Source organism: Sceloporus occidentalis, unplaced genomic scaffold, assembly GCF_023333645.1.
Source record: "Sceloporus occidentalis isolate IW3139 unplaced genomic scaffold, rSceOcc1.0.p SCAF_5, whole genome shotgun sequence".
NCBI classification, from domain to species: Eukaryota; Metazoa; Chordata; class Lepidosauria; order Squamata; family Phrynosomatidae; genus Sceloporus; species Sceloporus occidentalis.
The window spans coordinates 4186558-4247505 of record NW_028316985.1 but is presented as its reverse complement, the minus strand read 5'-3'; the positions used below and the strand labels follow the sequence as shown (position 1 = coordinate 4247505).

At 43.5% G+C, this 60948-nt stretch overlaps 2 protein-coding genes across 2 annotated transcripts; one reads left to right on the top strand and one right to left on the bottom strand.

Moving 5' to 3' along the window:
• Positions 1-311: 311 nt before the first annotated feature.
• Positions 312-37810, bottom strand: LOC149311597 (F-box DNA helicase 1-like). The gene is made up of 21 exons (XM_089527449.1): positions 37736-37810; positions 34786-34953; positions 32520-33028; positions 30568-30698; positions 28864-29002; positions 27246-27436; positions 26802-26915; positions 26288-26382; positions 25396-25564; positions 22974-23202; positions 21334-21421; positions 21008-21091; positions 19525-19661; positions 16970-17069; positions 16721-16845; positions 15424-15484; positions 11518-11712; positions 7928-8053; positions 3970-4076; positions 2838-2969; positions 312-1784 (listed from the first exon to the last, which is right to left on the bottom strand). Coding segments are annotated over exons 1-21 (3072 nt in total). The 5' UTR covers positions 37737-37810; the 3' UTR covers positions 312-1613.
• A 2906-nt stretch (positions 37811-40716) lies between these two features.
• Positions 40717-59977, top strand: LOC149311596 (ankyrin repeat domain-containing protein 16-like). The gene is made up of 8 exons (XM_089526654.1): positions 40717-41142; positions 43911-44131; positions 45506-45548; positions 47332-47440; positions 48637-48798; positions 56740-56818; positions 58331-58437; positions 59324-59977. Exons 1-8 carry the CDS (start codon positions 40805-40807, stop codon positions 59471-59473), a joined length of 1209 nt encoding a protein of 402 aa, XP_089382780.1. The 5' UTR covers positions 40717-40804; the 3' UTR covers positions 59474-59977.
• The last annotated feature ends 971 nt before the right edge of the window (positions 59978-60948 follow it).

Here is a 60948-nt window from a genome sequence, read left to right as displayed (position 1 = left end):
ATTTAAATGCAAAGGTAATACTTTTTTTGTTCTGACAAGTGTTTAGTAATGCAAGTCCCAAATGAAAATAAAGTTTGAAAAGATTTAGTAAAACACTATTGTATTCCCAGCACAGGAACCCAACAGAATCTCCAGACTACCACTCCCAGCATCTCCAGATGGCTTGACCAGTTCTGGGAACTGTAGTCCCTCATAGTAATGTTTCCCCAGTTTTAACATTTCAGGGGAGAATGAAGCAAAACAAGGCTACATCATGGGTTTATCAGTGTGCTGCTGCCCTCTAAATACTGCTTTTTCTGGGGGGGGGGGTCGGGGGGGGGGACGCTAAGGACCACATCTGGAAACTAATATTGTCATAAAAGGTTGTGCAAGCACCCCATTGCCCCAGCCATTCTTCAAATAAGGGTAATCCATAGGTAAACATTGTGGACCCGCAGAATCACTCTGGAGAGCAATGTCCTAATGTCAAGATGGCTGGCCTATCTAATCTCCCAGAGCCACATCTCTGAGCAGGAGCTGGCCAGCTTTTTATTTTAAATAGGTCTTTCTTCCAAAGTCCCTTCCAGATGTCTAACATTCGCAGGAAGCTGCAAAAGCAGCAGTACACTCTTGTGAAATGACTTGAGCAAGCAATTCTCTACAATGAGCCAGATGAGGAACTCGGAACAACAGCCATTCTTCTTTGTCCCCATGGATCCTGCCTGCCTTCATCACCTGAACTTACAATTGGAGCTGAGCAGCAGGTTGGTCTTTGCTTCTGCTTCAATCCTATCTCCATCCAGTTCTACCTATGGATGGGGTACAAGAGGCACACTGGATGGGAAAATCTGGAGCAGGGAACCAGAGGTTCGTGGGCTGACCTGGCCCCTTAGATTTGACATCCCTGAGGGCAACTCTCCTCCCTGCAGTGGAGTCATCCTTACCTGAAGGCTCGCCCTAATCTAAGGGCGAGGTAAAACAGGGGAAGATTTCCATATCTGGGGATTTGCATTCTCTTCTTCCTTTCCCCCACAGTGAGGGCAAAGCACACCAGGCTGGCGTTTCAGGTGTTGTTAAATTCAATTCTGCTAGATCCCAAAATGTCAGTGGAATGTATTTGGATTTATTACCCTGCCAAAGCCAGGAAAAATTCCAGTCCAACCATTGGACGGGGAGCCAGTGACACCAGGGAGTGTTGTGTCCTATGGGCAAAAGGGTTGGTGGGTAAGGAATCCAGCTCACAGGGGATTGTGGAAGGAAATCCGGCCACTCCAAAATTAGTTCTTCAGATGTAAACGAAGTCCTAATGGAGTGCTTTCTGTCTGATTTTGTGAAAAGGGCGGGGGGGGGGGGGGAAACTACACTTTTCTGTCCCTGATACACTGCAAAAAGGTCTGCCAATCTTGCCAATCCAGGAAGAATTTTCTGCAGAAGGCTCTTCTCTGGCTGTTCTCTTTTCCTAGATCACAGTAACAATGTTCTCCAGAAGAAAGGTGGTTTGTTTGTTTGTTTGTTTGTTTTTACAAAAATATGTTCTCAACATGTTTTCTTGTAATTTGTTTCTTTTTAAAAATTGCTTTGAAAAACATCCCTCATTTCTAGTCAGAACCACTCCTGGTGGGTCTTCCTCTCATTCAAAACCACTCCAAGAGGAACTGCATCCTTTGTGGAACCTCAAAGACTTCTTCCGTGGGTCCCATGGCTTGCACCACTTCGGGGGAAACGGTCAACCATGCCAGGGGTCCCAGGCGAATCTCCACGCAGGCGGGGCAAAGGATGCCCTCGGGTTCTCTGGTGCCATCGCTCTGTTAAGGAAAAAAAATAGAACAAAGATAAGGTTATGTAGAACAATAATAATTGTTACTAATTGTTGGCAAGGCTCCGCAGATTAACTCCCCCCTCCCCATCTGTTTGGTGCTGGGGTGGGAAGGGCCAGGCCTTTTAGTCCATTATGTACAGGATCACATCATATTGTGCACAGGAACACATAGTTAGTCCCTGTTATGTACAGGATCAGGTCAGAAATCCAAGATTCAGTACTAAAACATAAACACTTTATTCTGAAACCAAAGATGATCACAGCAGACTCATGTTATTAGGACTCATGTTAGGGCCCTTGGTATCTGCTGGGGTTTGGATTCAAGACCTTTCTTTGGATACCAATATCTGTAGATACTCAAGTCCTATCAAATACAATGGCATAGTAAAATGATGCCTGTTATATAAAATGGGCAGAATTAAGGTTTGCTTTTAGGAATTTATATATTTTTAAAAAAAATATTCATTCATTCATTCAAAAAATATTTTCAATCCGTGTATGGTTAGACACAGAATCTGTGGATGTGGAAGGCCAAATGTATAATAATACAGTATAATAAAAAGCACCTAACAGTTCAAACTTTGGGAAGGCTTGCACCCCATTTACCCTTAGAACTAAACACCCTCACATTTCATCATTCCCAGGGTATCATTCCCTTCCAACTCCGTACCAGCCATTCTCTCAAGACTGGCCTTAAAGCTCCCAGCACAATCTCTCCTCCCCACGCAACTGCTCCTTAACCAGTTCAATTAATGTAGGCAGCCTACATCATCAATAACCCATTACAGCACATCCCATCATCCAGTATTAACATGCTAAAAGTACTCAAAGCATTTTTTCTAAACCTACGTCAGAACATCTGAGGGACTCTGATATTCCCATTTCCAACATGGTCTCCCAGGACTACATAAATAGATTTGGAGTGAGTAACTTCTGAGACTCCAGGGTCCATTCTCACTCTCTCTTGGAGAGGAAAGAGAAATCCTGATTTATCTGCAAATAGCGCCCAGTGCTCAAGTGAAGTAAAAGGAATACGTACATAAACAAAAGGCATTTTCTTCATGGTTAAGAACGATTCAGGAGGTATGGTGTTAGAGCAACCCTGCACTGAGCACATGATCTGCCCAACTTTGCAGACATCGCTTGTTAACTCGGGCCGTAAATAGTACTCCTGGAGTGGAAGAGAAGATAAATGGTTAACGTGGAACTAGGCAAGACACCTTTGACAAAAAACCTGTTTGCGGGGTAAGATGTCTGGAACACCTGACAGTCCACACACTGACAACCCAATATGGTCTTCCCAACTTCCAGATGTCCCAGCCTGTGGGGATGATGGGGGATGTAGTCCATCATATCTGGAGAACTATGGGTTGGGGAAAGTTGATCCTTGCACAGGCAGTCACACTGGGGGTTCTTCCGTGTTTCAGACACTGTGCTTCGATCATGCTTTTAGAGCAGATTGTGTCAAAATAAAATAAAATAAATACTGTATACAAAAAACAAGGGCTGCTTTTACTTGGCTTTGGTTAATGTGCAGACTTGAACACACTGTCTTGATCTGGTCTCATTTCAGAGGCTAAGCAGGATTGAAGACTTGGTACTTGGATGGGAGATCACTTTAATAGTAATAATACCAGGAATTTCATGGTAGTATTAAAAAAGAATCCTCCCTAAAGATACAGCCACAGCTACCCATAAGGTCTGACATTATTGAGTTAGGTCAATCAGTGATCTGACTCAGTGTAAGCCAGGCTCTTATTATTAACCTTTATTTATAAAGCGCTGTAAATGTACACAGCGTTGTACATACAATCTTTTTAATTAGATGGTTCCCTGCCCTCAGGCTTACATCTTAAAACTGGGATTACCCTAAAAGCAGATGCCCAAAATTATTCTATCCATTCTCAGATCTCCATATTCATCTACCAGGAGAGTACCCTTGTTATAAACATCTGAAATATTTATATTTCCACTGGCACTCACAACCTGGTGTACATGTCTTGCCAACTCAAGGCCATGGCTCCCTTGATGGAGATAATCCACCTATAACATGGTCTTCCTCTTTTCCCACTGCCTTCCACTTTAATGAGCACACTTGGATGGGAGGTCCAGCTCCTCCAAGTGTCTCTTGCCTCCAACCAACAACCCTGTAAGGGAAAGCTTGAACTCACTCCAGCCATTGTCAAGAGATGGGTTAGAAATTTGGGCAGGATGAGCTGCTTTTTGGCACGGGTGACAGCGACATACAGTAGGTTCCATTCATCATCAGGGACAGCATCTAGAAGGAGCAGGGCGAAAAAGCAAAAGAGGAGGAGAGAGATCAGAAGTTGGAGGGAAAAGGTGGTTTGGTTGTTTGGGAGTGGAATAGACTGCCTCCAAGGATGATGAATCCCCCTTCTTTGGAGATCTTTAAACAGAGGTTCATTGGCCATCTTTTAGTAGTTCTTTAGTGGCATATTCCTGCATGGCAGGGGGTTGAACTGGATGACCCATGTGTTCCCTTCCAGCTCTATGTTTCTATGATTTCCAAAGCCAAGAAGTACTTTAGTTTCAGGAGATGTGATATGGGGCATATACACGGAAACACAGACCCCAAAATGTCTCTTCTATCCCTGCATCAGCAGCTGTGGTCTCAGTCCAACTGTTACCCCAACTGAAGTAAACCCATTGAAGCAATGGGATTTACAGAAGTTCTAACTTGCCATTCCACTGGTCTATTTTAGTGAGTAACAACATTACATTTAGGCTGATGACCAGTACTGACCAGTACTAAATACTCTTGCTGGCAGATTCTCAAAGATCTCAATACAGAGGTCTTTCCCACTGATGGGCCACAAAGATAGGGGTGGCAGTGACATTTTAGGCAGCTGGGAGTTACTTCCAGTCACATTTAGACACTTTGGATAACTTCATGTATGGCAGAGCATATCGGAATAGTTCCACAAGTGAAATTATGTTACATCTCTCCTCTCACTCCCCTCCCCACACTCACCATTTAACCACTTTCCCCACCATCTGTCATTCAGTGGTTGGTAGAGTGTGTGGGAGAGATGGTAAGTGTCTGGCTATGTTCCCATAACCAGACCCGGACTGATGAAATCATCCACTGAGCTTCACCATGGTCCTTCCGAGGTCTCAATAGATAGTCATCTTTTTGCATCTGGCTACAGGAATACAGCCAGATGCTTTTCCAAGTCCCCACCGCTCTCCCCCAGATTGGCCATGAGGGAGCACAGGGGCTAAACAGCAAGTCCAAGAATGATGGGCTTTGGTCATTGAAGAGTACAAACCTCAGCAATGACCAAAGAAAGACATAACCAGGAGTAAGGCGGACTTAATTTCTATACCACTTAATAGTGACCTCAACACTCTCTAAGCAGTTTATAATCTAAGCCAATTGTCCCCAACAACCCGGGTACTCATTATACCAACCTACAACAGGATGGAAGGCTGAGCCAACCTTGGAGCCTCGGGATCGAACTCACAACCTTGGAGCTGCAGTACCAGCATTTAACCATTGTGCCACCAGGGCTCCCTTTCAGGCAAAATGACACCACCGCAGGCTGTTTTAAGCCATGTTGGAAGGCTGTGGAGGTCCAAGGGTTGCATGGTACCTTGCAAAGGCCACATATGGCCCATGATCCACACAATTCCCACCCCTGCCTTAGTGTTTGTTGTTGTGGTGTGCCCTCAACTCGTTTCTGACTTATGGCAACCCTAAGGTGAACACATCACAGGGCTTTCTGAAGGGTGAGAGCATCTGCCTTTGTCACTCAGTGAGTTTCATAATTGAGTAGAGGTTCGCACCCTGGCCTCCTGAGCTGTAGTCCAACACTCAAAGCAGTATGCCACGCTGGCACTCCAGTGACAGTAGGTCATACTTTTTGAACGCAGGGATAACCTCTAGCTGTGGTCCCTTTCTAAAACTAGGATAGCAGATAGCAATAGATGAAACCTCCTACCATGTTATTACAATCTGTTGTGTGCAGACCAATCTTTATTATCGGCCGTTGGAGTACTAATACATTGCTGACCAGATGGCAGAGGGACCTTTGTTCATCATAACCCAGCGGCAAAATGTAAATCATTGAAAAACAGTGCTATGTGCCCGGAACAGAGAAGCTAGAAACCTGGTACTGCTATTGCTCAAGGTAAAATGAGCCACTGAATACTTTTATGGCCTATAGATAAGGAGGCAGTTGCTGTATTTTTTATGATCCATGAAGCACAGATTGTGCCATACACCATCAAGATCATCGTAGCACCCAGAACATACTGAATGTCATCTGATTTGAGAAGCTTAGGAGACCACCGTGGAATATAAGGTAAGGCAAAGAAAAAACTCTAGCCTCAAACACTAGAGAGCTGCTGTTGCTGCCAGTCCAAGGCTAGTCTACACTTAATTGTGTGATGCAAATTGCTGCAGATTTTTGTACACTCACAATGATGTTTAACTGTCTTCACTGTCTTGCACAAATTTGCATCTATATGCACTCCCTCAGCCAAAAATGCACAATCATACGAATCCATGCAAAGCCGATGGACAGAAGCACATTTGACAATGTGCATCCCTGCAGATACTGTGGTAAAAACCATTAATCCTTTTTCAGCAGAGTTTACTGAGTTTTTCAGGAGCTTCTCACCCAAAAAAGGCTGATTTCCTCCAAATTCAGTGTGGCCAGATCACAAAATCTATTTGATTCAAAAGAAGAGTATTTTAATTGTGTAAACAAGCCCCACGTTGATAGTTCTAGGCTAGCTAGACCAAAGATCTGACTCAAGATGAGACAGTTCCCTGTGCTGATACGTAATCTGGAAAAGCAATGTGTATACTTTTGTGATGTAGTGGGCAGACAATTCTAGCTGACCAACCTTTACTAGAAACTTCTGAAACCTGGTTGAGGGGTTGACGGCAACCCCACAAACCCTTCAGCCACCATGGCTATGATGGATGAGGCATGCTGGGAAACATAGTCCCCCAAAAGCAAAAATTGTCAAGCTTTGCAAGTATACACCTGACAACCTTTGCCTTTTCTAACAAAGGCCACCCTGGTAGCACACTTCTGGGCTTGAAAGCAAAGCTCCATTGAAAGTTTGCTCCAAAGAAGGAAGGGAAGGTGCAAGTTCTCCCTGGTTGGGTCTTAGTACAAATGCCATTGTAGCACTTTCTTGTGGCAAGGTAAGAAGGGAACTGTGTGGCTCTAAGGATGTTCTCTTCTGGAATGGTGTGCTGTTCCAGGCCTCCCCAAGACGTTGTTCGGTGCCAAACACCGGTACGTGTTACTGCTGTAAAGATAAGCTTTACTGGTGGTAAATGTGGCAACTGATGGTACATAGCGGAGAAGCATTCCAGCCCTTTTGCCGACAGGATCCAGCCAATAGCCAATGAGAAACTGTTAAAATGACAATCAAAATCCTTATTGCTGGCTATATGGGGCACCTGGGTTGGGTTGCATCTTCTCCATGCCAATGAAAAGTGGATTCCTGAGGGTTATATAATGCCAAAGCAAAGAGGGGAAAAAAATTAAAGAGTACAAGGGTCACTCCTCCATCCTTTGTTAAAAGTCAGCAAACAGAATTTAGGTTAAATTATAGACAATAAGGAGAAATATGGATGCTACATAAAGTTCTATTTGGGTAAAAGCTGAAGAACTGGCAGGACTAGAGGAAGAACAAACAAATGATTGATTTAACCAGGCAGCGGTACAAAGAAGAGTCTATATAATCTTGATTGGAATGTTAAAGAAACATTTCAGATAAGCTGTACAATTATGATTATTGACACTTGTATGCTTTGTAAGATTTTACAATTTGATTTTTGTTTGAATATGATGGTACGAAGTGGAATAAAAATTACAGTAAAACGGAAGAACAAAATTCACTCTTCCAGTCTAATCTCAGCCTTCCTCCTTTTCCGCAATTTGCTAAGGCGAATTCAAAAAATTTCAATGTTACTAATACAAACTAACCATTGTTGAGTGTTGAGTGTTGAGCCAGTGGTTAACATTTGGCCATGAAGCCAACAAGGACTCCATAACCCATCTGCTTGTAACAGAGGCCCCACTCACAAAAAGGATCAACGCAAAATCTCTAGCAATGGATACAATGAGGATGGGAATTTTTTCTTACCAATACGAAACATGGGCAGCCTCGAGAGATTATGCCGTGGAACAGGGACATTCACAAAGTCATTCGCCACTTGGACGATGTCGAACTCCAAGCCTTTGGCCTTATGGACGGTTCCCAGGACGTAATCTGTAGCACACAAAGGAGAGCAGGGGGCATTTTCAAGAGTGCATTTCAAAGCAGTTCATAGACCTCTCATCACTGCTACTATTGGCTGTATACATTAGGGATGATGGGAGTTGCAGTCCAACATCATCTGGAGGACCAAATGATCCTATCGGTTATAAATGATCCTAGGAATCATGGGAAACGGGCTCAGCAAGGCAGGACAGAATTATTGCCACCTTAATATAGCAGGTGGGGAGAAGCAGCAGCACATGCAGACTGTATTACTAAAGCAGGGATGTGGGCAAAATGTAGCCCATAAGCCACATGTGGCCACCCAGAGATCAAAAGAAAAAATTCTTAAATTGTTTTCTCAGTCCTCAAATACTTTCATACACCCTCCAGGGTACATGGGGGCAATTTCACCACTTATTCCCCCCCCCCCCTCATTTAGACCTAGGAAATACCTTTTTTAAGAATGAGAAGTGAATCCCCAGTCAATTCTTGTGATGAAAAAAAGGTCTCTCCTGGAGAAGGAGCAAAAATATCCCTATAAACCCTTGCAGAAGGAATATTTTTTAAAAAACTGTGGGGATATTACAGCTTTCTTATTTTACCTTGGGAGGCCAGTATCCTTTGAGAGTTGCCTACCTCTGCACTAAAGGCTTTTGGAGATGTACCTTTTCTAACAACGTCTTACATGAAGAATTAATGCAGTTGTACTAATATTAACTAGGGCAGGCAGGCAGATATACTACAGGTTGAGTAAACATTGTACATTTCTGTACTGCATTACACAGCTGGAGACATGGTTGAAGAGAGATGAGCTGGGGAGACACGGCTGGAGAGAGGTGTGGGGATCTGTGAAATGGCAGGAATCCACACCTTCCACCATTTCAGATTCTCAGTGTCACTCCAGCATTATGCATTACAGATATTAAAAAAAAAAACAACAACCCAAAAATTCCAAAATACAGAACACTTCTTGTTTCAAGTATTTCGGATAAGGAATACTCAATCTGTAACAAGGTTTGTTGGATGGAGCGGAAATAGAATTGAAAACTGGGGAGGCCTCCTATACCTTCCGTGGTTGTGCAGAAAAAGGAATGTCAAGAGGGGTTGCTTGCTAGCTGGTTGTTTAACAAACAATACCTGCAGAAACAACCTCTTCTACACAACCACTGAAAGGACAAGAGCCCTTTCTAGTTTTCAGTATGGCAACCCTAAGTAGACATCTACTAATCTTATCAAGACCTGTAGTTTGATATCAGCTTCATCAATGCACCTGAAGAAGCAGGTTGAAATCCATAACAGCTTATGCTAAAATGAATCAGTTACACATAAAGGTGCTGCCAAAACCCTTCCCTGTCTTCCTTTTCTTAGCTTTAAAAAAATATGGGGAGTCTTCAAAATTTCTATTCCTAAACCTACAGCTTGAAGTGGTACAGCCCACTTTGCCACCTCAGGCTTTTACCCCCTCAATCTTTCTGCAAGGAGAGGTGAGATATTAGTTCAGGTCACCTAGTAAGTTTGTACATGAGATGAATTTCACACATGACTCACACCACACGAGTGCTTTAAAATTTTGAGCAAACAAACCTATGTTGACCCAAGTAATGTATTTAGCAGATACCTGTGAACAAAACTGAGATTTCTAGATAATGGGGAAACAAGACTTGCAAAGCAGTTCTCCTAAACCTTAAAAAGAATCAACTGCACTAGTAAATGCAGGGAACCATGCAAGTCAATATCAAAATACTTAATGTGACAAAGGAAAAAAGTTGCTATCTATCTTGTTTGGAGCTGTTTCTCATTACAGTATGCAATAGCTTCTGGTTTACATATGAAATATGGTCCCTCTAGATGGTATGGAACTGCAACTCCCAGCATTCCTCTGCTTTGGCTATGCTTGCTAGGGCCTGACAGGAGAGGCAGTCTCACAACTGAAAGCTTGCATTTGGCTAAACCTGGGGGTACCTCAGTTGGGGGTTGCCCTGAAATCAGGGGCTTTGATATTTTATTTTATTTATTTATTATTTATTTGATAGGCAGCAGTTTACCTGCCCCTCAATCTCTGCTCAAGCACAAGAGTGCCAGAGAATAGGACACAGAGCAATGGATTCAAACTACAGGGAAAGAGATTCCACCTAAACATTAGGAAGGACTTTCTGATGATAAGAGCTGTTTAGCAGTAGAATGTTGCTTCGGAGTGTACTGGAGTCTCCTTTGAAAGTTTTTAAATAGAGGCTGGATGGCCATCTATTGGGGATATTTTGATTGTGTATTCCTGCAGGGCAGAAGGGGGTTGGATTTGATGGCCCTTGGAGTCTCTTCAAACTTATGATTCTATGATCAGCACTGAAGTGAGAAAAGCAGGGGACAAGAGCCTGTGTGGACTATCGATAGTTCAATGGAGAGAGCAAGTGCTTTTCATGTGGAAGATGCCAGGTCCAATCCCCAGCATCTCCATTTAGAACTAGGGATAGAACTGGGGAAAACATAGGTAGCATGTGACCCCCAAGGTCATTTTTGAGGACCTGCAACACCCTACCATTTTTGTTTTGTGTACACACACACATATACATACACAAAACCCCACATGCACAGGGGGAAATTTGGCTGTGTTTTTGTTTGGACAGCATACCCTCCAACATTTCACAGGTGAAAATGGAGACACATGTGGCCAAGCATGATCAGAGTGTAGTCAATATGGCAAACATTATTTGTGAGGAAGAGTAGACAAGGTAAGAGGGGTTGTAGCAGTTTGCCTTTGCCTACTGGGAAGGGATAGATTTCACCTCTCTTCTCTCCTTGCTGAAGTCAACCAAAGACAAAGGTGGTGAAGGAGGGAGAAACTAGGGCATTTAAAAAGTTCAATGGGTCAACAAGGAATATGTTCCCGGGCCTACTGCAGACAGGAGAATTCACAGACAGTAGCAAACCTTGTTTTAAAAAAAATGAAATGAAAGCTGTCTTGAGCTTCTGGCCCAAGTATACCATAGAATCATAATAGAGGCTTTAGAAATGTCTAGAGAGAACATGCCTCTAGGCATTTCTAGGTCCTCCAGCATGATTCTATGGTATACCTGGGCTGGATGTTGACCACTGAAGGACCTAGAAATGTCTACAGAGAATATGCATTTTGGGGGGATGGTCACGTGAGCTGAAAAAGTGGGATGACAGAGTGTTAACTGGACCTATCCCTGCCAAATTGGGACAGTCAGAGAGTATAGGTTGGCCCCTTCCATGCCCTATTTTCAGACCGGGAAAGGCACTGTTTCCACTAGGAAGTTGTTCAGTGATTGATTGACTGATTGATTGTTGATTGAAAAAAGGCCTCTCCTGTATTTAAAACAGCCCAGGAGCCCCTAATACATTGCAAAATTGCATCCTACGGCTTCTGCAAGGTGTAAGAAGGCTCTTTTAATAAATTTTATGGGTTGTTTTTTTAATTGGGGGTTGGGGGAGAGGTCTAATGTTCCCATTACCTGCTGTCTCTGGACTGAGCACATGATGCTGGGTTATCCTCTCCAACAGCTCCGGAATTTGGTCTCTGTATTTCTCCACAATGGCGATCCTCCTCTCCATCTGTTTGTCTTCTGCCTTGACTGCATAGTCCTTGAGGCTGAAGAAGCCCTTCCCGACCCAATTTTTGAGAAAAGAATCCCTCACCTCGAGCTTCACTGGGAAGATTTAGACAGGGAACAAAGCAAGGGCAGAACTAAGTTTCACAAATCAAGACAGTAGCCTTATGTCACAACCCTCCCTTCCCTCAGGCAGCTTTTACACATGTGCACCTAGCGAGAAGAGGCTCCTGGCAAACTGGTTGGCGGTTCAGAGGTTCAGAGGTGGGCAGAAGAGGCAGAGGGACATTCCTTCATGCAAGCCATGAGGTCACTCCTGGCATGACTAGAAGTGACGATATTATTTCTGGTTCCAAGAGTTGCCCTGAATGCTGCCAATTCTCACAGGGGAGAGAGGTGGAGCTGTTGGGAGCTAGGGCCATCCTGGGCAAAAGAAACCCTTTGATTACATTAAAGGTTTATTCTTTCCTGTTGAAGTTGTCCAGGTGTTTTCAATGGATTCCCTGTGCATGCTGACCTGATAGTTGTTGGCATGGTCCAGTTAAGGAACATGGGAGACACTGCAGACTGGGTCAGCCAGAAAAATCAGCAGTAGCAGAACACATTATAAACATCCTGGGCATAAAATGTTATTAGGAAACACTGAAATTCTGGACCATGCCAACAGTTAGAAGAAACCCTTAAAGTAAATGAAGTTTGGCTACCAGTCCTGAAAACCACCAAAATCAAGACCCAGGAAATAATAATAATAATAATAATAATAATAATAATAATAATAATTTATTTATTTATTTGTATCCCGCCTCTCCCTGTATTGGATCAAGGCGGGTAACAACAAACATAAGAACAATAAAAATAAACACAAAAAACCACAAGTAAAAAACATAGCAAAACATATAAAATCCAATTCCCTATCTCCCTCCCACCTTAAAATACCATTAAAAACAACAATTCCCAACAGGAGAGTGAACATTCCAAGGAGGTCAATTAGGGAATGCCTGCCGGAAGAGATCCATTTTTATTGCCTTCTTAAAGGCCTCCAAAGATGTTATATGGCGGATCTCCTCCGGCAGGTCATTCCAGACTTCTGGAGCGGCAACAGAAAACGTCCTCTGGGAAGTTGTTACCAGTCTGGTTTTCTTAGACTGCAAGAGATTCTTCCCAGAGGACCTGAGAGTGCGGGAAGGATTGTATGGGAGGAGGCGTTCCCTCAGGTAAGCTGGACCCAAGCCATGCAGGGCTTTACAGGTAATGACCAACACCTTATACTGTGCCCGGAAGCTAATAGGCAGCCAGTGTAGGGATTTTAAGACAAGTGTAATAGGATAATATTTTGAACTCCCTGTAACCAATCTGGCTGCCATATTTTGGACCAGTTGCAGCTTCCAAATGAGGCGTGAGGGTTGCCCCATGTAGAGCGCATTGCAGAAATCGAGACGAGGTTACCAATGAATGCACAACTGTTTCTAGGTTTTCCCGTTCCAGGAAGGGTCGTAGCTGGTGTATCAGCCGAAGCTGATAACAGGCACTCCTGGCTGTCGCATCCACCTGAGATGACAGCTGAAGTGACGAGTCCAGGAGTACCCCCAAGCTACAAACACAGTCCTTTAGGAGAAGTGTGAACCCATCCAGAACTGGAGAGTTTATCACCATTCCCGGATTAGGATTGCCTATAGTGAGTACCTCCGTTTTATTTGGATTCAGTTTAAGTCTATTTTCCCTCATCCAATCCATTACTGACCTCAGACAGTCATTCAGAGGGGCGATGCCATCCTTGGTCACCGAAGCAGTCCGAGACATGGAGAAGCAAATTTGGGTGTCATCAGCATATTGATAACACCCCATCCTATGTCTCTGGATGATCTCACCCAGTGGCTTCATGTAAATGTTGAAATTGCATTGGAGACAGTATAGCGCCTTGAGGGACGCCCGATTTGAGCTCCCTCTTGGCCGAACAACTGTCCCCAAGCGACACCATCTGGAACCTACCCGAGAGATAGGACCGGAACCACTGCAAAGCAGTGCCCCCGATTCCTAACCCTCTCAAGTATTCCAGAAGGATACCATGGTCTATGGTATCAAAGGCCGCTGAGAGGTCCAAGAGCACCAACAGGGCCACATTTCCCCTGTTGATGCACAGATGGAGATCATCGACCAAGGCGATCATGGCAGTCTCGACTCCATATCCCGACCTGAAGCCAGTTTGAAATGGATCAAGATAATCGGTGTCATCCAAGACTGCTTGGAGTTGCTTGGCAACTGCCCTCTCGATCACCTTGCCCAAAAACGGAAGGAGAGATACCGGCTGATAGTTAGATTTCTCCAGGAGATCAAGGGAAGGCGTTTTAAGAATAGGTTTAACCACAGCCAGTTTTAAACTGGCTGGAAAACCACCTTCCCTGAGGGAGGCATTAATTATAGATCTTAACAAATTCATAGTTGCCTCCCCTCCCTGGATGGCCAGCCATGAAGGGCAGGTGGTCTTTTTGACCTTAGCAAGCAGTTTGTCTACGTCATCTGTACTCAGAGACTGAAACTGATCCAAATGAATCTCATTAACAGAGTCGCTGGACACCTCTCTAGACGTTTCTGTGTTAAGGCAGGCGTCTAAGTCGGCCCTTATCCGAGAGATTTTATCTGTGAAGTAATCATTGAAAATATCACAGCAGGCCTCTGTAGGTTGTAATAACGGATTCAAAGTGGAAGGAGTCTGAATTAACTTCCTAACCACCTTGAAAAGCTCTGCTGGACGAGACTTCACAGACGCAATAGATGCAGAAAAGAAAGATTTCTTTGCTGCATTTATTGCCACTCGATAGGCTTTAAGTGAAGTCCTATGACGTGTCTTGTCAGATAGGGATCGAGTCTTTCGCCAGCGGCGCTCTAGTCGTTGTACAGCCTGCTTCATCCTTCTAAGATCTTCAGTATACCAAGGATTTCTATTCGAAGCGGGCTGAAAAGGACGCTTGGGAGCGATTGTGTCGATAGCCTTTGTGAGATCGTTGTTCCAGGTGGACACCAAGGCTTCGACAGATTTGCCAACATTACCAGCCATTGCACCCTCGAGGGCTTCCTGGAACCTTTTGGGTTCCATTAGCCTTCGAGGGAGGACCATTCTAATAGGTCCACCCCCCAGGAGGGGGGGGGTTATGAATGGTGGCCTTTAGTCCAACCTTAACCAGGAAATGATCCGTCCATGACAAAAGGGAGGTGCAAATTACCTCTGCCCGCAGATTTTCCTGTTGCAAATGAAATGAAAACCACTCAGGGTGAGTGAGGAAGATTTCCCAGCAAACAATGGATCATTAATTAAAGAGACACCCTGAGACCTTGTCATTCAATAATACACATGCAAATTGCTTCCCATCAACCAACAGTATATATACCCCACTCTCTTCCAGGCCAACATTCCCTGAAGAAGCCAGCCACAGCTGCTGGTGAAACGTCTGGAAAAAATTCTTCTAGAACATGGCCTAATACCCCCCAAAAGCTACAAAAAATTATGGATGCCGGCTGTGAAAGCCTTCAACTTCACACCTTGGGATTCGATTTCTGCTACAAAGAGGCAGATACACCCCCTCCTTTCTCGATATCTGCAGTTTGGCTACAGACCTGCAAAGTCACCCACTGACCTTGCAATTTATTAAAATGAGTAACTGCAGGATGTTTAGGTCTGAGGCTAATGACTTTGAAATATCACAACTGGGTGCAATGGCTCTGGGCTCCCCCTCATTCTGCTAGGAGACCCATAAAGGGAAGTGTCTGGCTGCAAAAATGCTGCATGGGGATGACACCACCTTGGCTACTCACATTCTGGGTGAAAGAGTTTCCAGACATCATGAATCTTCTCAAGGCCAAAAGCACTAAGCCCCTAAGAGTGAGAGAGAGAGAAAATGGAATAAGACATCTGTGTGCATATATGTGTTGCAGAACTCTTTGCCACTAGCAGGCGACACAGAGCACCAGCAGTTTGCTATACCCCTCCATTCCTCAACATCCTCTAAACCAGGCTGAGAAAGAGAGCAACTAGTCCGCAGCCAACCCATGAGCTTCAGTGAGGACATGGGCCTGGATCTCCTAAGCCATGGTTCTTCCAGGCCACAGATCAAACTGACCAGGGAGTTTGGTGCAGGGAGTTTGGTGCTGGAGAAGATTGCTGAGGATACCGTGGGCAGCAAAAAGAATGAATAAATGGGTCCTAGATCAGATCAAGCCTGAAATTTCCTTGGAGGGAAAGAGGACTAAATTGAGGCTGTTGTACTTTGGCCACATTATAAAAAGGCAGAATTCATAAGAAAATACAATGTTAGGAAAGGTGGACAGAAGTAGAAAGAGAGGAAGAGCACACACTAGATGGATGGACTCAAGGAGGTAATGGGTATGAATCTGCAAGAACTTAGAACAGTGGTGGATAGAGTTTGGGAGATGTCTCATCTACAGGGTCGCCATGGGTCGAGATTGACTTGAGGGTGGTTAACAACAACAAATCCAAACAAGCAATTGCCCCAAGCTCTGGTATGCACCCTGAGGCTAGTGTACATGCGTTAATTACTTCTAATTCTCCCCTGGCTTATTGCATCCTGTTTACATGATGTAATGCCAAAACCCCAAATCAGGTGTGAACTGTCTTCATGTCCACACTTGATTCAGCCTTTCCTCCTCTTAATCCAAATCTAAAAACTTTACCTTTTGCTCTAGATTTTTGGTTCTCTCTGCAGCAATGACAGGTGGTTGTCTCCCACGCATTCCCTACAGGATGCCAGTAGTGTCACTTCAGTGATAGTCACTTCGAAGTTAAAACAAGGTGCCCCATGTCAATAACATGGGTGGGTGCCTCGTTGTGACCTCAGTGGCAGTGCTGGGTGATAAATGGGGATCACATGGGAAGGTGGCTGCCCATCATTGCTGCAGCAAGAGCACAAGTAAAGGTAGGAATTCGAGGCCGAATACTCTGGGGACAGTCCAAGGTATTCTGGCCAGTGAAGGCAAGTCCTTTGAGATCCACTCTCCATTTGCACTATTCATAGCATTGGGGCCCAGAATTCTCTTAATTTTGTCTTGCTAGGCATCAACCCCCTGCTCCAGTGCACCTGCATAGCACACTTACTCCCAAAAAGTGTATTTTCGCAAGAGACTCTCCATCAGTAACATTCACAGCATCTTCAAAGACGGTCTGGTTGTTCCTGGACAAGCGGGCAACCTTTCCCGTTGTGCCAACTCCGCTGACATCGCCTGCCAAAAAGCAGAAATGCATCTGACCCCGTTTGCCAGACTGAATCTAGAGCCAGTTCAGCTTGTTTGAGAGGCATGGGTGCATGCATAAACAAACAAACAAACACATCAAAGCATTCCTCACCCTCCTGACTGCCCCCGACCAGCATTTTATTCCGAACTTTCTTGCAGACATCCAAGATAGTAGCACCAACATAAGCTATTTCAGCACCAAACCGGAAACTCTGGGAGAGTGAAGAAACCAAGAAACATTAGGGCAAGGATGGGGCGGGGGAGACACGAGAAAGCAAGCTCAATCACTTTTGAAGGGGAGGAACTATGGATCCCAGAACCTGAAGGGAAAAAATAGGATTACAAATTCTCCTGGCCCTGTTGGCTAGGGAATCGCAGGAACTGTAGTCTAAGTAAGTAACTCTTCTAAACTCTATTAAAATTTCCAGGACACACAATATATATACCCAAGTCCTTTCCAGGCAAACATTCTCTGAAGATGCCAGCCACAAATGCTGGTGAAACGTCAGGAAGAAACTCTTCTAGAACATGGCCACATAGCCCAAAAAAACCCACAAAAAACTATGGATGCTGGCCATGAAAGCCTTCGACTTCACATCTATTAAAATTCTTAAAGCGGGAGACTGACTTCTCATTTCCAGGACCACATACAATTTGTTGTTGTTGTGTGCCTTCAAGTCACTTTCTTGGGGTCTTCTTGGCCATTTGTTCAGAGGAGGTTTGCCATAAGTGATATCACTATTGCTGATATGATGTATTTATTGTAATTGCTGTATTTTATTGACTGTATTGTATGTTTTTACTGGGTTGTAACCCCGCCTCGATCCGTAGGGGGAGGCGGGGCAATATAAATAAATTTATTATTATTATTATTATTATTATTATTATTACTATTACTATTATTATTGCCTTCCTCTGAGGCTGAGAGTATGTAACATGCCCAAGGTCACTCAATGCATTTCGTGGCCTAGTGGAGAGTCAAACCCTGGTCTCCACAGTTGTAGTTTAAAACTCAAGCCACTCCATCATGCTGGCTCTCCACAATCTCTGTACTATGTACATAATCTCTATATGTAGGAATAATAGTCCCAAAACCAGCTTGTCTCCAAGAAAACTTCAACAAAATGTTGCAGTGTAGACTGCTCCCATTCATTCAGCCATGCTCCTTTCCAGTATATACCATACTGTTCTTCCTTCGTAGTGACTTTTCACTTCTTTTTGTACCCTTGAAATTTGGTCTCATCATCTCTCTAGAAAAAATCCACCATTATCTCAACAGACTCATGAACTCTAACTGATATTACTATGTACATGGTGAGTGATCACTGAACTTCATTGTAAACAGAGACAAGGAGGCTGGGAGTAATTGCAATCAATGTATGGCTAAAAGGCAGAAATAAAAATTACAGTTGGCTCTTCATATCTACAGATTTTTTTATCCACCGATTTAAGTATCTACGGATTGAAAATATTCCAACAAATATAAATTCCCAAAAGCAAACCTTGATTTTGCCATTTTATATGAGATACAATTTTAGCATGCCATTATATTTAATGGGACTTGAGCGTCCATAGATTTTGGTATCTACGGGGGGGGGGGGGGGGGTGTTCCTGGAACAAGCCCCCAGCGCATATGAAGGGCCCACTGTAACTTGCTGTTCACTTTCTTTTTTAAAACTTCTTCTGGGCTTAATGTGGAAGAAATTCCCCTCCCACCTTCTAGAGGACATTTGGGGGCAAAAAACTGTTTTTGAAAAGTTTTGCAAATATTTTGTTTGACTCCTGAGGGTCAAACAAAAGGCGAACACACTGGTAGAAATGCCTTCCAAACCCTGTAGAAGGCTTTTTGGAGTATTGTTTTTTGACACCCTGGGAATCCCTGGGGACACAAAAAATTGCAACTTCCAGCATTCTGCACTATTAGGTCTGCTCAGGGTGACCAGACATCCTCCTTTTCCAGGACACGTCCTACGTTTCAACCTTCTGTCCAGGAGGAATATCAAAGTGCTCTCCATTTTAAGCATGACTAAGAAGCACACATTGCATTTGTACTCATGTTTTTAGCTTTTATTTGGCAATGCCCTACATTTTTCTTGCCTGTCCTACATTTTGTGGTGCCTTGTCCTCCTTTGTGGTTATGCCATCTGGTCACCCTGGTTCTGCTGATTCAAAGCTCTAGTCCAACAACATCCAGAAATCCCCATGATTTGTGTTCTGAACCAGGGTACGTTTCTCCAACTTTGTATACGTTGCAGTCCTAGCCTCCAGGCTGCAAAACAGACCGCAGAAATAATCCAGTTTGAGACTGTTTTTAACTGCTCTGGCTAAATGCTAGGGAATTCTGGGAACTGTAGTTTTATAAGACATTTAGCAGTACATTTTAGACCCATCTTATCCCTCAACCTTCTTGTCTGATCTCACCTTGTAGCTCCCATTTCCTAAATCACTGCCCAGGCAAAGCTTTGGGAAAGTTGCCTTTTTGGACTCCATCTCCCAGAATTCTCCTGCTGGCAGGGCCATGGGGAAATTCAAGAAGCTGCATGTGAGGAACCCTGGGAGTTGTAGTTCAAAAGTTAACTCCCCTCAACTCCATATGAGCCCCAGTCCTTGATCTCTCCTGCCCCACAGTCCAAATGGAAACATATCAAAGAAGTTTTGAAGGATTACCCGGGTGAGGTAGTAGATGTGAGTGTGGGGCACTTCGGACAGAGCGTTGACGGCACCCCGGAAGGTATAGATCTGTTGGTGGGGGTCGCCTACCAGGATCACCCCACATGGCTGGGAAAGGACAATGTCCATAACGGCTATAGAAGAAGAAATGCAATATCGAATGGTGGTGAAAAAGAGGTTCTCAGCCTTATCTAAGTCAAGTCATTCCGACAAGATGGACATTATAGTCGGTCCTCCATATCCATGGATTCTGCACCCACAGAGTCCATCATCCACACCTTTAAAATATCCTCACCCCTGCCCCAATGCCTTTTTATATAAGGGGCACCATTTCACGAGATCATTATAACCCCAGCAGATGCCAATGCCTACTGTACTTAAACTATGCCAACTCTTCTTGAAATCAACTCTTTATTATGATTTTAGCAAAAATAAAAAAAATAAAAAATCATTATTAGGGGGACTTTTCTCCAAAACGATGTCAACTTTTCAGGCGGTTCTCTTTGTTTTACATCTTCTTTGCCAAACAAACAAATCATTGCAGGTGAGAAGTGGGTGGAGAGGTTATTTTTCTCCAAAAACAGCAGACCTTCCCTAAACAGGGGAGAGAGATCCTGCCATTCACTGTGAAATTGCAATCCTCTTCACAGCTTGGATAAATTCAGGATATTGCACTACAATTTTGCCTTCCACCTTCTCTGCATATTTTTTCAGACTGCCAAATTTTTCACACAGTTCTTTTCATTTTATTTTATTTTATTGGCCGCAAAAAACAAACAAAGTGACACAAATCCATTGGTTTGTGGGAAACAAGTGTCTTTTCTCTAAAATAGCAGCTCATCTAAAAAAAAGAGCTGGGGAAGAGACCAAATATTCCCCAAGATGGGAAGAAAGTTGCATTGGTCAGCTTTGAAAAAATTGCTTTTTGGACTAAAACTCCAAAACTGGTTGGGGAATTTTGGGATTTATGCCTCTCCCCCCAGCAAAAAAGGTAAAGTTTTCCAAGCTTTTGAGCATTGTGTTGGAGTTTTGCCCATGGTTTTTAAAGGAGCTAAACCTTTTTGCTAAAACATGTGGACCTCCTTTCTGGGACAACCAGATATTCACCAGCAAGGATGCAAATCTTTGCTTATTTGATTCTCACAGGAAAAACTGAATAACAGTAACGGTTTTCTCTCCACTGAATGAAATTACCAGAATTTTTGCACGTTTTCTAATGGTTTAGTTCACATTTAGGATCCTTTCTGCTGAAAAGCCTGGGTTCTTTGCTTAAACAACAACAACAACACACTGGGTTTTGTGAAAAACAATGTGGTTTTTTTTGCATATCCTCCATATCATTTTTTTAATTTATTTTTTGGCAAAAAAAAGGTCTCAGAATGCAGTTGAAAATTTTCTCTGAAGAGTTTCTCAATGTACAGACGAGCTTTTCTTGTCAAAGATGAGAAAATCTGCAAGTATTCTGTACATCCTTACTCACCAGGGGTGCAGTCCTGAGCCTCATCCACAAAGATGGCATCATAGGACAGTGATGGCTTCATAAGTTGCCATAACTTCAAGTAGCCTAAAAAGAAGACACAACACTTGTAAGCAAACCATCAAATTAAGGTACTATTATTTTCATGTCCAGAGTCTATAGGCTTCAACCGTGTGATGTTGCATCTAAAAAGGTCAATGCAATTCTAGGCTACATCAATAGAAGCATAGTGTCTAGATTGAGGGAAGTAATAGTGCCACTCTATTCTGCTTTGGTCAAGCACAACACACACACAAATAAACACAACACACACACAAAGTGCTGTTTACCATCATGGGTCATCCTGTATGCTATTTCCCTGGTTGGAGTCAACATTTTCATATTCTCCCATATCTGGTTTGCTTCTTGGACAATGATCTGGGGAAGAAAAATCAAAAAGGCAAAATGCGAACATGACCTTCCTTGTGCAAAAGGGGAAAGAGAGCAGCCTCTGAGTTGTAACCTAAAAATGTAACTTCCAGAATTGCTCAGCCACCACTTCCAACAGATGGCCATCCAGCTTCTGTTTAGACCTAGACCAAAGACTGACACTTCACCACAATCTTCCAATATCAAACAGCTCTAACAGAATCTAGATACTAAAACCACTGATGTTCTCATTTTTACTGAAAAAAGGGTTCTAGTCCTTATCACGGAGAAGCAAGTCAAGACATTCTTCCTAATGTTGAGTAGAATCACTTCTCCTGTAGCTTGAATCCATTGCCCTGTGTCCTAGTTTCTAGGACAGCAGTAAACAAGTGTTTCTTCTTCCATATGAAACCCTTTCAAATATTTAAAGATGGCTATCCTGTCCCCCCATTAACCTTCTCTTCTCCAAGCTAAACAAGCCCAGCTCCCTAAATTACTCTTCATAGGGCATGGTTTCCAGACCTATCACCATTTTGGTCATCCTCCTCTGATCGTGTTGCAGCTTGTCAACATCCTTCTTGAATTGAGGTGCCCAGAAGTGGACTCAATATTCCAGATGAGGTCTGACCAAAGCAGAATAGAGCCACAGTATTATTTCCCTCTATCAAACCCTATACTATCAATTCAGTCAAGAATCACATTGGCTTTTTTAGCTGTTGCATTACACTGTTGACTCATGCTCAGCTTGTGGTCCACTAAGACTCCTAGATTCTTTTTACATGCGCTGCTGTCAAGCTAGGAGGATGTCTCTTCCTCCTAGAAAGAGAATACCCAGTAGATGCCAGCATCGTTTGTGATCCATAACAATTTTGGGGCATTTTAATTTGCCCGAGCCAGCTTCCATTCCAAGTCTCCCCAAAACTTTATTACCAAAATTTGCGATACATCCCTGCTGTAAGTCTTATTGATGACAATGGATGCATCAGATGGTCTACAACAAAAGAACGCATCACAGTCCTTTATGTAATGGGTCTGGTATCCCATCACAGCCAGTGGTAGAACAGAGCTCCTAAACATCTAATTCTACTCAAAATATACTAGGGCAAAAATATCCCAGATCCCTGTGGTTGACCAAAAGGTACCTAGGAGTGGGATTCCCGCCCCCCCCCCCCCACTCAACTGGACCCATGGCATTGGAAGATGGATTCCAAAGCTTTATATAGAGCAACCAAAGGAAACTGAAGAGTGCAGGATTGACTATCTTCATCCCAATAAGTATGAGAAAACTACACACAAGCTAGTAGTGGGCACCACAGTTCAAAAAGGATATTGAGAAGCTTGAATAATTGCTTAGAATAAAACTTTGCTTTTAAGATGCATCTTTTGCTTGGTGTGTGTGCATAAGGTTTCGGTGTTGAAAGCTAGATGAGCTTCAGAGCCTCCATCTCCTACTTAGGGGTAGCAGCAGGATCGCATGACACAGTCCAACAACAATTCCCACCCCGATCTATTTGCCTTCCTTTTTCTGAATGAGGGCCTGACTCTGCTAATGGATACTCACCCTTTTCTCTGCTGGTGTCACAAGAACTTGATCCCCATGGGTGTTCTTGGACCAGATGGGTGTGTGCTCCAAAGAGATGGCATCATCTGCAGAGGCGAAAAACGTGCTGAGTGTCTGCAGGACGGTCTTGGCTCTGATGAACGGAGACTGTCCCTCGCGATTGTTGAGGACAAAGCTGACCCAGTAGGATGTCAGAGAGCCAGCGTTGAGCTTGCGATTCTGGCGGTAACTGCAGAAAGATGAAACAAACAGGGGGCAAATAACAGACTTCAAAACCTTGGAGTTAAAAAAGGATTAATGACCCAAATCAAATTCCTTTCCTGCCCCAGAACAGAGTATTATCCGCAGTAGCTTAGCTGTGGCAGAGAGCAGAGAATTCCATTTCTAATCCCCCCTCCAAACACACACACAAAGCAAGTGCAACATCATCATCTGCAAAAGCAGATGGAAGGAATTTTCTTCCCTTGGCCAGTGAGGTGATAACAAGGGCTTCAGATTTTGCTATTGTCTGTGCCACAGAGGAAGTCACAGACTTGTAGGCTACATCAATAGGAGTGTAGTGTCTAGATCAATAGTTCCCATACTTTGGTCCTCCAGATATTTTGACTTCACTTCCCAGAATTCCTGACTGTTGGCATAGCTGTCTGGGGCTTCTGGGAGCTGAAGTCCAAAACATCACAGGACCAAAGTTTGTGGTCTAGATCCAGGGAAGTAATAGTACCACTCTCTTCTGCTCTGGTCAGGCCCCACCTGGAATACAGTGTCCAGTTCTGGGCACCACAATTAAAAAAGGACATTGAGAAACAGGAGAGAGTTCAAAGGAGGGCGACCAAAATGGTGAAGGGTCTGGAAACCATGTCCTATGAGGAACGACTTAGGAAGCTGGGGATGTTTAGCCTGGAAAAGAGAAGGTTAAGGGGTGATACGATAGCCCTGTTTAAATACAGTGGTACCCCGGGATACGAAAGCACCGCCTTACGAAATTCCCGGGTTATGAAAAAAAATAATTTAAAAAAACTGTTCCGCGTTACGAAAGTTTTTTCGGGTTACGAAAAAACTTTTGGTGCTTTTCGGCGCTATTTCGCACCAAAAAGCGGCTTTTGCTATTAGCGCCTATGGCAATTCGGCTTGCGAAAGTCTTCCGGGTTACGAAAAGGGCAGCGGAACGAATTAATTTCGTAACCCGGGGGACCACTGTACTTGAAAGGATGTCATATTGAGGAAGGAGCTAGCTTGTTTTTTGCTGCTCCAGAGACTAGGAGCCGGAGCAATGGATGCAAGCTCCAGGAAAAGAGATTCCACCTCAACATTAATAATAATAATAATTTGTTTTATTTATATACCGCTATTCCAAAGATCATAGCGGTGAGCAGCAAGTAAGCTAATTAGCAAATAAGCTAATTTGCCCCCAACAGTCTGGGTACTCATTTTAGCGACCTCGGAAGGATGCAAGCCTGAGTCGAGCTTGGGCCCTTTTGCTGGTCTTGAACTCGCAACCTTGTGGTTTCGAGTGAATGGCTGCAGTACAGGCATTTAACCACTGCGCCACCAGGGGAAACATCCTGACAGTAAGGGCTGTTCAACAGTGGAACACACTCCCTCGGAGTGTAATGGAGTCTCCTTCATTAGAGGTCTTTAAACAGAGGCTGGACGGCCATCTGTCGGGGATGCTTTGATTTAGATTTCCTGCATGGCAGGAGGTTGGACTGGATGGCCCCTGTGGTCTCTTCCAACTCTATGATTCTATGCTTTGGTCAGACCTCACCTGAAATACTGTGTCCAGTTCTGGGCATCACAATTCAAAAAGGCCATTGAAAAGCTGGAGCATGTCCAATGGAGGGCAGCCAAAATGGTGGAAGGTCTCAAAACCATAAAGCCCTATAAGGAGTGGCTTAGGGAGCTGGGTATATTTAGCCTGGGGAAGAGAAAGTTCAGGATCTCATGATAGCCCTGTTTAAATATTTGAAGGCATATCATGTTGAGGATGGAGCAAGTTTGTTTTCTTCAGCTCCAGAGAACTGGACCCAGACCAATGGGTTCAAACTACAGGAAAAGAAATTTCACCTCAACATTAGGAGGAACTTTCTGATGGCAAAAGCTGTTTGGCAGTGGGACACACTCCTTCGGAGTTTGGTAGAGTCTCCTTCTTTGGAGGTTTTTAAACAGAGGCTGGATGGCCATGTGTTATAGGTGTTTTGATGGTTCATTTCTGCCTGGGGGGGTTGGATTGGATGCCCCTCGAGGCCTCTTCCACCTCTATGATTCTATCAGATACCCCCAAAATCTAGATATAGGTATTGTTTATAAATTTAAATTAATACTACGATTGGAGGAACGTATATTGTTATACAGACAGTCAACTTGCAGTTGAAAATTTGCCACCACATCACTGGGCACAACAATTAGTACATTGATCACTTACTGCTTGCCGACTTCTGCAAAAGCCAAAGAGTGGACCGTCTTGCATGTCACATTTGGAGGGAAGGCCCGTGCACCCTGCTCTGCTATGGTCTTGTTGAACGCCAGATACAGGAATCTGAGGTTGGACCACTTTTCTGCATATCTGATCAGAGTGGAAGTCTTCCCAGTGCCTGGAGGAGAAGGAATCTTATAATGGAGTCAAGAACCATGTCTTCAAACAGCACCCCCTCCCATCTCCCACCTTCCAGAGGGATTGGATTACAGCTTTCACCATTGCCAGCAACACGGGATGGTGGGATTGTATTCCAACTCATCTGGAAAAAGGCTATTCTAAACCTTAGGGAGGGAGAGGAAAGGGAGGAGAGATGGCACCTTGAGAGTGATCTGGAAAAGTCTGTAAGTCAGCAAGAAATAATATGTTTTTAAAGAGAGGAGCAGATCTCAGGACAGATCAGGGTAAAGCTAGAACAGTAGTTCTGACCCTTTTGTATTTCAAATGGTTTGGACTTCAACTCCCAGAAGTCTCAGGCAGCATGTTAAATGGTTAGCACCAAAGGCTGAGGACTGGTGAACTAGAAAAATAAAGGTTGCAGGGGTCAGTATGACAGAAGAAAGATTTGCAAGCGTAGAGGACTATGATGCCTCAGGGTGTTGCAAAGATTCCAATCTAATTTGCACTGCAGAAATAATTAAGTTTGACGCTGCTCTAACTGCCGTGGCTCAACGCTATGGAATTCTGGGAGATATCTAGCCTTCTCTGTCTGAGAGCTCTGGTGCAGCAGCAAACTACAAATCCAAGATTCCATAGGAGGAAGCCATAACAGTTAAAGCAATGTCAAAATGCATTTTTAGATACAGATTATACCCTCTTTTGTGATAATGCTGGGCCTTACCTGCAAAAGCCATTATCTTCACAACCTGCTTTGGAGCAACTGCATGATTTAAGATCTGCTGCTGTTCAGAAGTGAGTTGTATAGGAGGACGGTTGCTAAACAGAAACACAAGAAAAACAGGCCATTAATGTGAAGCAATCTGTAACCCAGGAGTGTGATTCAACTGCTGTGGCACTAAAGTTGTGGATTTCCCTCCCCATGGAAGCCCAATGGGCACCAAAACAGGCAACCATGCCAGATTAAAACATATATCAAAGCCTCTGGAGTCTTAACATCATTTAAAGAAAATTGCTTGTATCTGTACAGGTTTTTCATTGTTTTAATTGTTAAATGGGTTAACATGCTATTAAACATTCCTCCTTGTTTAAAATGAAAATATTGTGCAGCTGAAATATATGGAAACATTCTGTAAGGGTACACATGCTTAGCCTATCAGTGGAAGGCACATAGTCACCCAATCGAGCCAAATACAGTTCATTTCCTCTTTTGCTGTAATTTTTTAAAAAGGCAGTACCTGCTCTGAAAGCCTCTTCCTTTCCTGGGGAGGGCTGATTCGGGCTCTGTGATAACTGGGACGCACTTCGAATTTTCCAGGAGATAAAGGCAATAGAAAATATTGTAATGAATTCTGCAATGAGAGAGCAGATAAATCATAATGGCTTCACACCAGAATCTCTTAACATGATCTTTTTTTGGACGGGAGCAGGATATGTACTTCCAGTTACTAAGAACCTTTTTGAACAGAGGCTGGATGGCCATCTGTCAAGAGTGCTTGGATTATATCTTCCTGCATGGTAGGGGATTGGGCTGAATGGCCCTTGGGGATCTCTTCCAACTCTAGGATTCTAAGAGAAGCCCCTCCTCAAACAAATGAAGCCCGTGGTCATGCCCACTATGGGATTCTGATAACCTTTTCAAGCTCTACACCCCTGAGCACCTCTCCCCGCTGCAGACATACCTGTTACTGATGTAGATGTCATTCTCTCGCATGGCATACAGCAGGGTGGCTATGCAGTACAGAACCTCTATGGTATCCACTAGTGATAGGGTAGAGCTGGGTCTCCTGAGACAAGCCACCAGTTCTTGGATGTCACAGACAGTACCAGAGAGAAGCACAATGGCAGACATCATGGCCCAAGCATAGGGAGCCTGGAGAAGACACAAAAAAGATATGAATGTGGGTGCAGAAGGGGATCTCGATAATTGATTTACCTAAGGACCAGTGGAAGGCCAGTTTTGCCCCCCCCCCCAAAAAAAAAAAAGCCCCACATGTGTTTCTGTGCTGAATAATATTCCAAAACATTTCAGGAGAGGTAAATACCTGGGAAAAACTATGGGGAAATAGACATTTTTCTCCCACAGTGAAGAGAAAACTATGGAAGTTAATGTATATACTTGACTATAGGTTGACCTTGTGTATAACTAGAGGACAGGTTTTGGGACCAGAATTATGGATTTTGATATAGCACAAGGATAAACCAAGGGTAAAACTTAGGGGCTTGTAACCAAGGATATAAAGGATGAAGGAAAGGGAAATGATGCCAAAGTATGCCACTATTTTCCCACCCAGACATTCAAAAAGGTCAGAAGTGGCACCGTAATGGACAGAGTAGAAGGGTTGATCCTCTTTTAGATGTTTCTGAAATGGACTAATCTCTCGCCTTTTGCCGCTCTATACAGAGAAGGGGATGGTTCCTATTTTGATAAAAGTTAATGTACAGTACTTACATTGACCTGTTGATAAGTCGACCCTGTTTTTTGGGGGGTCAGTTTTTAAACTAAAATTTCTAGACTTATTCATGAACATATATAGTTGTCATCTTCTCACATGAAGATGAAACAGTTGAAAATTTATATCTTTGTGGGTTTCCTGAGCTGCAATATGCCTGCTTCAATATACAATGATGACAAGTTTCCGTGCTATACAACTCTTACAAATAAAAATTTCTCCCTTTTTCCTACCCTGAAGTCCACTTACCAATGGCAGATGCCAAAATGACAAGCACAGAACCAGAAAATAAGGTGTGCCTCTCAGCACACACTCTTACTTTTCAGTAACCTCTTTGATATTTAAGACAACAACAACATGCACAATGAAGCATCACAGGACAGTCAATCCAATTGTTATTCTCCCATGTAATCCGTACACTAAGGCCCTCCGGGGGACATTTACTTCCAGCAGTCCAAACTGAGCTGACAACTGTTGTGCAAAAGAGTTGTTTTTCAGCCACCCCTAGATTGCGGAATGGTCTGCCAGAGGAGATTCATTGTCTGGATATGATGTCTGAGTTTAAAAAAGCACTAAAGACCAGTTTCTTCCAGCAGGCCTATCCAGAGTATTTGAAAATTATGACTTTTAAAGTGAGTATTGTTTGCTTTCAATGTGCATTAGTTTTAAATGCTGATTTAAATGGTGTTATGGATTTAATCTGTTTTGTTCCCCCACATCCAATTCACAGAGAGAGACAAGTAAGAATGAATGAATGAATGAATGAATGAAGGGGCATTCAGTATGGCACTGCTTAAAACAAATAACAGGGCATTCAGTATGATCCTGTTTAAAACACTGAACCTACTCCAGCTTTGGGACTCTGCAGGTCAGGCAGCCTGTTGGCAATGCAGCTTTCTGCTTTGGGGAAAAGAGAGTGATTTTTCAAGCATTCCAGGATGGCCTCAGGCTTCCTACAACAATGGCTCTTGATGGAAGAGACACACCTGGGTGGAAATAAGGAGAAAGAGGATCAGACTGATATTTTATTGATTTGTTTAATTTATTAATAGTAATTATAACCCAGTCCTTGGACGCAAAGGTTTTCAGAGCATCTCACACATTGTTAATCTGACCGTTCACTGCCCCTCAAGGTTACAATCTAAATAAGACACACAACACACAAGGAAAAGGGAAAGATAGCAATGGAGGGGATGAAGTCCAGCACATACTGAAGATTTTTCTCTCCCTCCATTGCCAGGGTAGTGGCAGCTGGGATGGAGTTGTAATCCAAGACATTTAACATTTTCAAGCTTTACAAGTATTCCCAAATAGAAGGGAGGGAGAGTTTTCCCTTTTGTTTTTTATATCATCACCATTGTTTCAATGAGATATCCCACTGAAGTCTGGTCTCTCCATTTCCAAAGGTTGCATGTGATAGATTCCAATTCTCCCCCTCCCCCTAATGGCAAGTTTTACTTTTAGGTAATCCACTCCTGGTTTCCTAGTTTTGTGGCAGTTTCTCCTTCTGCTTTATTATTGTTTCCTGACTCTGTTGTACATCAACAGAATATGACCCAGGAAGAAGTATCTCTAACTGGGTCCTATTCTGCCTTAAAGAGTTTAATAACATTACATCTGTATCTGCATGCACGATGTTTTCCAGGTCAGAAAAGACATTTGCCAAGGCACAGAAATATATGCAAAGTACACTTGCATTTATTATTAATTTTATTATTACAGACTGAATATCACAATGCAAAGGAATCTTGTAGCACCTCAGAAACTGTATCTGAGCAAAAGAAGTTGTAGCATCCCTTATAGGGATAGCTTGATTCTCCCTTATCCAAATTGCTTGATGCCAGAAGTGTTATGGATTTCGTATTTTCTGGGATTTTGGAATGCTTGTATTTGCATATACATATTAAGCTTAGAGATGGATGCCAAGTCTAAAATTAATTTATGTTTCATATATACCGCATACTCATGGCTTGAAGATAATTTTATACAATGTTTTAAAATAATTTTGGCATGAAACAAAGTTTGTGTATATTGAACCATTAGAAAGATTTGGTTTTTGGAGTATTTTGGATTTTGGAATTACAGATAAAGGAGATTCATCCTTTATTGATTATGAGGATGATGATAATGATATCAGCATCATCCCGTCTTCTTCCCACTTCAGGATTCAAGGAGGCTTACAACAGATTAAAATTCAAAAAAATATAAAAGTTTAAGAGTGGCATCCTCTTTTGGTTGTTAAATTCTGGCAAATTATATAGTAAATTATTATTACACAGATAATAAGAAGATCGACTTTTGTCCCAGTGAACTGAGACTTAATGCTCTGTTAGGAATAATCTTGATTTACATCATTTATCACAGTTGGTTCATGCTATTGAATTTGCTGAATTATCATGTATCTAAAGTAATTTGAAAATGTCAGTTTTTAAAAAACAACTTTTGTTCCACACAAAGGATCACTCATAGAGATAAAAAAATATGAGAGGTAAATAAATCAGAAACTGCAGTCAGTGCATTACTGTGTCGCTGTGTTAGAAGAATGACTCACCGGATAAACCCTAGCATACACTGGTTCTGCTCCCGGTTTAGGTGGTATTGGTGCAGGATTGCCTTGATGGTCAACAGGGCTTGGGCATCAGCCTTCAGGTACTGATGGTAGAGCTTTTTCCACGGAATGAACTGAAACGCCAAAGCCAGCGGTCAGAAGCATCTTTGAAACTGAACAGAGAGTCACTGTTCATATCATCAGATTTACAAATACAATCTACTGGCAACACCTCTGATGCAGAATCCAAGATTCAGTGAGTAGCCTTAGTCTAAGGTCTAATCTACTGTATGCACTCAACTATAAGTCAACCTCATGTATAAATCGAGGGCAGGTTTTAGGGCCAAAAGCATCGATTTTGATATGACCTGTGGATAAGTCAAGAGTAAAGCCTAGGGGCATGTAACAAGGGATCTAAAGGTTGAATCAAAGGAAACCAAAGCCAAAGAATTTACAAAATTCCATGAGGCATAACTGTTTGTGCTCACACTAAAGACTGGATGGATGAGAGAGGAGAGTGAGTGCTTCCAGGACAGCTGATACACTTGCCTTTTACTAAGGGATGCTTCCTTTTTAAATAAGACTTAAAGTACAGTATTTATGTTGACCCGTGGATAAGTCAGTTCAGGTTTTTGGGGTCAATTTTTGACTAAAATTTATAGATTTATATATGAGTATATACAGAACACTGTAGAATTAATGCAGTTTGAAACCACTTCTACTGCCATGGCTCAAAGTCATGAGGGATCTGTAGTTTGGTGAGATATTTAGCCTAATTTTTTAGAGTATTCTAGGGCCACAACAAAAAGACTATTTCTGCCTGCAGTATTAGAACTATAGTTCCCAAGTCAAGGGAAGTCTTTGCGCATGCGCATGTGCCTTCAAGTTGCCAGTCAACTTTTGGTGACCCCCCCTGGGAATTTCATAGGGTTTGCCAGGAATACTCAGAGGTGGTTTTGCCAGTTCATTCCTCTCAAATATAGACTACAGCACCTGGTGTTCACTGGTGGTCATTTGGAAATGACCAGCAGTTCATTTTTCTGTTCTTTGGGGAGGAGAAACAAACAAACAAACAAACAGGAACCTTCAAATGCCACCCTTGCAATCCGGCAGAGGGGAGAAAGTACAGCCTGAATGCAATCCCCCAAGGCTATTTTTGAGCCTCTGGGGCCTACAACAGCCCCCCCCCCCAATCATCCCAAATATCCTTGACTGTGCCCTTGAAAGTATGGGGGCCATTTCACAACATTGCCCCCACCTCAGACCATTCCAGCCCAGGTCTATTCCTTTTTTTGTCAATGGGAAATGACCCAGAACATCACACAGGGGGCCTCTAGGAACAAAACAACTGTATTAATAAGAAATTTGTTAGACCCTGACCCTGAGAGGCAGTGTAGGCCACCCCCTAACTACCAATAGTTGCACTAAGCCAGGATCCTGCCCCTTGTTTTCAAAAGCAGTACAGCTGGCCCTCCACAGTTGCGGCTTTGACTTTTGTGGCTTTGATTATTTGTGCTTTTGAATAATATGTTCTCTCTAGGAATCTCTAGGTGCTCCAGCGCAACTCTGCCAGAAGCTGACCGTAGAGTTGTGCTGGGGGACCTAGATGTTCTTAGAGAACACACATCTCTAGGCATTTGTAGGTCCTCCAGCATGATTCTATGATCCAATTTCTGCCAGATGTTGACCATAGAGTTGCTCTGGAGGACCTGGAGATTCCCAGAGAGGTCTTCACTCAGGTAAAAAGAATAGTATGGTTTTTTCTTTGCGGTTTTTACACATTCACAAGAGGTCCTTCACCCCTAACCCCAGGAAATGTGGAGGGACTACTTTTTGAGACCTCCCAGAAAATTTCAGTAAGGAGAGTCTGGGGAAGGAAAAAAAAGGAAAGAATGGGGGCCAAATATGGACCATGGGCCACATGTTGCCAACCCCTGATATGAAGTGTAGCTTACTTGATAGTCAGAGATGATCCGCCACCACCGTTGACACACCAGACTGAGGTTCCGGCAGAGATCAGCAACGGGCACAAGGGCAAAGATTTCACGAAGGACTTCATCTGGCAGCTGATCGATGTGCCCTTGTGGTACATCCCAGCATCGGGTTCCAAAGAGCCCAAAACGTGCATCAGGAAGTGGGTCAATCTCTGTGTCATCAATTTCTTCTTTGTTACTTCTTTTAGCTGGAGGGCATTCAGAGAGCCAGTCCAGCAAAGGTTTGTCCTCCTGTTCCCATTGGCCACCATCCACATGGCAGCTGATGTCGTTTTGGGAGAAACATGGTCGTTTTTGAGAAACTACTGGCTCCACATAACCTTCGAGAAGGGAGCAAGAATCTTCATCTTCCATGGCTAAGGATTCCAGAGATTCCTCTGCTTTGATTTTGTTGCTTGTTGGCATGTTACCTGAACATCTTGAGGAATGAGATTTGTTTTGGAAGTAGTCGGTGATGATACTCTGGTGACCTGCTCCTCCACAGACAGACAGACAGACAGACAGACACACACACACACACACACACACACACACAGAAAGAAAAAAGTATAGAGGTCTCTAGCTAACAAAATTCTGGATTGTTGTTAGGTATACAGGTTGAGTATCCCTTTTCCAAAATGCTCTGTGAGTAACATCCACTAGAAGCTGACCACAGAATTGTTCTGGAGGACCCACAAATGCCAAGAGGAGTGTTCTCTCTAGGGATCTCTAGATCCTCCAATGCGACATCTCGCGAAAGTTGCCCACAGAATTATGCTGGAGAACCTAGACATTCCTATAGAGCACATATCAATCAAATCCGTGAATAATCAGATTGGCAAAACTCAAAGCTGCAAATGTGGAGGGCCAACTGTACAAGAAACACAAGCTAAAGCATCGCTCAAGGCAGCCATCCACCTGCCATTTAAAAACAAAGCGTAGTCTGCCACCTTCCAAGGTAGTCCCTTCCACTGCTGAACAGCTGTTATCTCTAAAAGGTTCTTACTAATGTTTAGTATCAATTTCTTTTCTTGTAACTTGAATCCACATTGGTTCCCAGTTTAATCTCTGCAGCATCAGCAAACAAGCTTGCTCCATAATCTACATGACAGCCCTTTAGGTCAGTGGTTCCCAGACTTGGGTCCTCCAAATGTTTTCGACCTGAGCTTCCTAAATTCCTGACTGTTGGCCAAGCTGGCTGAGACTTCTGGGAATTGAAGTCCAAAACACCTGGGGGACCTAAGTTTGGGTACCACTGCTTCAGGTACTGGAAGGTGGATCATGTCACCTCTTTACTGTCTATTCTTCAAGCTGAGCATACCCTACTCATTCAATCGTTCCTTGGTTTCTAGACTCTTTACCATCTTGGGTTGTTCATTATGCCCATATAGGAAAGCTATTGGTATGCCAGTTTGTTGTCATTGTTCTGTGCCTTCACACTGACTCTGACTCAAGGCAACCCTTTCATGACTAAATATCTTCTTGGCGAGACGTAATCAGAGGGGTTTATTTCTGATGTTTCACCAGCATCTGTAGCTGGCATCTTCAGAGAAGATGTCAGCCACAGATGCTGGTGAAACGTCAGGAATAAACTCTTCTAGAACATGGCCACATAGCCCAAAAAAGCCACAAAAAACTATGGATGCCAGCCATGAAAGCCTTCGACTTCACATTAATCAAAGGGCTTTGCCACTTACCTACCTCTAAGGCTGAGAGAATGTAGCTTGTCCAAGTTCACCCAGTGGGTTTCCATGGATTTGAAACCGGGTCACTTGGCGCTCAAACCAGCGCTCAAACTCCACCATGCTGGCTAATAGTACACATCAATGAGAACATGTTTTTCAAGATAATACAATAGCTGGGGAGATTTCAGTTTACAGCACTGTGGATGTCCTGATGAGCAGAACATCAACTCCTAAATATGTTAAATGTCACTGAATAACTGCAGTGTTAATGCCATTTGACACCACTCTAAGTGCCATGGCTCAATGCTATAGAAGTCCGGGATGTGTAGTTTGGTGAGCTATGTAGCCTTCTCTGTCAGAGAGCTTTGGTATCTTGACAAACTACAAATCCCATGATCCCATAGGATGAAGGCATGACATTTAAAGTGGTGTCAAACTGCATTAATTCTGCCATGTGGCAGCAGCTTCAGCGAGGCCTGAACTCCAAAATGGGAAAATCTGCCTTTAATCAGGAAATGGGATGTACAGGCTTCTAGGAATGTCAAAGTCTCAAGGTGTTGTACCTTTTTGAGTCTTCTTTGTCCGGTAAGTTGGGTAGAGGCTTTTGTTAATGTCTCGGTTGCCCCTTCGCCTTTGGCTGAAAGGTTGAGTCAAGGGTGAGATGCCTTCTGGACTCTGGGTCAAAGCTTCACAGTCGATGGGGGTCAAGTGACGTCGCTTAAAATGGCTCACTGCCAAAGATAATAATAATGATGATAATACTGATGATGATGATGATGATGGTGATGATAATAATAATAATGTGGACCCTCCATTAGGGGTATAGGACCCCCGTAAAAGTGGAAAGACTGCAAATAAACAAACACAATGTGAATTCGAAGGCTTTCACGGCCGGCATTCATAGTTTTCTGTGGGATGAAGATGCCAGCCAGAGATGCTGGCGAAATGTCAGGAAGAAACTCTTCTAGAACATGGCCACAGAGACCGAAAAATCCACAAGAAACAAACACAATACTTTTTTAACAGAAAGAACACCTCTCTAGGAATTTCTAGGTCCTCCAAAGCAAATCTATGGTCAGCGTCTAATGAAAGGTGACTACACGCTTGTCTCTCCACATTCGCTAGGGTTAGGGGCACAGGACCCCCGTGAATGTGGGAAAACCAAAAATTACAAAAACACTATGTTTTTACTTGAGAGGACACCTCTCTAGGAATCTCTAGGTCCTCCAGTGCAACTCTATGGTCAACGTCTGCCAGACATTGACCATACAATTGTGCCGGAGGAGTTGCAAATGCCTAGTGGAGTGTTCTCTCTAGGAACGCCTTCAGTGCGACTTTTGGTTAGAGGCCCATAGAGTTGCACTGGAGGACCTAGATATTCCCAGAGGGAGACCATATTAATGAAATCTGTGAATAATCATATCCACAAAAGTCAAAGCCACAGATGTGGAGGGACGGGTGTAGAATCAGACTGGAGGAAGGGTTGTTTATAGGAATCTCTAGGTCCTCCAGTGTGACTTTTATGAGCAACTTCTGGCAGAGTCGCACTGGAGGACCTAGAGATTCCTAGAGAAAACATAGTAATTAAATCCTTGAATAATCAGATCTGCAAAAGTCAAAGCCATAAACCTGAAGGTATCATTATAATAATAATAATACAGTATTTATTTCTTACCTGGTTCTCCCCACGGATCAAGGCAGGGAACAACAACAAATCAACAATTAACACAAATACATTTTGCATTTAGACTTGGGCCCCATCTCCAAGATACTTCATTATGCTTCTGCAGATATTCCAAATGAAATGAGAGTGAACTTATTGGCTTTATTAAAGGTCAATGAAAGTGACCCAGTTGCATTTTGCTTATTTTAATACAGATCACAAAAGTGTGCTGAAGGAAGGAAAAGGAAAAATTTGAGTGTCCTTTATGCAAAATGTTTGGGGCTGGAAATATTTTGGATTGTTTGGGATTTTGGAACATCCTGAGATATCTTGGAGATGAGACCCCAAGTCTAAATGCAAAATTCATTTGTGTTTTGTATATCCCTTACCCACATCCCATGAAGGTAATGTTAAACAATATTTTTTAATCATTGTGTGCATGGAACAAAGTTTGGGAACTGAACCGTCGGAAAGCAAAGGTGCGTCACTCTCTCAGCCCCATGGAAAAGGTTTTGGTTTTTGGAATACAAAAGGGAAAGCGAATCAGCAACTGAAAAAGGAAGGGGAAAAGGTCAATTTGCAGTGGATGATCTTTAGCTCCCACCCTCAAAATAAGGAAACTCTCTGTTTGAAAAAAGGTTTCTTGAAGCAGTGTCTGTTTCATCTGAGATCCAGTGTTTGCAAAGGAAAGCCATCTTCATCCTGGGTGCCTTTCCTTTGCATTTGCTGGGTCTTGATTTTGGTGTTTTTCAGGGATGGAAGCCAAACTTTGTTCACTTTAAAGGTTTCTTCTTTCCTGTTGAAGTTGTCTAAGTGTTTGTGGGTTTCAATGGCTTCCCTGTGCATTTTGACCCAATAGTTGTTGGCATGGTCCAGAATTTCAGTGTTTGCAAACAGCATTTTGTGCCCAGGATGGTTTATAATATGTTCTACTGAGGATGATTTTTCATAGAAGCATAGAATTGGAAGAGACCCCAAAAAGGGCCCTGATCCAGTCCAACCCCATTCTGCCATGCAGGAAATCACAATCAAAGCATCCCTGACAGATGGCCATCCAGCCTCTGCTGAAAGACCTCCAGGGAAGGAGACTCCATTACACTCCGAGGAATGAGTTTGTTCCACTGTCGAACAGCCCTTACTCTCAGGAAGTTCCTCCTAATGTTGAGCTGGAATCTCTTTTCCTTCATCTTGCATCCATTGCTCCCTTGGGTCCTGTTCTCTGGAGCAGCAGAAAAGAAGCTTGCTCCCTCCCTCCTCAACATGACCTCCCTTCAAACACTCAAACAGGGCTATCATCATATCAGCTCTTAGCCTTCTCTTCTCCAGGCTGAACATCCCCAGCTCCCTGAGTCCTTCCTCATAGGGCTTCATGGCCTCCAGACCCTTCTCCATCTCAGTCGCCCTCCAGTCCGAAGTGTCTCTCGTGTTCCTGCATTGCCTTTGGGGCTCCCTCCCAAGGGAGACTTGTCTGCAGCTGCACCGTTTGCGGTAGACTCCTGCGGCTGCGAGAGGCTCTCTCTGGCCCTTGGCTAATTAGACATTTGCAACGCAACCAAGTCTAGATAGGGACCACCGAGCGCCGCGTCCAAACCACGAACCAAGGAACGGCACTCCAATAAGGAACTACATTTCCCAGGATTCCCTAGTTCTGAGCCAGGGCAGTTACACCGCTCTCAAACTGCATTATGTTCCGCAGTGTGTCTTGGACCAATGACAGAGGCCTCTTAAAATTATCCACCCCCCCAAAAAAACCCCTCAGTTAAGTGGAGGTAATTAACCAGCAATTAATTGCCATGCAATTAGGATTAGCATTAATTAACTCTTGCAAAGCCAGGGCCCGAAGCTCTTACTCTGATCTCCAGCAACTTCTTCTTCCTCTTTTGCGCGCTCACCCGAACCTGATTTCTCCCCGCCTCCTTTGCGCTGCAACCGACCCCTACTGCCGCGCCGAAGCCATTAGCCCCGCCCACCATCGCCGATCGACGTCCGCAACGAGCCTATCATAAGGCCCCTTCGCACTTCCGGGTTCGGCCGAGGTGGTTGCTAAGGCGACGCTGAAGAGGGGAGGGGCGAAAGGTTGCCTGGTGTTTGGTGACGTATTTCCTCCCCGAGATTTCTTTTTCCCTTAAAGGAGCCCCCGCTTCCGGAAGTCCGCCAAATGATCGCAGAGCGGGGTAAGGATCACGGCAGCGCTGGGGTTAAAGAGGGGACTACTACAAATCCCATCGTCCTCACCTGGCGCCTTCCGATTACGACCCCCATCAACCCCTCTTCCCTGCCCCACGACTGCAACTCCCGTCATCCCCACCTTGTATGCACATTATACCAACCACAATCCCCATCATCACCACCTTTCCCAACTACAACGCCCATCATCTCCACCTGGCACCCCGAACTACAACTCCCATCACCGCCTATAACTCCCATCCTCAGCGCCTTGTATACACACACCCAGCTACAGTCTTCGTTATCACTACAACTCCCATCACCCTCCCTGTTCTCCCACGACGAACCCCATCACCCCCACTTTGTACACATACCACTGCAATCCCCATCATCACCATTTCCACCTCCCTGACTACAACACCCATCATCCCCACCTAGCACCACCCGACTGCAACTCCCATCGTCCCCTCTTCGTACACACCCCAACTACAATCTCCATCTTCACTATCTCCTCTGACTGCAAGGCCTATCATCCCCACCTGGCACCCTCCAACCACAGCTCCCATCACCCCTGTTCCCCCCACAACTACAGCTCCCATCATCCCCACCTTGTACCCCCGACTCTCATAATAATAATGTTTATTTTTACATCGGTGAAATCCCTCCAATACAATAGAATAAAGCCCCACAATCCCCCTCCCTCCCTCCTTAAGCCCAGACCAACAACAATAAGTACACACATAACAACAACTATAGCAATTTATTGTTTGAACGTTAGGATGTATTTAACATGCATTGCATTTAGCCCATAGGCAGGTTGTTCTTAATCTATTAATAATCTATATTAATCTACTTTAATCTATTAATTTTTATATATTTGATCTATGTATTGTTTTAACTATACATTTTATTGACTGAATAACATACAAAACAAATACACAAATATAATATGATACACCCACAATTGTACAAACCCTAATTCCATATAAGTACACTTTCATGCTCCTCCTATAATTCATTTCTTTCATTCTTCACTCTTCTCCTTCTCCATCTTCTCTCCTCATCCTTTCTAATCTATCATCCCTTTCCAGCCTCTTCTCATCCTCCTTAACCACCTCTCCTTCATTTTAACATCCAGTCTACTTACTCTTACCCTCTTCTACATACTTTACCCTCAAATATCTTCTTATCATTAATTACCATTTAAATTCTTCTTACTTCTTTGTAATATATTTGATCTATTTAATCTATGGCGAGTTACAGACCGCCCATTTGGGGAGGGCTGTACCCGCCCCTTCCCCCGGTGTATCAGGGCTTCAGCAGCTAGACTGGTAGCCGCTGAGGCCCTGATCCGCCGCTTTCCGGGCTGCGGGGAAGCAGCAAAAGGCCGCTTCCCCGCAGCCTGGAAAGGGGTGTCCTTGGGGCTTGAAGCCCCAAGGACACCCCGCGGCGGCGGGGAGGAGGAGAAAGGGGCCGCTTGGCCCCTTTCTCCTTTGGTCCGCTGAGCACAGCCGTCTGAAGGCTGCGCCCAGCGGACCAAACCAGGAAGGAGCTCCGAAATGGAGCTCCTTCCTGCTCCGCGTTCAGGGCAAACTATGTGCCCTGGCGCGGAGCAAGGACATCATGTCCGCGCCGCCCCGTATAGAGGCAGCGCGGCCGTGACGTCCTCATGGCGGCCCCCTTGTGGAAGGGGAGCCGCCATTTTGTATGGACTCAGTCCGTACTAAGGTTAGGGGGGTGCAGAAGCACCGCACCTTCCTAACCCTAGTACAGACTGAATCCGTACTTTCATGGCGGTTTGTAACCCGCCAATAAGTCCCATCACTCCCTGTTTCCCCCCTGATTACAACTCCCATCCTGACCACCTTGTACACACAAATGCCAGCTACAGCGTCGCAGTCAAACCACAGTTTAACAGTAATCTGTTCTGTCTAGAAATATCTAAGTCCTCCAATGCAACTCTACGGTCAGCTTTAACCCAAAGTCGCACTGATGTTGGCCACAGAGTTGCACCGGAAGACCTAGATATTCCTAGAGAAGTGCTCCCTCAGGTAAAAACGTGGTGTTTTTGTTATGTGCAATTTTCCCACATTCACGAGGGTCTTATGCCCCTAACCCCAGTGAATGTGGAGGGACAAGTGTATATCCCAACCCTTCCAACACGCTGGGTTGGATCCATATTTAGTCCTAGGCAGAGGAGAGCTGTTGAACTCAATGTGAATTAGTTGATAGACCATAAGTGGGAGTCTTGCAGCCCTCTAGATCTCCTTGGACTGCAGTTCCCAGCATTCCTCATGGCTGACTCCCCTGGCTAGGGTCGATGCAACCTTCCCCAAGGACACTCAGTGGGTTTTTCTGTGGCCCAGCAGAGATTCGAACCCTGGTCCCCAGAGTCCAACTCCAAAAACCCATTGTTGTCATTGTGTGCCTTACAGCAACCCTAAGGCAAACCTATCACAGGGTTTTGTTGGCTAGTTTCTTCAGAAACATCTCTGGAAACCATAAATTCCATCACTCCATTGGCGGCTGACTCAAAATGCTATTGTTTGCATGGAGTGAAAGAGAGAGGAAGATGTTGGCTTGCGTTTCAGTATAAAAAGGGAAGGAAACAGCCTTATGGCGCTTTTAATTTCAATTTTAATTTAATTTTGTTTTTTCAGCATAGACTTCTATGGGCTCCTTTCAAACTCTGGATTTCGAGGCTGCCTGCCACTACCGCAAGCACTACAGAGATCCTTTGACCGGTGTTACTGATGGCCGAAGGAGAACTCCAGAAACCTCTTCCCAGGTTAGTTCAAGAAGGAAAGCTCGCCCTTCTCCAAGAAGAGATGAAGAACGTGGAGGATCTGATCAAGGACGTGAAGAGAAAGCACTTTGGCAGGTCAGGGGACACTTTGCTCCACTATGCAGCCCGGCACGGCCACCTGAGCGTCCTCCGCTACCTAGTCGAGGCCTTGGAAATGGACCTGGAGCTGTTCAATAATGATTACAAGCGTCCTCTCCACGAAGCGGCTTCCATGGGTCACCAGGACTGTCTCTTATATCTGCTGGACCGAGGGGCGGCTGTCGATTGCTTGAAAAAATCAGACTGGTATGTCATCGTTGGATTCGTTCATTTATTCCACCTTTAGCACTTTTTGTTTTATTTTATTTAGCCTTTATTACAATGAACATAGAATCACAGAGTTGGAAGAGACCTCAAGGGCCATCCGGTCCAACCCCCTTCTCCATGCAGGAACACTCATTAAAGCACCCCCAACAGATGGCCATACTGCCTCTGTTTAAAACTTAGGGCAGAAAAATGAAATGCACAGATATAGGACAGGGGACACTTGGCTTAAGGAGACTACGTGTGAAAGGGATCTAGGAGTCAGCCTGAGGGCAGGGAACTGTCTAACTAAAAGTTTGTATGTACAGCGCTGTGTAAATTTTCAGCGCTATATAAATAAAGGTTAATAATAATAATAATGATAGGAGTCCTAGTAGACCACAAGTTGAACATGAGTCAACAGTGCGATGCAGAAGCTAACCAGGCCAATGCAATTTTAGGCTGCATCAATAGAAGTATAGTGTCTAGATCAAGGGAAGTAATAGTGCTACTCTATTCTGCTCTGGTCAGGCCCCACCTGGAATATTGTGTCCAGTTCTGGGCACCACAGTTCAAAAAGGATGTTGGGAAACTGGAGCATGTCCAAAGAAGAGCGACTAAAATGGTGAAGGGTCTGGAAACCAAGTCATATGAGGAACGACTTAGGGAGCTGGGGATGTTTAGCCTGGAGAAGAGAAGATTAAGAGGTGATATGATAACCCTGTTTAAATATTTGAAGGGATGTTATATTGAGGAGGGAGCAAGCTTTTTTTCTGCTGCTCTAGAGAACAGGACCCGGAGCAATGGATGCAAGTGACAGAAAAAGAGATTCCACCTCAATGTTAGGAGGAACTTCCTGACAGTTCGACAGTGGAAGACACTCCCTTGGAGTGTAATGGAGTCTCCTTCCTTAGAGGCCTTTAAACAAAGGCTGGACAGATATACTTTCATTGAGAGTTCCTGCATGGCAGGGGGTTGGACTGGATGGCCCTTGTGGTCTCTTCCAACTCTATGATTCTAGGATTCTCTAAAGAAGGAGACTCCACCATATTCCATCCAGCCTCTGTTTAAAAACCGCCAAAGCAGGAGATTCCATAACACTCTGAGGCACCATGTTCCACTATCGAGCAGTTAGATTCTAAAAGATTTCTGTTCCCCACAGATTTCCGATGGGACTCACAGACCCATAGGATTAATTCTTGCAGACCGCCAAGTCACCTTTCTGCTTCTTCTTCAGATTCAGTTCCAGAGATACCAGTTTCCTGCCAGACACACAGACCATGCCCACCCTCTGCTCTTGAAAGAGGAGCTGCCTCTGCCCATCATCTACTGTGTATACTTGACTATAAGTCAACTTCATGTATAAGTCGAGGGCAGGTTTTGGGGCCAAAATTATGGATTTTGATATGACCCGTGGATAATTCAAGGGTAAAACTTAAGGGCATGTAATGAAGGATGTAAAGGACAAAACAAAGGAAAACAGTGCTAAAGAACTTAGAAGATTCCAGCAGGCATAACCATCATATATGCTTGACTGTAAGTCAACCTCATGTATAAGTTAAGAGGGGGTTTTGGGGTAAAAAGTGAGTAGAGATTTGTAGTTTGGTGAGCTATTCAGTCACCTCTGTCAAAGAGCTCTGGTGCCACAACAAACATGGCAGTTAAAGCATTGTCAAACTGGTTTGGCATTAATTCTCCAGTGCAGATGCAGCTATAGTTTGCCATTTCATCATGCCATCAAACTAGCTTGTTTTTGTCCAACAAGGTAGGATCAAATTTTGGCTTCTAATGAAACCACATTAAAACCACCAATAGCTCTGTGGCTGTTTAAAGATTCATAAATAGCATAATAATTGATAGACTGCAGCTCATTTCATCAGTTGCAGGTAGCATTATGGAAGATTTCAAAGTACAGCACCACACACAAAGTTGCAGAAAGTACTAACAGGGCTGATAGATTTCTTGTTGCTAATATAGTGGGCCCTTGGTATCCTATGGGGTTTGCTTCCAGCACCCCCGTGGATACCAAAGCCCATGGCTGCTCAGGCCCCATTATATACAATGGCGTAGCGAAATGGTGTCCAAATCAAGGTTTGCTTTTGGGAATTTTTTGTTGTCAAATATTTTCAAGCCATGTATAGTGGAATCCATGGATGCAGAATCCGTGGATATGAAAGGGCAACTGTAATGTGCATCCTGTCAGCTGGTGGATTTGTGGTTGTGGAGGAAGTGCCTCCACTCTCAGTTTTGTGGCCAATCCTCCTGAGACTTTTACAGGAGTTCTCCCATTGCCAGACCACTGTGAGATATAAGGTCCAACACCAGGACAGTTCCTGTGATGCTGCAGGAGGATCACTGTGTAAAACCAAGGCTTGATTCACTGACCCCATGATACCAGATCCACTGGTTGCCTTTGTGAGTCCACAACATAGTGAGAAGTCATCTGAGGCTGAGTGAGGCTTCTTCTTAACTTGTTCCAGGTGCCAAATGTACAGTGGCTGCATGAATAAAAAGACAGCAGGGCTCCTGCAGTTTTAGCAGTTGTGTGTGGGGGAGAATTTCAAGTGAAACTTGCACAACATGCTACACCTGTGGAAATTCCCTCTTCCTCATAAATAAAGGTACAAAAGCCATGTGGTTTCTGTGTCTGCTCAGGACATTTTCTGATCGGCCCAAGAGGGGTTGGAAAATATTGAATGCTGGCTCCTGGGAACTGGAAAGCAATTTCTGATAATTGGCTGCACACTGTTTGCTTTCCCTTCTCATGCTAGGACTCCCCTAATGATGGCTTGTACAAGGAGGAACCTGGAGGTCATTCAAGACCTTGTCCAGCATGGCGCAAACCCATTACTGAAGAACAAAGATGGCTGGAACTGTTTCCACATAGCTTGCCGAGAGGGAGATCCTCGAGTGATCCAGTACTTGCTTGACGTCTCTCCTAACATCTGGGTCACGGAAAGCAAGATCAAAAGGACTCCTCTGCACACAGCAGGTAGGACCTGCATTGTACCATACAACAAGCAATATGTCAACAGTCAGCAGAGAATCAGTATTCCATGTGTGAAATGGATTCAGCTTGAAAACAGATGGCATTTAACAGATGGTCAGAAATATCAAGTGTTGCCATTGTCAGCTGCTGACCCCAAGTTGGGTCTAGCCATCAAACACACATTGTCTTGCTCCCCTAATCGCCAGCCTAGGGGCAAAAAGCACTGTCAAAATGGGACTTCCTGAAACAAACCTTAAGAATGGAGAATCAATGGCTTGGCCTATCAGCTGCCACTTTCTTCTGAAGCAGCAGTCATAACTGTGGAGGAGCCACGGTGGCACTTACCCCCCACCATGGGGCTGTATACACCCTGAACATATAGCAAGCCCAAATACCTCTATTATCCTTTGCAGTCCCTCTCAAAGTGGCAACAGGAATCAGTACAACAGAAGAACTGAAGAGGAAAATGGACGTATAAAATGGAGGTATTCATGTATAAGTTTAAAAATTTTAGTCAAACAATAACCCAAAAAGCCTGGGTTGACTTATCTACAGGTCAGTGAATGTACTGTACTTTAACTCTTATCAAAATAGAAACTATCCCCTTCTCTCAGTAGTGAACGGTGAGAGCTTATTCCATCCTGGGAGAACCTGAAAGAAGCACCAGCCCCCTCTGCTCCCTCCATTGCTGCTATGCTTCTGGCCTTTTTAAAAGCCTGGTTGGGAAAATGTTGGTGTTCTTTGGCATTGTTTTTCTTGGCTTTGTTCCTTATATCCCTTGTTACATGTCCTTAAATTTTACCCACGACGTATGCACAGATCATATCAAAATCCATAATTTTGGCTACAAAACTTGCCCTTGACTTATACATGAGGTCAACTTATAGTCGAGTATATACTGTATTTAGAGATAGTATGGACTTGTGGGGCTTTTTTGCATGTTTTCCCATATTTGGGGGACTTTACGTATGGTGGGTGGGTGTGTAAAATTGTACAAAAAATCATACCAAAAGCATTTAAGAAACATTTTGGATGGTTTAAAGACTGAGAGAGAATGCTGGGTCTGCAGGATCCACAAAAGTGGAGCCGTGATGCTGCATGGGGCCAACAGGCCATGCTGTGTCCGCCACTGTTCTAAAAGCAAAGTGACCATGGTGAATGGAGTACTAGGTTTAAGACCAGGAGATAGGTTCAGATTTATCATTCAGCCATCGATAATAACAATGATGAAAGGATCATTCATGACCAAAATGGAAATGGAAATAAAGCTTACAAAAGGGAAAGGCTATAGCGTTCACATCTCTTTATTCTCTCCTTCCATCACACACATACACACTTCAGAAGCATTTATAATTCATTTCTGCTCTCATCCCACAGCGATGCACGGATGCCTGGAGGTTGTGCAAGTGCTGCTTGAAAGGTAGGCCAACTTGGTCCCTGTTTCCCGTATGACTCAGTCCTTTCTCCCCCTCCCTTCTTCCCTTCAGTCACTGTGCTGCCCCTTAGGCATCATTTGTTTTATTTTTAAGAGGACAAGATTATAGATTTGCAGATTATAGGGTGCAAATTTTAAAATAACTGTCATCATATAATCTTAGTAATAATAATGATGATAATGATGGTAATAATATTTATTTCTTACCCTCCTCTTCCTGTGGATTGAGACAGGGAATGACAACAAATAACACAACATATAACATCTGTTAAAAGAACATATAAAACCAATGCATATTAAAATCCATCAATAAATGCTTTAAAACCGCAATTTGAAATAATTTGGGTAGGCCTTCTGGAAGAAATTGGTCTTTACTGCTGTTTTAAACTCACACAGTATCTTGAGTTGACACTCTTCCATCGGATAATTCCACAGTTGGCAGCAGCTGAAGAAAATGTCTTCTGGGTAACAGTCAGCCTAGTTTTGGCTGACTGACATAGATGTCTCCCAGACCCAAGCATATCGGGTTGATTATAGAGGAGAACATGATCCTGTGGATAACCTAGACCTAAACCATGTAGGGCTTTAAAGGTAATAATCAATTCTTTGTGCTTTGCCTGGAAACTAGCAGCCAGTGGAGTGATTTTATTACTGGTGTCATACAGTCACTTGTAGATGTACCAGTATTCAACCTGGCTGCTGTGTTTTAAACTAATGGAAGTTGCAGAACTTAATACAGAGGTAGTACAGTATAGAGCACAAAGCATAAGTCCAGTCTTGATGTTACCAGCGACTATACTGCCATATCTAAGTTTTCCAATTGAGCTGGAAGGGACTAAAGAGGTCATTTAGTCCAATCCCTGCCATGCAGGAATATACAAAAACATTTCCAAAAGATGCCCACTCAACCTCTGTTTAAAGACTTCCAAAGGAGATGAGTCCACCACCCTCCAAGGGCATCCATTCTACAGTTAAACAGCTTTTACCCTCAGGAAGTTCTTCCTAATGTGGAGGGGGCATCTCTTTTCCTGTAGTTTGAATCCGTTGCTCTGTGTCCGAGTCTCTGGAATAGCAGAAAACAAGCTTGTTCCATTTTCAGTAGAACAATTTTTCTAATATTTAAACATGGCTATCATGCCCCATGTTAACCTTCTCTTCCCCAGTCTAAACATACCCAGCTCCTTAAGTCCCTCCTCATAGGGCATCGTTTCCAGACATTGCTGGATTGCCATCCCAGCACCCTTAGCCTACACATCCAATGGGAAGGAATGCTGGGGGTTCAACAGCATCTAGATTTCAACAGCTGGAGATGAAGTTCACTGACAACTGGAGAGCTGTCCAATTCCACTCTAGTCTAAAGAGGTTATACCAGAGCTTCTAACTCAAGACACTTACACAAGTCATTCAAGCTAAACATACCCAGCTCCCTAAGTCGTTGCTCATTAGGCTAGATTTCAAAACCTTTGATCATCATGGTTGCCCCTTTCTAGACATGTTCTAGATGTGCAAATATGCTGATGATTGGATAAAATTTTATATTCCTACAAACAAGATCCAGCTGGTTTCTTTATCAATTGAAATATAGTACATCTTACTGATCTCCCAGGGTAGGGAAGACTGTGACCAGGCAGTCTTTCACACTTCACAGTTACAGTTCTTATTTATGGAGCAAGCATTATGGGGCTAACACAGAGCAGTGAAGTTAGTAGTGTATTGTGGGTTTCGCCTGTCCTTTACACTGCCTTGTCCTTTCTGTGTTTATCCCAAGGTGCTACTATGAACCAGACAGTGCGGACAAATGTGGAGTCACTCCCTTTATGGATGCCATACAAAATGGGCACCTTGATATTGCCCAGCTGCTTCTAGATAAGCATAAGGTATGCATGGATGGTCCAGAAATAAGGGCTGTGCCTTTTAAAACGATGCCAGTGTGTGTCTCAAATCTTCCTTGTTCTCTATGCAGATTTTTTTTATGGCTTAGGTATGCATCAGAAATACATTAACGGTGAACCATAATATCCTGTTTGCAAAAACTGCTCTTGTTATGTGCCTTCCATATCATTTATGATTTACGGCAACCCTAGAGCAAACCCTATAATGGGGTTTCTAGTGGTGTAATGTTTTGAGCGTTTGACTACGTCTATGGAGATCAGGGTGCAAGTCCTCCCTGGGTGACCTTGGGTAAATCACAATCTCTCAGCTTCAGAGGAAGGCAAAAGTAAAAAACCCTCTGAACAAATCTTGCCATGATAGGGTCACCTTAGAGTTGCCATAAGTTGGAAATGATTTGAAGGCATGCTGCTGCAGCAGCAGCAGCAGTGATTATGTATGTGATGTATAGTAATTGTAATAAGGTAAGTGGTCTGTTTGGAGGGACTAAGAGCATGGAGCGTTGGGTATGTCTGGTGATTGGCTGTGTTTGAATGGTAGTATTTTTTTTTTAAGGATGGCATTTATGACAGTGAGTCTGAGAGGCATGAATGTCAAAGTTAGGATCATAGAATCATAGAATTGGAAGGGGCCCCATGTTCCACTGATACCAACCTTTCACTCAATGCGGGACCTCCAGCTAGAGCATCTCCAACAGGTAGTTGTCTGGGCTCTATAGATATAGATATGAGAGAGGGATGTGAGTTAGGGTTAGTTAGTTTGGGTCAATCATGGTTTAGATGTATTAAATAAGTGATATTTTGCTGTGCTGAACTTCAGTTTAATAAATTAATTTTTGTATTATACATTAGTGCCTCTGGGAGCACTGCAAAATTGCTGTTGGTGTGGATGAGCCCAGACAAACAACCTTGGTGGCAATAGTGTTTCAAGGGTAGTGGTGTCCAGTGATGGAATTCCACAAATAAAGTCTCTCACAAGAACCACATGGGCACCTGGAAAGTCCCCACATTTAATGCCATATCAGTGGGACAGGTGGGGGTCCTCACATTTGGTGGCAATAGTGGGACAGGTAAACAGTACTCTTGGGGAAAAATAACTTCTTCAAGCTCTGAAAACTCTGCACAGCATGCCTCAAAATCTCAAGCAGGTTTCTCATGCAAGATTATTTCCTGCCCACCTCCAGGCTGATCAGAACACCACAGATGCACTTGGGGCTCAACCACTGCACCAGGCGGCAGTCACAGCACAGGATGATGCCCTTCGGTTTCTCGTTTCTGATCTCAGTGTCGATGTCAATGCAAGAGCCACCTCCCTGCAGCTCACTGCACTTCATTATGCTGCCAAGGTCCTTAATATTTTCCTATCATTAAGTTGCTAGGGTTCAGATTTTGTTCAACTCAATAGCAATAGCATTTACATTTGTATACTGCTGATCGGTGAACTGAGCACTAAATGGTTTACAATCTGTAAGCCAATTGCCCCCCAACAAGATGGGTACTGATTTTGCCAACCTACAAAAGGATGGAAGGCTGAGTCAACCTTGGAGCCCCTGGGATTGAACTCACAACCTTGTGACTGCATTACTGGCATTTAACTGCTGTGCCACCAGGGCTCCTTAAAACTCAAAGTCTGCCTTCCCAAAAGAGGTTTATTATTGTTGTCATTTTCATTATATTGTGGTTGTTGTTGGCTGTCAAATTGTCTTCAACTTATGGAAACCCTCTCAGTGAGAGACCTCCAAGGTCCCCAGTCACCCACTGTCCTGTTCAGGTCTTGCAAACTCAGGGTTTCAGCTTCCTTGATTAAATCAATTGACTTATAGTGCGGTCTTCCTCTTTACCTACTGCCTTCCGCTTTACCAATCATTAGAGCCAGTGTGATGTAGGTGCTTGAGGGTTGGATTAGGACACTGAGAGGCCAAGGTATGAAACCCACTGGGTGATCTTGGACACATCACACTCTCTCAGTCTCAGAAGAAGGGAAGGGCAAACCCTCTCTGAACAAATTCTGGCAAAAAAACCCCATGAAATGTTCACTTTAGGGCTACCATAAGTAAAGTCACACAACAACAACAAATCATCTTTTCTAGTGAGTCACGTCATCTTTTAACATCCCAAAATCCGACAGCCTCAGTTTTGTCATGCTGTTTTTTACTGAAAGTTCAGACTTGATTAGCTCTAGGTCCTATTAATTTGTCTTTTTACCAGTCTATGATATCCTTAGAACTCTACTCCAGCACCACATTTTCTTCCTATCAATTTTCTTCGCTGTCCAGCTTTCATAACCATGCATAGAAATTGGAAATCATGCATATAAATCATTATCATTATTGTTATTGTATTCATTTGTACCCTGCCTTTTTCTTAATAATGGGTCTCAAGTCATTGTACAAATTACTAAAGCTAGTGGAGATTAAAAATTATACAAACACAACTAAAATATGATTTTTTTTAAAAAAAAGCAATTGCACAATCTGTAGACTGAAAGCCATTTAAAATCAATTAAAAGACTATATTTTTTAAAAAGTCAACAGAACAGCTCAGCACACCACCGAAAGCCTATCACAGTCAATCTCTAAAGTTCAGATGGAATATGAATTTATTATTATTATTATTATTATTAACCTTTATTTATAAAGCGCTGTAAATTTACACAGCGCTGTACATACAATGAATATTTTTACCTACCAATTAAAGGAAAGCAAGGAGGGAGCCATCCTAGCCTTTTTAGGGAGGGAGTTCCAAAGTCTAGGAGCATCCCCCAAGAAGGACCTCTCTCTTATTCCCACCACAGAAGCCTGAGAAAATAGTCAAAAAGAGAGAAGGGCCTCTGAGGAAGATCTTAGAGCTCTCTTTTAGAAAGATACGTGAATATGTGTACATGTGTCTTCCAGTCCCCTGTGGACTTATGGTGACCCCATTGATTTCATAGGATTTTCTTAGACAGGGAATGCTCAGAGGTGGTTTTGCCAGTACCTTCCTCTAAAACAGAGCCTCCGGCACCTGGCATTCATTGGCAGTCTCCCATCCAAGTACTAATACGGTGTTTCAAATAGACTGGATTCCAACCACATGTTTATCTCTTTGAAAAGCCACTATATCCATATGACGATATGGCCCTGAGCACACATATCAGTCAGTTAAACAAACTGCAAATTCACCTAAAACCTGAGCTTGGGATAGTTACATTCTTGAACCACAACTTCTAGAATCTCCCATGCAGCAGCCCTGCTTGTTATACTATTTTGGAAGGTGGATCCCTGAAAAGTAACTTGTCTAAGCTCTGCCTATGATAAATCATGTGATGTGACCACATCTGAGATGCCGAGTCTGATGCTACCTGTCCTTGAGGGCAGCAGGTGGCCTTGTCTCATCACGTCTGAGCATTTTACCAGCACTTTCTCTTTGACCGCAGTTAGTCATATTAATGAGTCACTGCAACTTCTGCTTTCCCTTTTCAACAGACTAGTGCAATCCTTGTTCATTTGCAGAAGTGTCACTCTCAACAGTGCCTTCAATGTGGGTAAAAAGAGCCAAACATTCATCAGCCACACTTCCTGGGTTTCAGCAACTGTGCTCTGTCTCTCTTGGCTTTGGAGTGTGACTCTTATGAACTGATGTGCAGGTGGGGAAACTGGGAAGGATGCAAATTCTTGAATACAAACTGGCCCCAGTCTGGTCTTGTGCCAAATTCCCACCAAGCACATTAGCTGATTCTTCCATAAAGCAAGCAAGGTGGCTTCTTGTTAATTCTTACTTCCAAATTGGAAACATGGGGCAGCTTTTAAGCACTACTCAGGGCAGCACAGTGAGAGAAAGAAACAGATCCGATCCACAGGGCACTGTCTATAGGATTTAAAAGCTGGGGCAGGAATCTTGTAGCATCTTGAGGATTAACAGATTCATTTTAGCATGAGCTTTCATGGATTACAATCCACATCTTCAGATACACTGGTGGAGTACCAATACTCAATCCTCAGGTATATATCTACAGTTGGTTTTGGGGAGGAGATTGAAGTGAAATAGTTAAAGAAAAGGACAGTTGCAACCCTACTTATTAATCAGGCTGTGAAACCTCCAGTTTTTCTTAATTTCATGGGATTTTTAAACATGCCACACTGTGTCTGTTTGGTCTGTTATCGGGCTCGGATTCCAAGCGTTCATTTAAAGAAATGCAAATCTATAGCCCTTCTATAAGAGCGGAGCTGGGAGGGAGACTATGAGCGCAGATGGGTGCTAGAGAAGAGAAGTGTGGCAGCATGAAGGAAGGGGATAGGGATATATAGAAGTGCCAGAGCAGAGGAAGGATGAGAGGGAGATGTGGCAAAATGTGGGGTGAGGCAGGGAAGGAAAAGGAAAGGGGGAGATAGAGATGCTGTGGGAAGGTGCAAAGAACAAAAGAGGTTGCCATAAGGTGATGGTAGGAGCAGTGGCCCAAGGTGAGGCAAAGGAGGAAAGAGAGGCAGTGACATCACTAGGATTGGTGTCACTCCATGCTGTTACTTCCTAGGCTGCTTGGCTGGCGCACACCCCATCTGCCCCTTCCAGCCGCCTCTGCTGTGGTGGAGATGTGGTGATGCTCTGTTCCAGGTCTTGCGCAGCTGCTCACCCAGCAGCCGCACCAGAACCACAAGGCAGTACCTTCCCACTAGTAGCCACTGGTGGGGATGTGGTGCTGCTACCACCTGGCAAGTTCTTTTGGTCCGGTGCGGGTGTTGGGTAATGGAGAAAAGGAGGTGACACCTATCCCACTTTCCCAGCAGCCTTGCCAGACCCAGAAGGGGATGCTGGGGAACATTAGCAGCACTCCACCAGCAGCTGAAGCTGATGGGCAGCAGAGTCACCCTGGCTGGCGGAGAGAAGTGACTGGGGAGAGGGGTCATAGGATAAACAGGTGCAACCGCCTCACTGGGTGTTCACCCCACTTCTGAGGTATCTCCCATTGGCGTGTGAACCCCTCACACACCCCTGATGACACCCCTGAAGAGAAGGCTAGAGATGCAAGTAGCAGAGTGCAAGAAGCAAGGGAGGGAAACATGGCACGAGTGGTAGGTGGAGCAAGGAAGAGAGAGAAATAGAGCTGTGGAATGGGGAAGGGAGGCATTGTGGAGGCACCAAGGGAGGCAAGAGAGGGGAAGAAAGAGAGGTGCAATGGGGGAAGGTAAACAAGAGAAGAGAAGCTGGGCTCAGCAGTTGGATTTAGGCTCATATTTCCCTATTCAGGAATTTTTTTTTCTTTGCAAACAAAGGCCAGTCATGAGTTGCACGCATTATGTGAATATCTTGATTTGCATATTTGTTTCAGCTTCAGGTGGTGGACCCCAGCCCATCTCTGTTACAGTTTAGCAAGTGCTGCTTGCAAGAATTGAAAGCTCATACAGTTTGAGCCTCTCTTATCCAGAATTCCAACATCCAAAATATTCCAAAAACCAAAGCTTATTTGTATTTGCATTCAATAGATGTTTAGATTTTGTTTTTTATGTTATGTTTAATATGTTATGTTGTGTATAAGTATTATTTTAATAAATACATTTTATTTTATTTTTTAAAAAAACAAAGCTTATTTCATGGTGGCTGAGATAGAGACACCTTTGCTTTCAGATGGTTCAGTGTACATAAACTTTGTTTCGAACACAAAATTATGAAGAGTGTTGTGTATAGAATTACCTTTAGGCTATGTGTGTAAGGTGTATTTCAAACATGAATGAATTTTGTCTTTAGACTTGGGTCATGATGGACATGTATGCAAATCCAAGTATTTCAAAATCCAAAATCCCAAACACTTCTGGCCCAAAACATTTTGGATAAGGAAAGCTCAACCTGTATTGATAGTCGATAAGGGCTAGAAACTTGATGTCTTTAAAACAAAATATGAGATTCATAGGATACTATGTTCTGCACCAGCCAACAGATTCTTTGTTTGTGCAATGCAGGTGACACACATGTATCAGGTCACAATGATCTTACTGTTTTAAGGGGACCAAGGTGCTGATTTTATATATTGCAGTCTTCAGAATGTGGCTGTGTCCAGAGGCATCCCAAATCCCCATTTCTTCACCCTTCACACCAATGTCTCTTCCTAGTGGTATCTATCAACCAGAAAGCCCTTTCCCCAAATTCTCCAATTGTGCACTTTTCAGTTGCTAAGGTTACGTCTCGATTGGAAGAAAGGCAACACTGTGCCAAATACTGCATTTCTGCCAAGGCAGTCATTGAAACAGCCAAATTTGCTCATTGCTTGAGGACTTTTCAGCAGTGAGTGTTACTTTGCCATTTCTTCATTTGAAAATCAAACGATACCATTTTGATCAAGCTAGCTGCCAAGCTGTGTTAGCTGTAGCACAGCATCTGCTGTTCATTTCTTAATGCTTTCTCTGGTGTATTTCCCTGATGAAGAAAAAGAGGAGAATTATGTAAGGGAGAACTTGATGATGATGGTGATGGTGATGATGATGATGTGTGCCTTCAAGTCATTTCCAACTCATGGCAACCCTAAGGCAAACCTATCATGGGGCTTTCTTGGCAAGATTTGTTCATAGGAGGTTTGCCATTGCCTTCCCCTGAAGCTGAGAGCATGTGACTTGCCCAAGATCACTCAGTGGGTTTCATGGCCAAATAGGGAATCAAACCCTGGTCTCCAGATACATAGTCCAATATTCAAACCACTACGCCATGCTTGACTCTTATATGGGAGAACACGGTCTTTCAAATAACCTCAATCTGAGCTGTAAAAATGTAGTACTTCATTCTCTCATTTTCTGCACTACTTATTATCTTCATTTCAGTTGTTGTTGTTGTTTTTGGGGGGGACTAAATACAGCTAGTTGAACTTTTTATTTCACTAAAGGATTATGTCAGTCTGTAGCATGGGCAACTTACCACATTTTATCTTGATTACTTGTACAGTCAGCCCTTCTTATACACGGATTTGTTATACATGGATTCAAGCATACACGGTTTGAAAATATTCCAAAAAAGTATAAATTTCAATGATCAAACCTTGATTTTCCATTTTTTATAAGGGACACCGTTTTGCTCTGCCATTATATCTAATGGGACTTGAGCATACACGGATTTTGTTATACACGGGAGATCTTGGAACTAAACACCAGCGTATAACAAGGGTCCACTGTATTTATAACTGAGAAGCAAGAGAATGACCCCAAAATCCGAGTCAACTTATCCACAGGTTAATGTCAGTATGGTACTTTTACTCATATACATATGTGAACCATCCCCTCGTGAAAAGCAAGCACTGACTTCCCTCTATTCTCTCATCGATCCAGCTTTTAATATGAGCAAAAACAGTTATGCCTCCTGGAATTTTGTAAATCCTTTGGCATCGTTTTCCTTTGCTTCATCCTTTACATTCTTTGTTACATGGCCCTAAATTTTACCCTCGGCTTATCCACGGGTCATATCAAAATCCATAATTTTGGCTCCAAAACCTGCCCTTGACTTATACATGACATTGACTTATAGTCGAGTATGTGTGGGGTGTGTGTGTATGTATGTATGTACTGAATATTTTCAAGCAGTGGATACTTCAATCCACGGATGAAGAATCTGTGGCAATGGAGGGCCAACTGTATGTATTCCAGTCTCGGTTATGCCTCATTCAGCCTCGCTAGATTTACAGCTAGGAAGTCAGCGTTTTATCTTAATGGGACTTGAGTCTCTCCATACGCCTTCAACAGCTTGCGTAAGATAAATTGGAGCATTAAACTGAATAGCCCACAAGAGTCATCCATCATATGAAGTGGTTTTCCACTGAGCCAGATGCTCAAGGTATGTAGTTCAGGGACAGCCGTGATATTTTCAGTATCCTGGGAGAGGAAGATCAACTTGTATCCTTGCTGTCTGCCATTCCTTTTGAACACAAAACACCAAAGAGGTGAAATCTGGGATTTTGTATCAGCGTGTTGTAACTGCTTGTTGATAACAGCAAGGGAAATGAGACTACAGCAAGTCTTCCCCCAACCAGTGTTACAAGGCCCATCATCCTCAGCCACTTAAAAAAAATTACCCCCCCCCAGAAAAATGCGGGGGAAATGGATTATGGGATATTTTCTTTTAGAATAGTGAATACAGTACAGTGTTTAAGACAAAGTGTTGACAGTCCCTGAATCATTTCTAAAAACTATGCAAAAGGAAGAATTTTATGTTCTGAATGAAGTATTTTATGATAGCTACCTGTTGGGGATGTTTTACCTGGAGATCATGCCCTGAGCAGGGGGTTGGATTCAGTGACGCATGAGGCCCCTTTCTACTCTTATGGTTCTATTATCTATTGCAAGGCTATGGACAGTATCAGATCATTACCATTACTAGTCGTCTTGTCAGTCTAGGGAACAAATGAACACAAAATAATTTTCTCTGGTTTACTTATGTTGGTTTCTTTTGCATTTAGTGGGGTTTTCTTGCCTGCTTCTCAAACCAAAGTGTTCTTTAAGGTTCAGGACCTTGTAGCTCTATTAGTAGTAACACATGTACAGACAGACATTTTTTAAAAATCAAGGAAATTAATTTGTAATTATATTCTGAATAAACTGTACTTTTAATGTATCAAACATGATCACTTTATGCCAAATCAAGTTATATGTAAGACGTTTTAAGTTTCTAAAGTAACAAAGGCTGCATCTGCGTTGCAGAAATAATCCAGTTTGACTGCCATGACTCAATGCTATGTAACTCTGGGAGTTGTAGTTTTGTGAGACATTTAACCTTCTCTGTCGGAGAGCCGTAAGGCCACAGCAAAATACAGTTCCAAGAATTCCATAACATTGAGCCATGACAGTTAAAGTGGTGTTACACTGGATTATTTCTGCAGTGCGGATGTAGCCAAATTGACTTTTTATCCGTAAAAGGTGCTAATAATGCATTTTTTCAATTTCTCCAAAATTTTAAGTTTAAAAAAAAGGTGAGGAACAAGTGATCTGTAGATTTCTAGAACTTTTACATCTCTAAGGCTTCATCCACACTGCAGAAATAATGCAGTGTGACACCACTTTAACTGCCATGGCTCCATGCTATGGAATTCTGGGAGTTGTAGTTTGTGGTGTCACAGGTGCTCTCTGACAAGGGTGGTTAAATATCTCAGAAAACTACAATTCCCAGAATTCCATACCATTGAGCCATGGCAGTTAAAATGATGTCAAACTGGATTATTTCTGCAGTGCAGATGCAGTCTCAGAGAGCACCAGATTAGGGAATACAAGATTGGAGTATGGAAAAGGGGGGTCTGTTTTGCTGAGTGTGAAAATGGCATTTCTCCCTTTCTAATGCAGGAAGGACATGCAGGCACAGTCAAGACGCTTCTCTTCCTCGGAGCTGATGTGAACGCAAAGGATGGGAAAAATCGAACAGGTAAATGCCCCCTTCTCTCTTTTTCTCTCCCATTATATAATGATATAATGGCAACAGTTGTTTGAAACCCACAATAGTAGAGATCTCTGGTTCCTTCCACACTACACTGGTTTAGCACTTTGAGCTCAGTCATGTCTTTTTCCTGTGGAATCCTGGGATTTGTAGTTTTGTAAGCTGTTTAGAATTCTCAGAGCTCTAGTGCCTCCACAAACTGCAAATAACAGGATTCATCAGGATTCAGCCGTGACTGTTAAGGTGAGGCCAAAGGACTATAATTATCTAGTATCAAAAGACCTGTGTCTTGACAAACTTAAAAATATTTCCGTCTCTTGGATCCTAATTTGTGCCTCTCCTTTTGCAAAGTAAAGTAGGATTTTCACCAAGTTGTCCTGCATCTTGAACCCTTCGGGAGACATATCCCAGGCTTCCCTACATGGAGAAGCAGATAAAGGAACTGCAGAAGGAGGGAGGAAATCTGTGTTCCATTGTTCATGGAACTGCAGTTACTATCCAAGCCCAAACATGTTTCTCCTGATTCTTCTTCTTGTTTGGTGCATTCAAGTCATTTCCAATTTATGGCAACCCTAAGGCAATCATGGGGTTTTCTTGGCAAGATTTCAGAGGGGATTGCCATTGCCTTCCCCTGAGGCTGAGAGCATGTGACTTGCCCAAGGTCATGCAGTGGGTTTTATGGCCAAACTGGGAATCAAACCATGGTCTCTACAGTTGTAGTTCAACACTTAAACCACTCCAGTCCACCTTGATTCTAGCATTTGGTAAAAACAACTTTTTCAGAGTGGTGGTGTAGGCAAGAATGTGTGTGTATGTGTGTGGTCTGCAGAAGAGCGTTCTTCACTGTCAGCAATTTGGTATCTGTTGTGATTTTGCCAAGTTTATTGTTCCAAATAGCGCACCACTCCATGGAACTAGCATACCTTCCAACTGTCCTGATTCGGCAGGAACAATATGGATAAATCCACTATCATCCCACTTATTTGGCTGCTTTTAGAATGTCTCAGGCTCTCTCTTCCCCCAATTTCCCCCTTTAGCCTCGGCTTACTTTAATTACTGCAAATTAAATTAAAAGTGTAAAAATAGTTTTCATTCCATTTATTCTGCAGGAGAGAGAGAAGATGAGGATCCAAAGCACACAGCAGAAATAGTCCCGTTTGAGACCACTTTAACTGCCCTGACTCAGTACTAGGGAATCCCGGGAATTGTAGTATCAGTAAAGCTAATGACAAACCCTTCTCCAGGTCCATTTCAACTTTAGGATCCTTTCACAATTCTAGAAGTATGATTCTACTTTAAATGATGCCATGGTTCCCTCTTAGGGAATCCTGGGATAATGGGGGGCACTTAGAAGTCTCAGAGAGCTCTACTGATTCATCAAACTACAAATCTCCAGATTCTGTTGAGTGAAGCCATTGCAGTTGAACTAGAATCAAAGTGCTGTAATTGTGTGGCATGAAAAGGGGCCTTAGTTTGTTGTTTTTCTGCTTCTTCCCACAGCCCTGCATATGGCATGCGCTGGGCAGCATGCAACATGTGTGCAAATCCTCCTGCAGGCGGGCTTGCAAGATTCACCAGACATCACTGGAACACACGCGCAGCAGCTTGTGAGGAAGTCCAGCCTCCTTCAGCTTTTCAAGGAAGCAGACATTAGTGTGTGAAACCTGATTTTCTGGCAAAGAGAAAGGGATCTTTTCTCTCTAGTGTCCCACCAGTTTTAGTTCATTTAGTTCAATGCCAATTTTTGAGTCTTCTAAGAAGACCCCCGTTCCTGTGATGGTAGTGGGACTAAGAGAAAGGCCTCATAAGGAATGCTGGGAATTGCATTTCAGCATCATCTGGAGGGCCTTGTGATTCCCTGCCTCACCTTTACTGAATCAGTCAGGAGGCCAGTTTCAAGAATTCCTTGTATGAGAGCTGGAGTGCTGCAGCAGCGCTTCATCTGAGGACTGTGACCAGATCTTGGAACCATTACTTTTTTGGGTCTGCAGCTCCCAGAATCTCCCATCGCCCATGCTGGCTCAAGGATTCTGAAAGTTGTAGTCCAACCAAGTTACTTTTCCCAACTCCAGCAGCTCTGAGTGGGAATGAGCAGAACTAGGCTCTAGCATAATTTTTTATTGAAGAGAAGATGGGAGAACAGAATTTGAAATGTAATGAATACAAATAAATGACCTAGGAATGCTCAGGAACACATCCCTGTGTTGGCTGCATCCTGCATGTGTATTTGTACGGCAACTTAGTAAGGGACAGTCTAAGGTAGAGGTGGGGAAAGGGTGCCTGCTCCAGATCTTGGACTACAAATCTATCATCCCTAGCCAACACAACCATGGGTAGGGGATTGTGGAAGGTGCAGGTCAGCAACATATAGAGCCATGTGCTTTCCATTGCTGGCCTGAAGTTTATCACAGGGCAAGAAAGGCTTGACTGCTTTATTACACTCTCAGTAGAAAGTTAGCATGCTTAGACCAATCTCTCTCTCTCTCTTTCCAGCAGATCTTCATCATACACAGACGGCATAGGGATGGGATCGCTCCCCTGTCCTTATCCAGTCATTGCGCAAAAGTCTTTTATAAGAGTAGCACTGATCCTGTCATTATCCTGTCATTGAAGCAGTGTTGCACTAACACTCATTCCCATTAATGCAAAATGCCGGGCAATGCCACTTCAATGATAAGATCAGCATGATGTCATTTGAAAGGCTTTTGCGCAATCGCTGTCACTAGTGCTTTCCAGACAGGGACGTCGTATGAAAGTCCCGCGATTGCACGGGAAAGACAGAACAGGGATGGGACATATGCACCTTATTCTTTGCACTTTTTTCTTTGACCTTCCTTAGTAATTTTTCCAAGTCTATGATGTTTTCTTCCTATATTATGGTGCCATCCACATATCATAGATTACTGATGTTCCTTCCTCTTATCTTCACTCCTCCTTCATCTGAGTCTAATCCTGCTCTTCATATGATATCTTCTTCATACAAGCTGTGAACAAATAGGGTGATAGGATGCATCCTTGCTCAACCCCTTTGCCAATCGGGAGCCATTCTCTATATTCTATTCTAACAGTAGCTTTTTGTTCTAAGTACAGATTTCTCATCAAGGCTATCGGATGCAATACAGATTGAATGCAATACAAACCAGTTAATTCAACCAGCGTCTTTGGGCTGTTGCAGACTTATTTGGCATGCCCAGGCAAGTGCCATTGCCGAACAAGCAAGCTAACAGACATAACACTAGAGAACGGGGGTGGGTGGGTGGGTGGTGTTAATGTGTTTCAGCAGACACAGCAGCCAAAGTACTTAGGAAAGCCTTATGTTAGCTCCATACTGTCACAGCAGGCCAAGTCTGACAGCCATGTCTAGCTTATGCTTTCCCTGCCATTCAAGCAGAACAGTGAAAGCTTTCTGCTTTCTTAAGGCTTTATCGGTTGCATTCGGGAACAGCAAACGTTTATTGCTTGTCTCCTGTCTCTATGAGAGTGCTGCCCTCTCTAAGCTTTTGCATGCAGAGTGAAACCCCCCACCCAATAGCTGCTGTGATCCATTTGTGAATTAAAAAACAGAGATCCTGCTTCATTTCACACCCGGATTGAAAAGTTTACTTTCAGGGTGCAACGAATTGAGATGCAGGAGATCCGTGACCAGCAGGATCTCCTGTGAGTTGGAGGCGGCTGTTTTGGTTTTGGTTTTTGAAGGAGTTGCAGGGTGCATTTAATGGGAAGCCTTGGATCTGATAGGAGTTTTCCCAGCTCTGCGGCAAATGAACATAACAGGTGTTAGTGGTAGTGGTGCTTGCAAATGAGGGTTATGCAGCTAAGCACGAGAAAGGACACCTCTCCAGGCCTCCAGCCGTGAAACCAGTTATCTGCTGTTCCACCGGCTACTGCTTTTCGTCACCCAGCACTCATGAAAGGGCACCTGAGAAGTAGGCCATGTATTTTCCCAGCCGTGCTGTTTCTGCCTTCTCGACAATCGCATTACAACCTGAATCCCTCTTCGCGGTGGCTTAAAACAATTAGTGGGTTGGTGAAAGAGCTCCCTTTTCTTTCTGTGCACTGGAAGCCACAATGAGGAAAAGAGAAAAAAGCCTGAGGCCAAGGACAGAGAAACCCAGCGA

Excerpts from the sequence above, each read along its gene's own strand:
- LOC149311597 (XM_089527449.1), bottom strand. Across the intron at positions 26,383-26,801 it reads GGAAGAGGCTTTCAGAGCAG|CAACCGTCCTCCTATACAAC; the intron begins GTACTGCCTTTT and ends GTTTCTGTTTAG. Across the intron at positions 15,485-16,720 it reads CGAAAATACACTTTTTGGGA|GGGCTTAGTGCTTTTGGCCT; the intron begins GTAAGTGTGCTA and ends TCTCACTCTTAG.
- LOC149311596 (XM_089526654.1), top strand. The coding sequence starts at position 40,805 with ATGGCCGAAGGAGAACTCCAGAAACCTCTTCCCAGGTTAGTTCAAGAA. Across the intron at positions 45,549-47,331 it reads GTGCAAGTGCTGCTTGAAAG|GTGCTACTATGAACCAGACA; the intron begins GTAGGCCAACTT and ends GTTTATCCCAAG. Across the intron at positions 48,799-56,739 it reads CACTTCATTATGCTGCCAAG|GAAGGACATGCAGGCACAGT; the intron begins GTCCTTAATATT and ends TTTCTAATGCAG.